The sequence below is a fragment of the Ictalurus punctatus genome, chromosome 16, assembly GCF_001660625.3.
Source record: "Ictalurus punctatus breed USDA103 chromosome 16, Coco_2.0, whole genome shotgun sequence".
Classification (NCBI taxonomy): domain Eukaryota; kingdom Metazoa; phylum Chordata; class Actinopteri; order Siluriformes; family Ictaluridae; genus Ictalurus; species Ictalurus punctatus.
In genome coordinates, this window is record NC_030431.2 from 21,545,870 (window position 1) to 21,617,515 (window position 71,646).

The following is a 71,646-nucleotide window of genomic DNA, read 5'->3' on the forward strand; positions in this document are numbered from 1 at the left end:
TGCAGCTTAATTGCATCCACTCTACTGTTTCGTTTATACTCATTCGGATTATACTAGAGTTATGCCTTGAACCTTTTTTATTACCCTGAATGCTCCTGAAGGAATTCTGATCAAGCCCAACCAATCTCGAAAGGAATTCTGACTAATCCCTCCAGCTCTTGAAGGAATTCTGCCCAATCCCACCCACTCCTAAAGAAATTCTCTTCAGTCCTGACTGCTCTTGAAGGAATTCTGATCTACCCCACCCAATCTCAAAAGGAATTCTGCCCAATCCCTGGATTTGACTAATCCAATTCTGACTAATCCCTCCAGCTCCTGAAGGAATTCTGCCCAATCCCACCCAAACTTGAAAGGAATTCTGCCCAATCCCACCCACTCCTAAAGAAATTCTCTTCAGTCCTGACTGCTCTTGAAGGAATTCTGCTCAATCCTACCTGCTCCTAGAGTTATTATTATTTTGTTTGGACCTGCTAGCAATATTTTCTAATAAGCTTAGTCGGTTCTGTTTCTGTGACGCTGACCAGGACAAAGCAGTTACTAAGGATGAATGAATGAAAACATTCTTGTCGCCGTAGCTGTTTTTCATTCAGGGAACTTCTCCAGCCAGAGAAACTAGAATATACTGTTTAAAGGTGTCTTCAGTGGAATCACTCAGGATTCTTCTGGAGTTTACCAGAACATTCTGGAAATATCACGTTCTGTCATTTACACCAATTAGGAATCTTAGAGCAGATGAATTTTCGACACTGGAATAATTGTTAGACCGATATATATCGTCAGACTCCTCATTGACATCTGGTTTCTCCTGCTGTGCTCGTCACTGGTTTAGATAACGTTCTCAAACAGCTGCATGGAAGCCATAATGTTCTCATCCTGAAAAAAAAACAAGGACAGAAAAATGGAAAAACGAGACAGAAACGAATATAGCGCCGAAATTCTAAAGCAAATATAATACACTATTATATAATTAGCAAATTAAGCAGACTGATGCTTTACGTTCTGACACGTCTCGATGAACTCGTCGATGGTGACGACTCCGTCTCTGTTCCTGTCCATTTTCTGCAAAACATATTTTTAAGGGTCATGAGGGTTTATTCATCTTTTACTCATCCGATACAAAACCTAACGGGACGTTACTAACTGAAATCCACACAAACACACATACTTTATAAAGTATACAAGTTTACTCGCTGTTACAAGTCAGCGGCAAGTATTAAAACATTTACGTATGAAACGATGCTTATTCAAGAAAGAGCCAAGTAGAACCTTAAAGATCCTGATCAAGCAATCTCTCCAGAGATGCCTTTACTGATTCGTCTTAAATCCATGTGGCTTATCAGACTCCAATTCAGATACAAGGCATATGAACTAACCAGGTGTAAACTGTGTCAAGGATTGCATGAAAATAATATTTGAAAGCATCTGACACTTCAGCCCATGAGAAACTTTTTTTCATCAGGTCTCATTTGCAAAAGGAAGATCAAGGTAAAATGAATAAATTAAGGTAGGCCAGATATAGTTTGAGTAGCAACAGGCCACTGTATAGTATATAACATCAGTGTTGCAGCATGTAACGCTCAACATGGCGGCCGTATTACATAAACCCTGTCCCTCAGTAAAACGAACCAATCAACTTCTCGGTGAAGCTATTTGCAACAGAAAACATCCTGGCCCTTCAGATTCCCGGGCAGATATAGGCCACTTTGCTCCATTTGCTCTCCTACATTCAAGTAGATAGGAGTCTTGTCTTATAACTGCACAGGAGCATTGCCAAGATGGCCGCTGAGTGTACAGACTTTTCTAGAAGTACTTAATCACCTAACTTCTCTAGGACTTCACTAATATTTCCAGAATATTTTATTTATCTATTACGTTTTCATTTTTTCCATGACTGGAAAAGTTGAATGAATGAATGAATGGGTAACACTACATGAATAATCCTGCACTAATACCTGAATTAATACTCACTTAAATATGAACTAATTATGAGTTAAGGCATGTACTAATCACGAACTAATGAAGAGCTAACCATAACTAAATCATACATAATTCATAGTACATGTTATAACATGTTTGGTAGTTAATGTATTAATTCAGTGGTTTTCAAAGTGGGGGCTGTAGCCCCCTTGGGGGCCGCCAGGGGGCGCCCAGGGGAGGTGGGGATGGCTCAACAATTTGGTGTGAAAAATAAATAAAAACTGAAAAATGATTTTCTCTTTCTCACTCTCAGACAACCACACACACACACACACACACACACACACACACACACACACACACACACAATCAATTCCTAATGTAATGTAATGTAAAAATGTAAGATATAATTATTAATTAAAAAAAAGGGGGGGATATATTCAGAAGTCTGTATTTTTAATGTGTTTTAAAGACATCTTGCAAAAGGGGGGCCTCGGTCAAATGTTAATGCCATTTGGGGGGCCTTGCCCTGGAAAAGTTTGGGAAACCCTGTATTAATTAACACGTAGGGGGAAATTATATCAATCATGCTCTATCATGTAATCATGAAATGTTTCAATTTGTTTATATAATTTGCCATATGCAGCTGCGTACGCTAACATCATTGGGCGGTGCTGGATTATTTTCATAATTAACATTGATCTTCCTTATCGAACGCAGAAAGACGCACTACGTGTTAATTAAAACGTAAACTAACAAACATGTACTAACATGTACTTAAGGTGGTCGTTATTCCCGCATTAGAGGTTAGCTCTAAGGTAAGTTCGTGATTAGTACATTCCTAAACTCATCATTAGTTCACATTTAAGTGAGTATTAATTCAGGTATTAGTGCAGGATTATTCATGTCCTGTTATTGTAAAGTGTCACCAATGTATGAATGTATGAAGGCAGTTACCTGGAAAAATTTCTCCACATGTTTAAATGGTGCATCTGCCATCACACTGGGATATGTGTATCGGCCCATCATGTCGTAGATGGATTTTATGATGGCCAACATTTCCTGAGGGTCAAAAAATAAGGCTAATGTGTAAATGTAATTTTTCTGTTCATTCAGCTGTTATTGTAGGAAGCTCTGATGGTCCTGCACCTGTTTGGTGACGTATCCATCTTTATTAATGTCGTACAAGTTAAACGCCCAGTGAAGCTTCTCTGTTACTGAACCTCGCAGCAATACGGACAGTCCAATCACAAAGTCCTGTCAACACACGCGTGCACACACACACACAAACACACACAGAATTCTATAAGACATGCATTCACCATCTAAAAATATGCATACAAACTAAACAAGGAGATATAGAGAGAATGAGCGGATGTGAGAAAGAGAGAGAACAGATGTATACAGAAAATGAACACAAAAGTAAGAGACCAACACATAGGGAGACAGACTGAATGTGTTTCCTACCTCAAACTGTATAGAACCATTTCGGTCCATATCAAAGGCGTTGAAGAGAAAATGTGCATATGTGGTCGCATCTAAAAAAAAAAAAAAAAAAAATCATTCAATTAAAAAAAAAAAGAAAAAAAAGTAGTTTGAGAAAAGCATTCCGTTTCAATCTTTAGGCATTTATTATCATTTATATTATACTTTTGCTTGCACAATGTGTAAGTAACACCACTACAGCATCATATTTTCATAATGACAACATTTAGCATAATTCGAACTATTATATCCTGGTTATTAACAACTATATGCAGCCAATTTATGAACATCCCATCCATCCATCCATCTTCTATACCGCTTTATCCTTTTCAGGGTCACGGGGAACCTGGAGCCTATCCCAGGGAGCATCGGGCACAAGGCGGGGTACAACCTGGACAGGGTGCCAATCCATCGCAGGGCACACTCACATACACATTCACACACACCCATTCATACACTACGGACACTTTAGACACGCCAATCAGCCTACCATGCATGTCTTTGGACTGGGGGAGGAAACCGGAGTACCCGGAGCAAACCCCCGCAGCACGGGGAGAACATGCAAACATGCAAGCCACCGCCAATTTATGAACAAATTAGATTTATTGCACTATTTGCTTAAAGATTTCACATTTGTATTCCTTCACATGGATAATTATGAATAAAACACTCCCTAGTCACAATAATCTTTTACATGCTAAATATAAACAGTCAGGTGTACAGTACTGTGCAAAAGTCTTAGGCACGCGTGAAGAAATGCTGTAGAGCCATTCAAAAATTATGAAATTAAATGTTTCGCCATTTAAAAAAACACTATAAAGAGCAATAAACAGTAATAAATTAAACAAAGTCGATATTTGGTGTGACAACCCTTTGCTTTAAAAATAACTAAAGTAGTCTCAGGTAGAATTAGTGCAGTTTTATAAGGAAATGAGATGTAAGTTTTATTGAGCATCTACAGAACCAGCCACCATTCTTCTGGAGACTTTGACTGTCGCACTTGCTTCTTATTTTTGCAGCGAAACCCAGCAGCCTTCATTGTGTTTTTGCCTGAAAAGTGTCTATGCTGCTTTCTTTACTGACATACAAACATTTTTCGGTAATATTTTAATTTTGTGCTGGAAAACTAATGTTTGGAAATCTAATATGTTTTTGTACTGACTCAATAATGTAGAAGTCGTGAAATAAAAAATCTATAACAAAGTTTGCGATAAAAAAAATAAACAAAAGTAATTGAATTAAAGTAATTGCCTTTACAAATGGTACGGCTTATATCCTTTAAACCGTGTACTGTCCCGTATGCTAGCTTACTAGCATACTACCTAGGTGTTTTAATAACGAATAAAATGCAATAAAAATAATCATATTGCACTAAAAGCAGTTAAGTTTCCCCCCTTTTCTTAACTCAGTCATTCTGAACAGTAATTTTGGCTTGTTAACTTGTTACATAACGAAGCAGCTAGCTAATCTGCTAGCTAGTTAGTACTAGCATGCTAATTACCTAGCTTGTTCACGAGCCTTCGGTGTAATGTTACATCAGATGTCATCTATAGATAGGTCCTTAAAACCCAAAGAGTTTTGATAGTAAAAATTCTTCGATGTTGATATATGAAGTGTTTTATTGGCCCTGTTTATCGTTATAAACAGCTTCATCTGCAAACGTGAATACGTTTGAAAAGTTGTGCTTTCTACAATCAGTCGATCTAACACTAATCTTGCACTCATCTACACACATTAAAAGCAGGATTTATAGCGGATCACAGCATAGAACAGCCTAGAAATACAAAAGTGGCTTACAATTATAAGCCAACAATTTTAACTTCTTTTCTTTTTTACAAAATTTTTTAAAATATCTGCCAAGGAATCTGATGATCTTGAAAATCTTGATGGAACTTTTATAAATGTTCCTACAGCATACAAATGTTTCTGCCGCAAGACTTCATTTGAGGGGATATTAATAGTCAGTTCCATTATAGTGTGAGCAATGTTAAAGCCTCACCTTTTTAACCAGTCAGATACATTATTGAATGTTCGGATAACATTATTTTTAGCTGGGATGCTAGGCTAACACCAAACAGAACCCTTAAATACTCTATGTATACACAAACATACATGAGAAAAGAGAGTGTGGGATGCCATTAGTGTACAACCTATTACTAAGTAGGTTATAATTAATTCCCAGCATACCTCCTTGAGGGAAGAACTGGGAATAAATAACCTTAAAGGTTTCCTCATCAACTAATCCACTGGGGCACTCCTAATCAGAGAGAGAGAGAGAGAGAGAGAGAGAGAGAGAGAGAGAGAGCAACATTAACAACCATTTTAAAATAATTATATTAGACAATATTTAGGTTATTGAACCTAAAATAAAAAGAACTGGTGCTAAATTCTGGTTTTAATTCACAATTCATTAATTAATTCATGATTTCCATGGGAATTGTTTGTTTCAATTCATTGTCTATATATATATATATATATATATATATATATATATATATATATATATATATATATATATATATATATATATCCACTCTCACGTTTTTGAAGCCTCTGTAGAGCGACTGAAGCTCCTTCCTGGTGAATTTAGTTTGAGCTTGAAGTTTCTCCAGACCTTCAGGTTGGTGTCTGACCATAGAAAGCTCCAACTCAGCATCTGCACTCTCTAAAAGACAGAAGGACAAAGGAGAGAACCTGAATGAAAGGGTGATGAGGAATAGCATAACAGAATAAACAGACAGAATTGCCTTATATACCAAAAACTCTAAAGAGGGAATTTTTGATAAGACGCAGGTATGCACTCACCATCTTTTGAAGAGAAAAACAAAACCCCCAGAGTGGATGAAGAGATAAGACAAAAAGGAAGAAAAAGAAGAAAAGAAACATGTTAATAAGATTATGCCGAATTATGCAAATACGAATGATATTGTAATATCTAGAGGTCGACCGATTGTGGATTTTACAGTTACCGATAACTAAGTAGGGGGGTACCTGCCGATACCCGATTAATCAACCGTTAGTTTTTAAAACTGATACTGAATGAAAACATAACACTCAAAGTAAATAACTGCAAAAAATAAACAGTACTGACTGTACTCTTTAAAATGAAATAAATTATATCAATATTAATATATATTAACTATTAATAAACATTCAAGTAAATAAAAGATATACATCCAAACTGAACCAGAAAATAACACTCCAAATAACAAATAAAAACATAGACATCCAAAATGAATTTAAAAAACCACTTATAACAATAACACACATCAGTGAAGATTTTTGCCGCATAACCGTTACGAGATATTGGTGCAGATTAATCGGCAAAATCCATCAATTGGTCGACCTCAAGTAATATCCTGTATATTCTCCTTCTCTTTAAATTGCATTTAAAGATTTCAAAAATCCGACTGTGGTGCAGAAGCGTCATGGATATTTTGACATCTGGTGTCCGATTACAAACAGGTGGCTTTCCAACAACTTAATCAAAGCTTGCCATTCACTGTGTGAGGAAATCCCACTTAGATATCTTTAGGTACACTGTCTGTTTTTTCCACTATGTTTCCTAAAATGGCCCCTGATTCAATGTGATCTTTGCAGAAAGCCTAGGCAAGATTAAATATTTCATTAAGACATTTCCACAAAATTGAGTTGAAATATATTTATCATATCATAAAGTTAAGGTGCCAAAGTATGTATCCGCAGCAAAACTTAATTTTGCCAAAACTGTTTTTATGTATTATAGGGGGTTTATAGTAAAAGAGAAGCCAGTAGAGAGCTTACCCTCCATAGAGAGCGGGTCCCAAAAACTAAACTGCTTTAAAACCATGAAAAAGAGAAGCACCACCACGGCTACGGCAAAAAGTTCCATACCCATTGTGATATCTTGAGTATGTATGCTGCTACTAATGATGAATTATCAGCTCCCAAAAGACCAAACAGAAGGAAACCCAAACTGGATTTCAGAACAGTGTCTTTCATAATACGCTAAGGCTTATCGTCATCTGGAATTTCATTGGTCCTTAGACATTTCGAAGTGAAGATTATGCAAGAAGATGTAGAAGAAATCAGCAATTGTCAAAAGTCAAAAAAATGTATACAATCAAAATGGTGTTCCAGCATCAGCTCATCACATCTCGTATTATTTTCAGAGTTTCTTAATAAGAAGTTTTCGAGTAATAATAAGCTACAGTGGACAAATAGACGGTTCTTCCAAATCCCCAAATGGTGACTAACAGCAAAAAATAAAGAGTTAACCTGCATCAAGCACATGTAGATGCACAGTGTTACAATTTTCTGTTTGCTATCAGATTAAAAAGACTGTCAGAATAAAGTCAGAATAAACAGTTGAGGCTGAGCACCAGCTTCACTTTTCTATTTTCCATTTTTCCAAAAATGTCTCTATCACATCTTCTATTTCAATCAAAGTAAACAGTTTCCAAATGGTGAATAATTCAACAAGTAAGACTTGTGCTTCAACTCCTTACATGATGAAAGCCTTGATTGTAAATAAAAACATAAAATAGAAGAAAAGTCTCAAACTCAAGTGCGCTTCAGTTGTTATTTTGTATTTAAAGGATCCAATCAGTAATATAAAACCAAAGCCAAAAAACCATCTGCCTCAGTATGCAAATGGTGATGAATTCAAATAGGTGGTAAAATCCTGAGCCATAAATGAGTCGGGTTTCTGATATAAACTGACGCACTCTCAATGCAATCCTTAAAAAAGGTATCTCCAATTCCCCAATGGTGATGGAATAGTGGAATAGACTGAGGCTCGGGTCTAAAATTGCCCCACAAATAAAAAAAATCAATCGAGAAAATCCCGTCAGGTTCGTGCAGACAGACTGTGTCACAATGTCCTGAAGATTAAAATCCTGAGCAAAATCTCTTCAAATCCATATGCCTAAAGATGTCGTTGAAAAACCTTCAAAACTTGCATGAGAGCATCAGTGTCCATCACTGCCCTTGCAAATAACTTGTTTACTTGTAAGAGGTTTTGTCCTATGATCCAGCTTCCTCTATGCTGACACTCCCTGACCCGCAATTATGTAAAGCAATAGTAAAAGCTCTCTCTTTCTCTCTCTCTCTCCTGCTCTATCACTCTCCATCTGTAGTTCCACACCCTCTTCTATGTTGTCTTTACGTTCCTTTTTAAAGCTTCTAGGGTATATTCTGGGGAAAACTGACATGAATATGTGAGTCCTCTGGTAAATATTACTGTTGTTATTATGTGATATTTAAAACTGCTCTTGTTGAACTGTGGTTATCAAATGGTTCTTGGTCAAGCTTGTGGGTTTTGAAATGGGTCAATTTACATGTGAAAAATCTCCTCTGTGATGATCATATTTTTATTACACTGAAGAACCACAAAGATATAGGTTCCTATGTTCAGGGTGTCCCCTGTCCAGGGTGTCCCCCGTCCAGTGCCCCGAGTTCCCTGGGATAGGGCCCTGTGAAGGATAAAGTGGTATGGATGGATGGTAATCAGCTTTCAGATAAAAGTACTCACAGGTGAATGACACAGCACTAATCCTTAGCAACACTTTCCCAAAATGGATCAACAACACTTTGCCAATGTTCTTAAGTTCAAGGAATGGCCAAAAATAATATATCTACAATCTCCCACACACTCAGACTGATCAGCCAGGTTTTGCACTGCTACAGGGTTTAGATTATCATCAAGTAATTAAAGCTTATAGCCTCTAGTTTAACACTACAATTGTTTTAAAATAATTCGTGCACTGAACATTTGGTTGGGTTCCAGTGCTATATTAACAAGCACTTGTGTAATTAAATGACTCCTTGAAAGACAAAAGAATCAATTGGACAGCAATACAGACTTCAGGAGCACAACTTACTCAGAAAACATTATGATTTCACACTGTTTCCATTTGAGAACAGCAAAAATAGCAAATTTACATTTATATTTACATTTATGGCATTTGGCAGACGCCCTTATACAGAGCGACTTACAGAAGTGCTTTCAAGTCTCTATCAATAAATACATCCCGATACTGGTTCACTAGGTCACGGACTAAGAATAGCATCAGTCTTAAAACTCTGTTGGGAGGCGATATAGTAAGAACAACACATAGACAACGCAAATGTTTTTTTAATGAAAAGTGATCATTAAGTACTTTAGGAAGAGGTAGGTCTTTAGACATTGTTTGAAGACCGCCAGTGACTCAGCTGTTCGGACATCTAGGGGAAGATTATTCCACCACCTAGGTGCCAGAACAGAGAAGAGTCTTGATGCATGCCTTCCTTGTACCCTGAGAGATGGTGGCACTAGTCTAGCGGTGCTAGAGGATCGGAGGGTGCATGGTGCAGTGCGGGGTGTGATGAGTGATTTGAGGTAAGTGGGTGCTGGTCTGTTTTTGGCTTTGTAGGCAAGCATCAGTGTTTCAAATCTGATGTGGGCAGCTACAGGAAGCCAGTGGAGGGGGCGTAGCAGTGGGGTGGTGTGGGAGAATTTAGGAACGTTGCAAACAAGTCGAACAGATGCATTCTGGATCAGTTTCAGAGGTCGAATGGCAAGAGACTGAACCAGCACCTGAGTGGCCTGTGTGGATAGAAATGGATGAATCCTTCTGAAGTTGTAAAGGAGTAATAGACATGAGCGTGTCAGATTAGCAATGTGAGTGGAAAAGGACAGCTGATTGTCCATGGTTTCCCCAAAGTTGCCTGCAGTAACCGAAGGTGGGATCAGAAAGTTGTCCAGGGAGATCACAAGATCCTGACATGGTGATGAATCGCCTGGGATAAAAAGCAGTTCAGTTTTGCTGGGATTAAATTTCAACTGATGATCTGCCATCCATGAGGAGATGTCTGCCAGACATGCTGAGATCTGAGGGAGGGAAGGAGAGGATGAGTTGAGTGTCATCTGCATAGCAGTGGTATGAGAATCCATGTGAGGATGACCTCACCAAGAGATCGAGTACTGGGGGAGAACAAAAAGGACCAAGTACTGAGCCTTGTGGGACACCAGTGGAAAGTCTGCGGGGAGCAGATGTGGATCCCCTGCATGTCACCTGGTATGAGCGACCTTCCATGTAGGAAGCACCATGAATTCCAGAGTCTTTTGGTTGACTGTGTCAAACACTGCTGAAAGGTCGAGAAAGATGAGGACTGAAGGCAGTTTGGCTGTCTAGAAGCATGTAGCTTCTCAGTGACAGTTTCTGTGGAATGTGCCACTTTGAAGCCAGACTGGTTAGGATCTTGGAGGTTGTTCTGCGAGAGGTAAAGAGATAGTTGATTGTAGAAACTGCGTTCAAGAATTTTAGAAAGAAAAGAGAGAAGTGATACCCATCAGTAGTTGCCGATGTCAGAGGGATCCAGAGTGGGTTTCTTCAGGATGGGAATAACCCTTCCTCTCTTGAATGCAGATGGTACATGACCAGATGATATGGAGCCATTGATGATAGTCATGATGAAGGGAAGGAAGTCTTGTGAGATGGTCTGGATCATTGTGCAAGGGATTGGATCCAATAGATTGCAGGACATGATGACCTGAAGGATCTCTTGTCTTGCTAGATTAGAAAAAAGTGCCAGTGAAGGAAAAGGGGAATCCTCAGTGGGTAGTGTAGGAGTTGGGGTAGAAGTGAAGGTCATTCAGATTTTGGCAAATAAAACTAGAAACAATAATTGGCTAGCTAATTTGCATGCTTGCTTTTTTATTTCAAAACATAACCCTTGATTGTGAGGGTTCCAGCTGGGTTTTATTACTTTTATCAACCCGTATGCGTCCTTATGGACATTTTTGTCTTTTTCATTAAAAAGCCTCAGCCTCATTTGCTTTCATAAATTTTTTTGAAACTAGGTACACAAAATAGTTACGCTGAAACCCATTCAAACGGCAATATTTAATCCCTGTGACGTTTAAGTATAAAATCATGCATTCTGTGTTAATAGGCTTTTATTTTGTTGACAAGGTTTCAAAACATTGAATTTTTAAAAGGAATTTCTGAAATGTGTCGTATTTTCTCAGGTTTAGCCTCTGGGGAAAATACATGCTTTTCCTTTTTTTCTGATTCTGCTGTATTATAGAGCACTGCAGACCAACTGAATAAATGATGCAGTTATAATTGTGTGGGTGTGTTTGTATGGATATCAGAGTTGTGGTTTGTATGGGTGTGAACAGTCTGAAACAAAGAAACTATAATCCCTCCCCATGTATATGAGTCAAAGGAGGTTACTGAGCTTTGAAGATTTTTGCATTATGTAAAGAAACCAGCGTTTAAAGGGATATAATTCTGAAAATTAATGAATGTTTGGGAATTTTGATCAGAACTGATGCTGGTAAAAAAAAATAAAAAATCGAAGATAGTGAACGTGGAAAAAAATATTAATATATAATATTTCTATGACAGCTTTTGACATTTTTGTCCTTTATGGACCTATGTGTAACTTTTTCGGTCAGAGCTACAGTACATTCTGAAACTACGTAGCATATATATAATAAGCATTCTACAAGTTTTACTGCCTCCAAAGCTCAGAATTCACTGGGACTGTTTGAGTTTCTAATACACTTAAGGAGTTCTTTTACAACCCTAATCGGCACTTATTGAAGTCCCTATCTCCATCTGTGCTGTTCTTATCCTGGGTATTAAGGCAGCTAATGGAGGGAGGATCTCCCTTTAATTTCAGGAGTGTACATTAGGGTGCTTTAAAGCCCTGTAACATCCTGACTCAGATATCAGTCACAAGCTTTCACCTTTTACTGTAATTTAGCGTCTGAATCCTTCACATCAACATACTAATAAAGTCCCTTTCCTAGAAGGCTGAGCTTTCTGTTGAATAATAAATAAAATTAAATGCACATATTTGGTGTTTCAAAGTATTCCTCATATAAATGTGTTATTTAGAAACACAGCGTTCAGTAATTAGAGTCCAAATACAAAATTTGACATTTTCAGGGATGGCCCTGGCATAAGAGGTGCATGGGAATGAGGAACATGTCATGTGGTCCTGAGGTGTGGCCCACTGCTGCTGTGATGAGAATGCATGAATTAAATAGACTGTAATTGATACCTTGTATGAACAGGCTGTTTTTTCAGCAAATACACACTGGGATTCATTTGTAAGTGATGAAGCCTATGCGGTATCCTTTGAAGGGAGAAATGCTCACAGCAGACATTGGTTCCAAACTGAAGTTATGAAAAACATTAAAGGGCATTATACAATATAAGCAGTATACTCATTCATCATTCACAAATTTATATATATAAAATTGTGAATGATGAATGAGTACACTGGTTATATATAAATTTATATATATATAAATTGTGACTGAAATGAATGTTATAGCAGAGCTCTTTGATGTAGGCTTCATGTTTTTATCTCTTTTATCTCTACCTCAGGTAACCTCGGGTGTATTTGTTAGCTTCTGTAAAAAATATTTTTAAAAAAAGAAAAAAAAAACACACACAGGCTTTGGCTTTGAAAAGTGATATTTTCTTGCATTTCAAATGGCTGATCATTTTGAGCCCTATAAAAGGAGCTGGTCTGAGTTCTCGGTGTGAAAGGTGGAAGCTTTGGAGACAGTAGGGCGTACTCATGATTACTTCAGAATGAAATGCAAACATAGTTCATCGTTCATCTATTTTTCCTGGAGTGCACAACATACTAGACAGCTATGGTTTTACAAACAGCTTGTGTTTCCACTTTAACAAAAATGAAAACGCAGTCAACTTGATTTCGCAGAAGGAGAGATGAACTGTTTTAACTAGCAGTGCTGGAGGACTGACAGGAAGTGGCCTGCGATGAGTTTTGATAACTTTATAATATGGCTTTGACATAAAAGATCACTTCAGTCAGGAAGCATTAAATGTTAAAAGCAGTTAATAATTTAGTTTTCATTTATGCATCATGAGTATATTGTCCAGCGCAGCACAATGAAGTAAGGCTCTTAAGGAGATGGAGCCAGGCGGCTTTTATGCTGTCTAAATTTTTTTTTTGAGCTGACAAATAACGTCATTTCCAGTAAAGGAACATAGTGAGCATTAATGCTCTGTGGTTTTTGTGGTGCATTGTGGAAAAAATTTTTAGGGAGAATTTTTTTGCACGGGAAGGATTTTGTGATTGACACAGCCCTTAAAATGGCCGACTCCCTGATCAGTGAACTGACTACTGAACTGGGTCATGTTTGAGACGCAACCTTGATATCCAAAGTATACTCCGTCACATGAATGCTGGTTTATCATTTGACAGACAAGTAGACACACCTCCTTGTTCTGACTGGTCGCATGTTGGTGGTTCACATCGTCTGTGTTTTCTTCTGTTTACAGAGCAAATAACTTCCCTACGATTTAACAGTTGTTTCTCTGAGCTGAAGGGGCCGTGCATAGCAATCCTCCTCACCTATTATTTCAGTATGTTTGACTCGTGCCCAGAAGATATGGATTGCACCTAGAGGACCAACACCCAAGGCAATGGACTGCTTAAGCTCTACCAAACCCTCCATTCCATCCAGAGGAACAACTCAACCACTAAACCAAGTTTCTGTCACACAGCTGATAGATCCTATATCCAAAGACTACCTGATGCTTAATAATAATAAAAATCTAGAGGTAACACTAAAACAAGAACAAGCTACATGTAACGATGTAAATGTGCTAAAATCATCCTCCATGCTCAAGGCTCAATGATCTCATTTCGCATGTTTCCAGGTCAAACATATGCAATTCATTGAACACTGTCATCATCAGAGGCTGTAATATTGCTTGACTGATTTGCAACATTTGACATGTTTCAGTGCTTGAGTGCTGAGACACATCATCTACAAGTGATTTATTCTTATACAGTAATTCACTTAAGCTTCTAACTAAAGTAATTACCTCCAGCTAGTGATGGAATAAATGTTATTGCAGTCGGAGTCCATTACCACAAATTGATTATAGTCCATTCTGTGTGTGTGTGTGTGTGTGTGTACCTATGATCTGTGCTGCTGTGCTGTTAATAATCCACTTTACCAGGCAGCACTTCATAAAGGAATGGCATGAGGGGCGGAGTTTGGTGAGCTTGTCTCCACCTCCTACCTGCTGCTCATCAGCATCAGAGAGCAAAACTCCACCCACATGCTTCTGACCGTCAGTCTGGAGAGAAGGAGAGAGACAGAGAGAGATGAAGGAGGAAAGAGAGGGAGACAGTTGGGGAGAGACAGACAGGTAAAATTGACAAAGAGAGAGAGAGAAAAAAGAAAGACAGCAAATGATCGAAGAAAGTGAGTGAGTGAGTGAGTGAGGCGAAAGGTGAGAGACAAAGAGTGAGACTAATGAACACAAAGAGAATAAGAGATAACAAGTAAAAGACAAAACTGATGGGTCTACAAAAAGACAGTGTTACTGTGTGTGTGTGTGTGTGTGTGTGTGTGTGTGTGTGTGTGTGTGTGTGTGTGTACTTCTGAATTTTCAAGAGAGCTGTTCATGTTTATCGGTGACTATATAACTACATGAAAAGATATGGAAGAAAGAAAGAAAGAAAGAAAGAAAATGAAAATCAAAAAGCAAATGTTACAGAAAAACTGAAAAAGAACATAAAAACAGAAAAAGAAAGAAAGGAAGAAAAAAAAGTTAAGAAAAAGAAAAGAAAGAAAGCTTTTAACAATTTTATAGGTATAGCTTATTTAAAATGCTGTACACACACACACACACACACACACACACACACACACACACACACACACACAACTTTGGTTCTCATTTTCAGCACAATTTGAGATTGGGCTCAGAGGACAGAGGAAGTGTGCGCTGTGTGCCCTTGACTCTCTGCTCTCTTTATATCACTATCTATCTCGCTATCTTCGTCTCCATCTTAGTGTCTGTCTCTCTGGCGCTTTTCCCAGAGCAGAATCTGTATAAAAAGAATGACAGAGAGGTCACACTAATTGGCAGTTTAACCAGGTCCACATACTATAGCTCACTTTGTACCCCATCTGTTGCTATGCATGGTGTCAGTCTCTCTCTATTAGTATCATTGTTATTGTTGTTGTTGTTGTTTTTATGTTTGTAGTTTGGACTGTCTGTATGTCTGTGCCCTCTATGTTTTTTTTTTATTTTTTATGTTGCTATTAATATTATTATTGACATAAATAAATACTACATATGAGATACAATACACCAGATAACACTAATAATTCTATACGTCACTGATCAATAATAACGCACATCAAACAATCACAAACAACTTTATACATTTCATCATCACTGGTGTAGAACATTTTGTGAATTTGCTTAAAGTCCTGACTATGAACAAACGACACCCAGAAAAAACAGGCCCATGCACCCCATGCACTATTAAACTCAACACACTGATAGTTTATCAATGCATCAGATGCAACGATAATATATTGATCTACATTTATAAATAAAGTTCACGCAATCATTTCATGTCATGACAGGTACATGCAGGTTTTATTAATGGCAAAGTTAATGAATGTTGTAGTGTATATGAAAAAAAAAAGGATTTATATAGCTCACCTGCATGTTGTGCAGCTGTCTGTTCTCTTTTCTTCCTTTTTCCATTTCCTCCATTTCAGTCGTTCACCAGCTGTCGCATTATCTTCCTGTAGCTCTATGCTTTTGGGGAGCGACAAAGCTGAGAGAGAAAAGGAAGGGGACAGAGAGTGTGTGTGTGTGTGTGTGAGAGAGAGAGAGAGAGAGAGAGAGAGCGAGAGAGAGAAAGATTCTCTAATGAGTGTGACAGAAAGAGAAAGAGTAAAGTGGGCTGAAATTAATACTTTTTACAATGCAATGGTAAAGAATGTACAATTTTGTCAAATAACATCATTTTTTTCACAGACTCGTTCATTTGACATTTTTTAAACGATTCAAGCAACTTCCACTCAAACATATTACTAATATGACGCTGATAAGAGTTTACGTATGACAGTCCCTCCAGGATTTCGCTATTTTACGATCACAGAAATTAACGCAAAATCAAACCAGCTCAAACATTCGGAGGAGCTCGCGATTTTTCAAAATTACTGCAGATTTTCGCCAAGACACGTCATGTGATCGCAACATGCATTCCGTGAAAGCCTTCTTTCGTGCAAAACAATTTTGTGCAATTGCGATTTCGCCGAACCAAGTAGTTTTTCAAAAAAAACAAAAAAGCACAAAAAAAAACAAAAAAGCCGCAGCAACATCAAGAATTTTTCGCCGCAACGATGATAAAAAAAAAAACAACAACCCACTAAATCCTATATGGACTTCAATGAAAACACCTTTCTTCCTTAAAACTCCAAGGGCCTGCATCTCATCTGATGGTTACAAAGAGCTGACACTGGAGACTCCTTCCATAAATTAAAAATGAATCATTCTCCTCACAGAAAACATTCCCATATCATTGGTTATAAAGGTTTTTACTCTGTCTGCCATACAGGTCCCTGTGAATTACGTTATTATTATAGAAACAATAACGTAATAAAACAAGCTCATTAATATAAACCTGTGATTTGAACTACTGCCAGAGCTGCTGTTAAAGAAAATGAATCGACACCTTCTGACCAATTAGATTCAATTACTCAAAAGATTTGAGTTATGAGCATTTGGATTTTTTTTTTTTTTTTTACAACTACAGCAGGAAAAATAACACAGTACAAAAAATGAGTTCTATTACAATAAAAAAGTCATTAAATGTAAAAGTTGTTTTACATTTATACACACTGGACAAATCAAGTGGTATGATACAATGTGATAACAAGCACAATATCATCACTATGTTCCATTTAGGAGTATGCAATCCTAGGTAGTTAGTATCTTGAAGTGGAGTTTGTGCTCCTGAGATAAAATCTGTACCAGTTAGAGTGCAGAATAAGTTGTTTTCAATGGGTACTTTGAAGGTAGCATTGTGTCTGTCCTTCTTGGAACAGGTAATCCCATAATTCTCCACTAAACATTACAAAAACAGCATTTCACATTTTGCTACAGAAGCAAAAATGTGCAAAACTATTATTCTGTGTCTCCTGACAGAAAGCGTTCGTTGTCTTCTCTCCATCCATAACCACTGACAGCCATTGGCTGTCAGGAGCATTCCTCCACAACACTTTCTCAATCAATCGGTTTTAAATGACAGACAGATCGATAGCCTCCTCAGCGAGACCATGCTGTCCCATGTCTAGTGTTTCCAAGCCACAGAAACAGTAAGAGGAGACACGTGGAACATCTGAGCTGCCCTAAATTTAGGCCTGAAATGCAGCAGGAGACAACTACAGTAAGAGGAAAGCAACGAGGGTTGTGGACATCGTTTCGGGTCACCTTAGATAATAAATGTATAAAAAAGTAAGATTAGCAAATAGTACTTGCATCTCTATTTTCAGCTGCGATGGCCGAGTGGTTAAGGCGTTGGACTTGAAATCCAATGGGGTTTCCCTGCGCAGGTTCAAATCCTGCTCGCAGCGACTGGAGCAGTTTTAACACTCTACAGACAAGAACCCTTGAGAAAGGGCTTGGCACAAAGTCATCCAGTATTAACTCCTGAACTACTCTACATATTCAAGTGTACCAGTAGACAATGTAAGAAAAAAGACTGCACGGTACTGAGAAAATACTGCAGTCGAAATCCAATCTGCCTTAGATGTACATGATAAGAAGTCCATGAAACTTAATTTTAAAGATTAGTTGATGCATATGGATTTATAAACTACCCTATGTTTAGGATTGAAATTCCACCAGTGTAGCAATAACTCCTGAACTATTCTACATTTAGGACCAAAATTCTTCCATTGTAGCAGCAGACATTGTAAGAAAAGCGACTGCGTAGCACTGAGAAAATACTGCAGAACATTTCCAAATAAATAATGCAGGTTTGATCCCTAGAAAAGGTTTCGGCACTGATTTTCCACCAGTAAAACTGGCTGACGTCCAGCAATAACTACTGAAATATAGAGCAGAAGGAAACTGGCTGTAGACATCCAATCCACTTTATGGAAAATATGTAGATGATTTACATGATTGTATGAGACCTGATTTAAAGATTAGCTGATGCATTAGCGTTATAGTGCAGCCATTAAAGAAGCTGTGATGGCTGAGTGGTTAAGGTGTTGGACTTGAAATCCAATGGGGTCTCCCCCATTCGAACCCTGCTCACAGCAAAGGTTTTAAAACTCTGGATGTAAGAACCTGCACCCTTAACCAAAAAAGTTTCAGTTACCTGAGTATCACAGACCAACACTTGTACTCCATTTCCAGCAAAGAGGAGTCAGCTCTGGAACTTTCAGCACATGTCCATTTAAGTAAAATTGGTTGCAGTCCAACCCAAATACATGAACTACTTTGGATTTGAACTCCAATGGGGATTTCAACGCTACTAGCAGCAAGAAAGGGTTTGGCACTAGGGATGGGCGATATGGACTATATTGCGATATATTCTGGCATTTATTGTGATAAAGATATCCGTGACAACATATAGTACCGTGCACCACTGCTTTTGGCTACAAGTGACTGCTGTGATCTTGAGAGCCTCAGAAACACAAACACTGATCTAAAATTAAAATTGATTTTCTGTAACCAAACCACTTCCAGAATGTAGAGGTAGCTTCACATTTAGCGATAAACTCCTCCTCAGCTTCATGTCCGCCTTCCACCATACTTGTTTTCGCTCTACACGTGAGCTGTGAATGGGTTGAAGACTGTCACACGCAGAAATAAGGCATTAACTAGGCTTTATCGTTATCACGGGGAAGACTAATTCTTATAGTGGGGAGAATTTCCACCTGTATATCGCAGACAATAAGATATCTCACATCCCTAATTGGCACCCAATTTCCACCACTGAAACTGGTTGCAGTCCAGCACTAGCTCCTGAACTACCTTACATTTCCAGATATACAATGCAAAATATGGAGAAGGAAACTGCTGTAAACATCTAATCTGCTTTATGGAAAAGATTTTGATTATTTACATGATTTAGATGTAACTCCTGAACAACCCTACATCCAGTATAGCAGTATACAATGTAAGAAAAGAGACTGAACAGTACTGAGAAAATACTGCAGTAGAAGTTCAATCTGCCTTACACAAGCGTATGAAAGCTAATTTTAAAGATTAGTTGATGCATTGGATTTATACTGTATTTGGATCACACATTTGAAACTCCTGAAATAAAGAGTGGTATAGAGAAAATACAACCCCCCCCAAAATGCAGCTATAGAAACAGGCTGTAGAAATTCAGTCTGCTTTATATTTATATGACTAAAAGTACAATATTCGGCAATGTATTAGATGTTATTGTGGGGTCATGTGAAGCAGAGTTGGTTAAGACTTTGGGTTATTGATCAGAAGGTCAGGGGTTCAAGCTCTAGCACTGCCAAGCTGCCACTGTTGGGCCCTTGAGCAAGGCCCTTAAGCCTCTGCTCCAGGGACGCTATATCATGGCTGACCCCAGCTTCCTGACATGCTGGGATATGTGAAGAAAAAAAAAAAAAAAAAAAAAAAAGAATTTCACTGTGCTGTTATGCATGTGAGACTAAAAGACAAACTATTATCATTATTATTACTGAATATGGAACAAACACTTCAAATGGAAACAGCATGAAAGCTGATGGCCGAGCAGTTAAGGTGTTGGACTACAAATCCAATGGGGATGCCGTGTGTATGTTTGAACCCTGCTTAATTTGCTTTATCAAGATTAACTCAAATTTTTATTTTGTTGACAATCTACTGCAATTTTAATCAATAAAAGTACCATGATGGGGGGCTGACAAAAAACAAACAAACAAAGTCACACATTACAAAATGTTTATTAGTGGGTAACATAAGGAAGACCAAATTGGTATATTTACAGATATTTTTTATCTACAAAGTATTGGAATGAACATGGCCAAACTCCTAGTGCTTAAAGAGGCAGATCGGAGTAGGAATCAAAAAGAAAAATGGGGGCAAAAACAAAATAAAAAAATAAACCACGACTGAAAATTCACACGTGGATGTGACCTTCAGTGTTGACAGTCTGTTGTGTCTGTCCCCTGATCTGTGAACCAAGGAACTGCCAATATGTACCAGTTATACAGGTATAGTTGGGGCTGAAGTGGATGATGTGAGAATTCAGGATGACTCCTCATCGATTTTAGGAGCCAGGTAGTACTTGATGTGACCCATATCTGCAATCTTGTACTCCACCACTGGAAGAGAGCGAGAGAGAGAAAGCAAACAGTGAAATGAGAAAAGTAAAAACTATCAGGAATAATAAAACATTCACAAGTGATTGAATCATATCTTACCAAGTGGAATATCTGCAGACATGCTGAGAGTGACTGTCTTGGATAGAGGAGTGGCCTTGGTGAAGAAGTTCAAGTAGTTCAGAGCAAAAATGAGCTGGACAGGTTCATTCATCTCAATCGTCACCTAATCAGACAAGGGAATAAATGTGTCACAAGTGTACTAGAGATAGATAGGCATTGTAGAAAACCTCTCTTGGACACACACGCATATAAACATATACAAAGAGACGCTTACAGCCTCATCCTCTTTGTCCACATTGCTGGTTTGGGACAGTTTGATGTTTCCGGTTCCCAGTTCACCGCTGGCAGAGAACTTCACGCCGTCTTTAGCGCAGGAGATCATCACAGCGTCTCCGATCTGGGACAGATCCCGGCAAATGCGGGCAAATTCACCAGAGGGCATCTTCACTACACAGCTGTACTCCTGCTCCTACAAACAAAAAAAAATGAACATTCTCTTACTGAACATGAGGCACAGAAGAAACGGCTCGATTGTCTCCAACGAACATCTTAAGCAGCACCGATGATTCAAGCAAGACACCATGAGGAGCTCGGTGGATTATAATGTTAAACTCTTTCCCAAACACCCCAATAGTGTCGTTAACATCATTTCAACTGAGAGTAATCCCTGCCAAACAAGAGCATGCTCCCAATTAACTTTAGTTTCACTCTTGTTTAGGTTTAAACCTGGGAAACTTTCAGTGTCCGATATATTAACACTTACTGGAATTCCAAGCTGCTCCACGTCCAAGTCCATCAACTTCATCTCATAATCAGAGACTTTCTCCTGATCTGAAAGTATTCACAAGAGAATTTCACTTAAATAATTGCCATTCACAAGCACAAAACAGAATATTCAGTAATTTGTGAACATTTTACAGCTTGTACAAGACACAAGTGAACATAATTTATACCTACGAATATATTCCGAAATCTACACGTTTAAGAATACATATCTGCATGAGAAGGTCGAACCTGTACTGGTAAATTAAACAAACATGAACTCACTGAGAGTCTCGAAAACCAGAGCCAGAGAGTCTGCATTGTCCTCCGCTCTCAGTGTAATGATGTCCTCATTCCCAGCACACTTGAGGATCTTGGACATACTGGTAAAGGAAAATGAACATATAAAATACATCATTAACATCAAAACACCACAGTATAAAAGTTTCCACTGAGCAACGCCATATACAATGTTCGAGTCGAATAGAATCAAGTCGACTAGTGCTGTTCTTCCATTTTTTTTATGGTAATTGTTTGAGGCTTCCTGATATTTTGAAATAATTTCAAGTTGCTATATAGGTTAGCCACCTAGCTAGAACATTCTGCAGCGCGCGAATTAACTTTCCCGCCAACAGTGGGTCTGCGCGCGAAAATGACGTCACACGCAGCGCGCATACACACACAAAAGAACAAGAGCGGCGAGTTTCACTAGACAAAATATAGATTTGTAGCATTAAGATGAAAAAAATTGAGATTTTGCGTGCAATACAGACTTCTATGTTTGTAAAAAGTGACTTGGGGCAGTCAGAGAATGACTCGAAACGCTTCACGCGCATGTAAGAACATGTCCGCCATGTTTATAAAACGCTGTATAACTTCGCTCTAGTATATTAATGTGATATAGTTTAGACAGGAGCGTCACTATACACGCGTGTGCTTTCATACTGCTTCTCAGTGTGAAGTCTGACCTGCTGAGGTTGACTCCCATGGCGAGGTTCCTGTCGCAGCGGTACGAGTCGAAGCCGTCGCTGCGCAGCGTGAGCTGCACCAGGGACACATGAGACGAGTCCATGCTCTGCAAAGAGATTCCAGACGAGCTCACATCCCAGCACGCCTCGGTGATCAGATCCTTCAGAGCTTCCAGCACCTTCTTCAGGATGGAGCCTTGAACCAGCCGGGCCTCAAACATCTTCGCGGTTGTTTTTTTTTTTTAAAAAAAGGTTACACAACGCAAACTAATATTTAAATACACAACTAACTAAGTTAGCGCGTCTCTGTGATGCTCTTGATATCTAAAATCAGATCAGGAACCGCACCTTTTCTTGGATTAAACTTTGTTTCAAAATGAACGGCAAAAAACGCGCATGACGGCTCATAAACTGCTACGAAGTGTCTCTGCGCGCGCGTTTCTTCTGCTTTTGCTAGAAATGCCGGACGCCGTCACTGACGTCACTTCCGCTTCGCCTGGCCTCCGCCTCTTCTCTTTCACATCGCACAACAGGACCGTGCATTTCCCCCGCTGTCTTAAATAATTTAGAAACAACTATATATCTATAAAGTTAATTTATTGTACAAAAAAAGAAATTAAAGTTTGATAATGTTTCACAAATCTGAAAAAAATAAATAATTTTCAACTGCTCTACTTCCGGAGGTAAATAGAAACCGGATATTCCTGGAAATTATTACACAAACGTTTTAAAGTTTTGAACACGACAAATGTGGACATTTTCGCAGTACCTGAGACAACTGACTATGAACTTTGTAGCCTACAGAAGCTACAAAGTTGGTCTCTGGCTAGGTTAAACGGCGCGTGAGGGAAGGAACTACACGTCCCACAAAGCATTGCATATGATGTCACCGACTCGTTTCCCCTCCGAATTTCATGCAGAGTTTGTGGTGGTGTATTTTATCTTTAGCAGTATATTGTTCGCAGATGATTTGTAATAATTGTATACATTATACATTTGATATACGGTTTGGTGGCTTTGTATGAATAGCTTTGTTTGTAAACAATTTACAAATCAGAGACCGCTGTTTCATCCGGGTATTCACGCTACGCAATACCACTTACTGGCCACTCGTTGTCGCTGTTTCCCCAATAATGAACCGCATGCTTGCGTTATTTAAGACAGTGCTTCTCAAAAATCTTTTTTATTGTGCTGCAGCATTATGGGTTGGGGAAATCACAACCAATAAATTTATTATATTTGTTAATGAATTACACTTATATTTATTAGTGAGGTTGCACGGTGGCTTTTTGATTAGCACGTTTGTCTCGCACCTCCAGGGTTGGGGTTCGCATCCTCCCTCTGCCCTGTGTACACATAGCATGCATGTGTTTTGGGGGTTTTCTTCCGGATACTCAGGTTTCCTCACCCAGTCCAAAGACATGTATGTATGCATGGATATTTATTAGTGAATTCCTGTTTGACTGATTTAATCCAAATCTCAATAACTCACAAACAAGCTGTCGTATAAATAACTTCTACTTGGATTTAATGTATTCTTTTGATGAATCTCTATGACTTTTAAAAAAAAATAGGCAAAATATTCTTGTACACATTTAAATAATTTTCATGAAATAAATATGTGCTGAGGGGGTCAGTGGAATTTTTATTGTACAGTTAAAAATGGGTCCCTTGCTACAAAATTTGAAAGATGATGATTCTTCCTACTGTGGTGTTTAGGTGTGTACTTCAAAGCCAAAGTTTTCCCCAATGCTGAAGTTACAGAAGAAAAAAAAAACTATCTTGGTTGTGTACAGTTCACAAAAAAAGTTTGCGTGGCTGTGGTTTATTTAAAGCTGAAAATGAAAGTAGTCCAAAACCCACGAAATAACATGCAGATACTCCTCATGTGGATGTGAGCGAAGGAGGAGTGAACATGAGTTCATTACATTCCCCCCCCCCGAGTCATCATAGCGGTCGTTTTGTTGTTTCATCCAACTGTGATGTACGAGGCTGTAACCTGATCCATGCTGAGAGTTTAATGATGACCTCAGCGGGATTTCTCTGCTCTGTTCCATAACTCTCTCCAGCTGTGGGAAAGTCCACTTTTCTAATGTGTGGATTAGCTGAAACATACTCATGTATCTCATGAGTTTTGGTGTATCTTACTATCTTACTGCACTTTCATTAGAAATGAAACGTTATTCAATAGTTTGTTCAGGCAGAATCATTTCTAATCAAGTAAGTAAGTATGGTCCATATATCCACTGCATTTAGAAAGACATTACAATGTCAGCTGTCACACCCCAACAAAAAGACAACACAACTTGCAAGTACAGGTTGGAGTAGAGAGAGATGTCTGCACAATGGAATATAAAACAGGACCAGAGTTCAATGTCGTTTCACCCAAAGCATCAAATTATATACCGCCTACAGACCAAACCATTACTAATATAATACGAACTCAACAACAAAACAAGTGCAAAAAACCCATATGGTTACTGCTCTTATTTTCAGTCATACTTGGTTTCATCATGACCTTACGTATGCACACGGTTACTAATTTGTTCCATTTTTCTCCAAAGGAAACTGTAATCAACGTCACTGATGACCATAATGACCATAGATGTCAAACAATATTTAGATGAATGGATCCATGAACTGAAAAAGCATTTACATAAGCACATAGTTAAGGCTTTAACTCATATGAAGAACTAGTGGAGCATTTTGATCATAATCATTTCTACTCCATGCTGGATGTGTTGCAGTCTAAACGTACTCTCTTACACACTTAAGGATATCTCAAGGATAAGCCTGTTGTTTCAGTGCTGATAATCTATGACAATAAAAGTGAAATAAACAGTAAAGAAAAAAGCAAAACAACAGCTATAAAATCAAGCATAGCTCTAATTTTAATCATGCCCAAGTTTTAGGTATTTAAGTTCCTATAAAGTTCCTATAAGTTCCATGTGGAAATCTGCGAGCCATTTATTATCATTTCATGGAAGCTGGAGAGAAAGGCAGGAAATTGCAACTACAGTGAGACAAAGCTTAATGGAAGCTGAGCTCATATGGCTTCCGTAAGTAAGCATATGCTGATAATCAGTTATATAACAATATCTCAATACTCAACGCGCAATAGTGTCGTTAAAATACTGTCACTAGTTTTGTGTTACATACAGAAAGAGGATGAATGAATGTTTTCATAAGTTATTTTCATTTACTCAATTCATTCTTAGGACTATTATATATGTTTGTCTTTAAGGCATGCTGCTTCTCAATTCTCAGTAATTCTCATCCATAAAACTAGAGATATCATGCCACTCCAAATCTAGTTCTTGTTTTGTGTCTTTAGTTTGCGTATTTAGTTTTGCAGTACAGCTATTATGCAAATGTTGCTAACAAGTAAAAGCAGGCAGCTTAGCACTTTTGTCAAGTGACAAATGACACTATTGGAATCAGTAATTCCCTTTGTACATAAAGAGGTTCTTAAACTAGCTGAATGAATTGTATTAAAGAAGTTATAAAGAACTAAGTATTATCATCCTAAAGACCTCTAACAGAAAATTTCATCTCCAAACTTTACGCCACGCCTCCTTCTTAAGTCTGAGGAGTGATACCATTTATTTTATACCACAACACGTTTAAATTCTCGATTCTGATTTTTCAGAAGGTGTTGATTAAGAAGGTGTTGATTCTTCTATAACACCAGATCTGACAATACTTCAGTGTGCAAGGCAAATCAAAGGTTTCTATTAATGCGCTTGTTCTAATACAGAACAAGAGGGGAACCTGATGTAGTCTTATGTTGTTGTAGCCCAACCCCTTCAACTTTCAATGTATTCTGAGATGCTTTTCTGCTCACCATGCTTGTAAAAAGTGGTTATTTGAGTTACTGTAGACTTCCTGTTAGCTGGAACCAGTCTGGCCATTCTCATTGACAACCTGCAGAACTGCTGCTCACTGGATGTTTTTTGGTTTTCGCACCATTCTGCAACAAACTCTTGAGACTGTTGTGCTTGAGAATCCCAGGAGTTCAGCAGTTTCTGAAATACTCAAAGCAGCCCATCTGGTACCAACAATCATGCCACGGGTAAAAACACTATCACGTTCCCCCCATCCTTTTGATTGATGTGAACATTAACAGGATCTATTGACCTTTATCTGCATGATTTAATGCATTGTGCTGCTACCACATGATTGGCTGATTGGATAATTGCATGAAGATGCAGGTGTACAGGTGCTCCTATTACAGCAGAAGACATTTATTTAACATTTATTAAGAAGTCTAGTGCTTTGTAAGCATTAAACCATGTCATTTTTGCACTACAGGAAAGTATGGACCCTGTTCTGTACAGTTAACATAAGCTGTGATTTTTTGCAGATGCTGGTGTTTTCCTACAGTCAGTAAAATATCTGCAAATTACAAAGCTCCGAGTACCACGCTTTAGTTAGTAAAACCTTTATGTGCGGTCCAGAAGAGGAATAATAGCTCTGTGACTGGGTTTGACCACAACATGATTCGTAAACATCTCCTCGCTTGTGAAAGTTTTGTTGTGGTTTCAAATGATTCCTCACCAAGCAGTCATTATAGAGTTAGTCACAAGAGTGTCCAAAATGGTTAGTGTCTGCAAAAAAAGAATTTTAACTACATAATCATTCCGTTGCTATTTCTCCAGCATATGTGAGCATTGCATTATGGGTGACACACACCAAAACTACACAGTAAAAACTCTCAAAAGCATGCTATAAGAAGTATGGTACATATGTGTTTCAGATATAGTCATCCATCCATCCATCCATTTTCTGTACCGCATATCCTAAACAGGGTCATGGGGGAACCTAGAGGCTATTCTGGGGGACTCGGGGCACAAGGTGGGGGACACCCTGGACAGGGTGCCAATCCGTCACAGGGCACAACTGCACACTATGGACAATTTTAGAGCTGCCAATCAGCCTACAACTCATGTCTTTGGACTGAGGGAGGAAACCAGAGTACCATGAGGAAAACCCCTGAGGCACCGGAAGAACATGCAAGCTCCACACACACAGGACGGAGGTGGGAATCGAACCCGTGACCCTGGAGGTGCATGGCAAACATGCTAACCACTAAAGTCTCTCAAATCCTTATGCGTGCCCATTTTTCATGCTTCCAACACATCGACTTTGAGAACGTTTTGCGACTGTTCACTTACTATAACCCTTGACAGGTGCCATTGTAACGATATAATCAACAATATTCACGGTTAACCTGTCGATGCTTTTAATATTATGGCTGATCGGTGTATATACATATATCTTAAATGTGTATTCCTACACTAGCTAACATCCCAAATCTTTCCCAAATCTAGAAAGTGATATTTAGGCTACAGTTAGCCAACAATAATAGCCATCTAATAATATTTTCTCAGATTCACATGTTACTTTTTGGGTTTGTTCTATTCCAGAATGATCAGAAATGTTCTCTGGACACGCTGTCAGAATTCACGATGAAGACTGGACGCAGTGCGCTACGCTGCGAGTTAAAATGGGCTCCTTTAAGCAGCAATTCATTACAACGCCTGTACGATTTTCAGAGAACATTTTCTTTCAATGACAAACTTTTAAGAATAATGAAAAACACGTGCAATGAACTTACAAGTTTTACAATCATTTTTAAATGAATTAAATGATTATTTTGTTGGCGAACTCAGCAGAGATGTATTGCCATGGGCACAGTGTGCAGCCTTAATGAGTTATACTGTATGGAGCACTGGCCCCACAAAAAAAGCATATTTCTTTTGTCTGTACAGAAATATGGTAGAGATATGATTTTATTTTGGAGCTCAGTAAGGCATTGTTTATCCTCCCATTAGTATCATGGTAACAAACTTGCTCTTTTTAAAGTTTTAACTTAAAAAATGCACACCACTGTTATTATGTTTCCTGAAAAGACTGAGAAAAAGAAATAAAATGCATCTTCGTTTTCCTGAAGATTTTGGGCTAGATTCAAGTCTTTTTGTGTGGGTTTTGAGCTGTAGTTACATTAGATTTATGGCATTTGGCGGACACCCTTATCTACAGTGACTTACATTTATTTTTTTAATAAAGCTGAGCAGCTGTAGGGCCTTGCTCAAGGGCCCACTCCTCCTATTCTCCTTGAAGGTGCTGGGATTTGAACTTACAGCCTTCCAATCAGAAGCCAATGTCCTAACCAATGAGCTACCCGAAAGTAGCTGTAGTTCAACTGTAGTTGAGGCTGAAACCCGGCAACCAAACTTGGCAAACAAACACGCGTATGAAAATACACACGACCCTTTTGTTTGTCCTGCAGGATTCCAGTCCCTGCAGCTGGCAAGCTTTCTAAAGGAAACCACCAAATACTCCTCCTACTGTTCGTATCTGTGTTTAGGATGCATCTGTTCAATCTGAATAATGTGTTCATATTACGACTATTACGACTATTACGACTAATGTGTTCATATTACGACTATTACGACTCAAAGCGGTATTTATTTTACTGCAGATTATACAGAAGCAAAGGACCTTACTGTAGAGCTACATTAACACTGCTGTGAAACTGTAAGAAATAAAACACCTCTGGGTCTGCCATTATCAGAAAACAATCGATGATGGGGTGATGTAAAGCTTTATGTGTTTCCAACTAACTTGTTTTTTATTTTCCTACAACACCACATCCTGTAGTGTTTGTATTTCTCTTATACCAACACACTTTTCCAGCAGTTTTTAAAAAAAAAAAAAATTATATTACATTTAATGTTGCCGAACATCAAGTTAGTTCACATTATCGGTTTCGTTTTAACAGGCATTCTTTCACCAGTCTGTCTTTTTCTCTCCCTTGATGTTAATAACACAAAAAAGTACAAACAAATACTACCAAGAACCTGGAGGTCCTGTGTCCAGAAGACTTTCCTATGGTGGAAAACTTAGGCTACTAACCAGTACTTTCATAAATATACAATAAACATCTCCTTATAGAATGCTTCACCATATTATACACATATGATTAACAATGCTACATTTTATTTATTAAATAACAGCATGTGCTAATCTGTTAATTATGGAATAAGGGCTTTGGATTCACTTAATTTATTCACATTAAATCTAAAGCACTCTTACTTACTCTTATTTACTACAAATCGTGACGTCAGCATACGGCAGACGGAACTACAGGAGCGAGCTGTACTTTTTGATTGGGCTCTTGTGTGTGTTATTTAAGAAAGGTTTAACATATTAAATGTACTGAGTATCTGATGAGGAGGAAAGCAATATGGCTTCAGGGTGGCTGTTTTATAGACAACAGTGTTCCATGGTTTAGGTTTTGTCACGTTATTAATGTAATGAATGTTAGGACGGATGCAAGTGCAGATAAGAGATTTTAATATAGAGAGGCAGGCAGACAAAACCAAATCATGAGACAATAAACAGGCAATGGGTCAGGTGATCAGCAAACAGGCATAAACGAGGCAAAGGCAAGAATCGAGTATGAGAAACCAGAAACAAATTCAAAGAACATGAATCAAAACGAGGAACAGGGTACAAACGCTTGGTATGGTGATAACAATACTTCGCAAAGAGTGAAAGCCTGGAAAGTCTTTTTAAACTGTGGTGTGATTGTGTGTGAGATCGGATGCAGGTGTGCCTGATTAGATTGAATGAGTGTTCTGGGAATTGCAGTCCATGGCGGCCATGTTTGTAGACCGCAGTGCAGGATGGGAAATGTAGTCATTGGTTTGCTGTGACCTGACAGGTGTGAGGTTTAATATAATTCTACACTGGAGGCTGAAGTAAATATTAATTACAGTAACAATGCTGATGGTGATTTACTGTAAATTCACAATGTGATGTGTATGATGCTGTGTGTGGTTGCTCAATAGGCCACTGATTAGGCATTATTTAATCTTTTACAAATGGGAAAATGTTAGGAATCAAAATAAGAAATATAACAATAAGAAACAAAATAAACAAAATAACTAGAACCGACGTTAGCAATACACTCGAAGTCAAGACTTTGCAATGATGATCCAATGAGCGTATGAAGGCAGCATAGGAGACAGAACTAACCTGTGTCTATCCCACTTATTACAGAGCATAAATTGGAAATGTGTTTTGAATTAAGCCAAGTACTAATCACTTTCTCCGCTGTAGTGTTGTAGAGGGTTAGAAAGATGGAGTGGGTGAAAGTAGGACACATGTGGCTTGACTTACTGGCCTGCCGTGCTGACACATGCAGAGTCACTCCAGATGGTTTTAAAATATTTTATGCAGGAGCAAAAGCGCTGCACTTTGGACGCCTGTATCCATCAATCTGACTCAATTACAGTAAATGGTCTGCACTTATATAGTGCTTTTATCCAAAGCGCTTTACACTGTGTCACATTCACCCACACACCAATGGGAGCAGAGCTGCCATGCAAGGCGCTAACTTGCCATCGGGAGCTACTTGGGGTTCAGTGTCTTGCCCAAGGACACTTCAGCATGTGGAGTCATGTGGGCCGGGAATCGAACCGCCAACCCTATGATTAGCACACAACCCGCTCTACCACCTGAACCACAGCCGCCCACCCAATTATAAACCTGTGTATACTCCCAAGGTCTTCAATACGTATCATGCACTCTTAGATTCACTCTTATCAAGCACTATTTATGGTTCATGGGTTCCCTTACCCCTGTGTCCTGTGTTTGGACCAGAGATGAGGTTCTGTGCTCTGGGAGAACACTTAAAAGTTCTCACAACAATGGTTTAAAAAGCAAAGAACCATTAACTCTCCAAAACACTCCATATTTCTAACACTGTGTAAACTTTTCAGTAGTTTGAATCATTTTCAGTGTGTATTTCTTTGCTTTTTTTGTCCTTTTTTCTTCTTCTTCCTACTTACATGTTACTTGCTGTAGTATATTGTAATTTTGATACATGTATTTTATTTTGATGTTCATTTCATTGATTTTTTTAGAAAGGTTTTATTTATTTATTTATTTATTTATTTATTTATTTATTTATTTTGTAAGCTTTAATTAGTTTGGTTAACATGTGCTGTATTTAAACGTGCCTTATAATTAAACCTTGGCTTGTAAGGATGACGTCAAGTCATCCTTAAGAAAGCAAAGTCCGAAACAGTAAAACACACACACACACACACACTCCTGAGACGCGAAACGCCCACCAGCCCTCTTTCTTTTACAGTCTCCCCCTTTTCCTTTCTGACAGTCAACAGGAAGACTGTGCCGAGCCTGCCAAAAAGACGAGAGAGAGAGAGAGAGAGAGAGAGAGAGAGAGATCCAAACTCCAGGCTGCTTGTCCCAGCTAGAACAAAAAGACAATCGGAGACCAGAGACCTGCTGCGTTTTAGAGAGAGACGAATAACATCTCCAGGAATTTGCACGCGAGAATAAGAAACCCCCCCAAAACCGATCCGATGTCTAACAAGCGTCCCAAAGCAGAAAAAACAGAAAAGGCAAAAATGGCGCAGCGACTAAGCCGCGATCTGACTTGCTCAATCTGCCTGGATTTATTCAAGCAGCCCGTGTCTCTCCCTTGCGATCACACGTTCTGCCACTCCTGCATTACTAACTACTGGAGCGGCGGAGGCGGTGGCGCAGGCACGCGCGCACCTGGACAACCTGGCACCGGTTCATCCGGCTCGTGCCCTCAGTGCCGCAAAGTTTTCCCCGGTCATAGTTACCGGCCCAACCGCATCGTGGCCAACATCGTGGAGAGTTACAGCCGGGAGATCGTGGAGGAGAGCGCGAGCGCCGCGGGCAGCACACTGAGCTTCGCACCGCGTTGCGCGCGACACCGCGAGGAGCTCAAGCTGTACTGCGAAGAGGAGCACGAGCTCGTGTGTCTCGTCTGCGCCGTATCTCAAGAGCATCGGTCTCACGCGCTGGTCTGTGTCGACGAGGCGGAGCAGAAATACAGGGTAAGTAGAAGTGTCCAAGAAGTGTCCGTATTGTGACGTCATATGTTTCCTCTAAACTGTAACACGTGCACTGTCAGTTGTTTTAAAAACTAAAACTTAATAGGCATCTGTTCAACTCCTGTGAGCACTACAGGTCCTGGTCAGGGCCGTGATGGATCCGGGAACGCCGTGCGCACGGGCGATAGCTCAGTTAGGATGGGACGCCAGTCCATCTCAAGGCACAGTGCACATACACGTTCACACCTAGGGGGGATGTAGCGTAGCCGATCTGCCTACCTGCATGTTTGTTTGTTTTTTTGTCAGTTAGAGGAAACCGGAGAACCCAGAGGAAACCCTCATGGACACAGGGAGAATGTGTGGAACTCAGACTGGGGACTCTGTGTATTAATTAATTAACTGATACTGATTCAGTTAGTACACATCTCTGTGTACTCATTCTCTTTACAAGGATTTTTTTATTAAACAGATTTGGCGAACAGGGAGCTGAAATAGGGGCTTGCTCTGTCTGCACAACACATCGTCCTGGTATTGCATCGCCGTCGGCAACCACCACTTCAGGGTTCTCGGTTCGATCCTGATCTCGGATTATAGTCCTTGCATGTCCTCCCTGTGTCCACATTGCTTTCTTTAAAGTTTTCAGGTTTCCTCCTTCTTCCGTGGATTGACAACACTAAATTGCCGCTAGGTGTGGTGAATGAGTGTGTGTGTGTGTTCATTGTGCCCTGTGATAGACTGGTGTCCCATTCAGGGTGTATTCCTGGTGTGCACACAGTGTTCCTGGGATAGGCTCAGAATTCAGCGGGATACTGACCAGGATACTGAAGATGAATGAATGATAACTGGTGGCTGTTGATTTAAACACCTGACTGTACTGAAACAAAGCTAGACGGCAGGCCAAACAAGGAAATGCTTGATTTCCTTACAGAACGACCTGCATGTTATTAATCATGTCCTTCACAGCTAAAATCGGCCTGAAATTCTAATATTTAGTCTGATCCACTGATGTATTTTTAGCCATGAATACATTACGTTGACTGATTATGTTGATTTGATGCTGATCTTGCATGACAACACAAGATGAGACTTCTCTTCAAGAATGATGAAATCATGCTTCATGACTCATGGTTTGCATAATGTGGCAAGCTTGCAGAGGATGTTACTACTGTATTAGTGTAGCGTATACTGGCTGATACCCAGCAGTATAAAACGCACATAAGTCAGTTAATGTGAGAACAAGATACTTTACCAGAAGTCAAGTAGCAGTGCAAAGCATGAGAAATTACAAAACAGTGAGTAAAACTCTAGTTTGCTAAAACGAGCATCACCAGCGATCAGGGCCTTTTCTGATTTTCACCGATGTCGCAACTCCTCCAGCCCAAGATCCCCATCAAAACAAACGTGTACCTACAGCTCCATATGTTCAGAATGCGAAAGTGAAAGACCTGCCTGAGCAAGTCCTAGCCGATGCAAGTGAGATTAGTGAGGTTCTACCTACAAAATAAATACAGTTAGGTGATAATAACTGTGTACAAACTCAGATACTATCAAGTGGATGATAGCAGCATGTTTTGTAAGGAATAATTCAGACTGAAATTAGGTCAGAGTATTGCATCACGCAATAGTGGATTGTTTTTGGGGTGTGGTTGGTAAATAGAGAATATTTGGTTAAGGGGCCCAAAGAGGGATTGTGCTTGAACTCCTTAAACGTTCAGAAACACCACTGACTGTACTTAGATACTTGTAGACAGAACACATTCAGGACTCTCAAGGACGTCTACATCTGAGTTTGCATCTGAATGTTTATAGAGTTTACAGAGCGTGGGGGTGGCTGTTGTAATCCTCCCTAGGGAAGCTAAATTTCCCTATTTTTTTTTTTTCAATCTTTCAGCTGCTCTACAGCATGATGATCCGTTCTTAAGGTCGTCTGTTCACTATTACATTCTGTCCCATTAACCCAGGCTATGTTTTCAAATTTTATAGTGACGTTTATGGTAAAAAAATATTGCTTATTTTAGGTATGACCAATAATAACATGAATGATGGAAACAGAGCTGCGAAAGCTCTTCCCATGCCTGGGATATCGGGATTATTGGGAAACAAGGCAGATGCCACAGGATTACCGACAGGTGGAAATGGGTTTACTGAGTGACTAGGGAGCAAGGTTGGGATTATCTGGCTACTAATAGTGAAGACCGGGACCACCAGAACACTCTGAGGTGAGGCTGGCACTGCACAATTACTACGCGGGTACAAGGCTGGGACTGCAGGACCAGAGGGGTATAATTCTGACGGTCCCTTATTTTTCTGCGAGGATCTCTTTTATCTTCTCCAATCCACCAAACAAGTGCTGCCATTTTGACAATTTTAAACCTCCTCAATAGCAAGTTTAAATTTAATCCCTATCTGAAATTGAAACCTGAATTTAAAGTAATGTAGCAACAAGATTATAATTAATCCAGGTTTATTGTGAAACTAAATCCAGGATTAAAGTGATGGTTTAAATGTAAGCCTGCTTATCTTTAAACAAGGTTTACAGTTTTTTGCAACAGAATTATTAGATAAACCTTGATTTAATCTAGATTTAAGATTAATCCTTATTGGTGCAACCCTCCCTCTGAGACTTGTAGATGAAATCGGGTCCAGGGGATTTCTGGGAAGCATTGACTGTAGGACCACGTGTGTGTATGGCTGAGATCACGTGACCACTACAAGGCAAGGATGGGACTACACAACCACTGTTAAGTAAATCTACAGTAGAAGGAACATTTAACCTGAAACCCTTGATAAGTCATGTGTTCCAGAAACATAAAATTTAAATATAATACTTTTTTTTCTGTTACATGGGACTCAAGTTACACACTGATTTCCTTGGCAGCACAAGTTCAGTTCTCTGAGTCGGATCATTGGGCATCACATGTAGTGTTTGTAGGTATACACAAGACTCCCATAAGCGGTGAAGTCTTCTCGATCATACACAGCTGAAGATGAATGAATAGATCACGCCCTGTCATGGGTTTTAGTGCCTGTAGCACTGGTACTGGAAGAGCAGATAGTGCCAGAGGTGGTAAGAAGTATTCTTTTTTTGTTTCTGCTATTTTAATCATCACTGCTAGAATCCATTGCTGGTGTCAGGAGATATTCTTACAAGTTGTGACAGACGAATGCGTACACTTATCCAAAACAGTCAGGCTAGATTGAGAATAAAAGACAACTGAAACCAGACTTGGGCAACCAGAACACAGAACTAAGGACAAGGTCAAATTGCTTATCCCTTTAGGGGAATCCACCGTACAAGGCTCTTTGTAGAAGCCTACAACAGAGTACTTCCCTGTTAGAAAGGGTTCCAAACTATAACCGTTTTAGGAAGCTAAGAACACTTAACTAGAACCTAATAAAGAACACTTTACTGAGAGTGTAGAAATCTCTGAGGTATAACTAGGAAAGAACAAAAAAACAACAACGAAGAGACTAGAAACTCAGAGAAAAAAAAACATCTCTCGCATCAGATGTTGTTACATATACCCATTACCCATTGCATTGTGGTTCCCATGGCAACAAGTGCCATGTGTTGTTTTGGATTCTGTTCTAGTCCTGTCCCCGTACTGTTTTGCCATTGGTTCGTTATCTGATTGTGTCCACCTGTTTTGTGTTAGTTCTTGATTACTTTCCCTATTTATATCATGTTATGTCTGAGTATCTTTGCAAAGTCTTATCAAGCTTTATGTCTATAAAATCAAGCCTAAGCTTTCTTCGTTTCTAGTCCGTGTTTCTCATGTTGGTAACACATGAAAGTTTGGGAAGCTTGCTAAAAAAAACAGAAGGGTATAGGGGCTATGTTTAGACTACCTAGGCTGACAAGCATCAGATTTTACCATGAACTTGGAAATTCTAGAATATAAACAGTAAGTGAAATTTCCGGCCATATGGAGATTTTGTTTTATCGTTCTTTTTGTGTTTCATCAGAAGTCACTGAGCAGCTCAGTCACGGCACTTCAGGCGGAGCTGAACACGGCACTGGAGTGTGAGAGAGAGACTGAGGATGAGGTGAGGAAACTGAAGGTAAGGGGAAAAAGGATTCAGGAATGAAAGAATTTCTCAGAACTCTCACCACTGACCAAATGAATCTGAAAAATATGCCACGAGTTGAATTTGTACCTTTTTTTCTTATTTTCGGTGTTAGAATTCTATTGTTAATCACTCATTTAAATGAAAACTTTGAGCGTTATCGTGTTGCAGGAACACACTGCAGACCTCAAGCAGCGTATCGAGGCTCAGTTTAGTGACCTCCACCAGTTCTTGTATCAGGAGGAGAAAATGCTGCAGGTCAAGCTGAAGACAGAGGAGCGTCGGGAGCTGATCCGGCTGGACGAGCACAAAGCACTGCTGTGTGTGGAGATATCACGATTGCGGCGTGCTCTCTCAGAGATTGAGGAAAAACTAAGAGAGCATGATCCATACACACTGCTGCGGGTCAGTCTGCATGGCAAACAATCGTTATGTGATGTTAGTCACTGTGATGAATAATGACAACTACAATTCTTTTTCAGTGCTTGAAGTAAACATGAACCCTAGCGTTCCTGACAAACAGAGTTAATTATTACTGTCACTTAATGATACTAACTGGTTTAGATTTATAGATAGTTGACAGATTAAAGGAAAAACCAACATAAAGTGTGTTAGTAAGGTGTTGGACCACCCCAAGGAACCAGAACTGCTTTGTCATAGAATCTACGAGTCTTTGGGGATGTACTGGAGAAAAGGACACCATTCTTCCAAAAGATATTTCCAGCGTTGATGTTTTAATGGTGGTGATGGAGAGTGCTGTCTAACACGTCGCTCCAGAATCTCCAAAAGTGTTCAGTTGGGTTGAGATCTTGGTGAGTGTGAAGGCCATATCATATGATTTACATCATTTTCATACTCATCAAACCATTCAGTAAGGCCTAATTACTGAAAAAGACCACGGCCATGAGAAAAGACCACGCCCATGAGAATAGAACGGCTTCATCATAGGATAAAGGTGATCAAGGTGATCAGTCCTTCAAAGCGATAGGTATCATCCCAAATCATGGCAGCTACCAGTTTTGTTTCCTTTAATTTGTCACACATTTGTATATTGGTTAAGAGGGTTAAATATAATTTCACAAAAAAATTTCAATGAAAATATCGTCTTATCCAGCTCTGAATCTGACCCGTATGGCTTCCCATACTCTGTATAGTGTTCTGACCCTTTTTGATTGACCAACTTTCCTTATTTGTTCATTGTTTCCTGTTCATATTAACCTCTCATGCTTGTAACTGCATCCCTATTGGTCATTGTAGTTAATGAATAATATGCTGTGAGTTAAATAACTGAATAATAAAGTAGGATTTTAATGGGCATTAATGCTTCAAGATGAATAACTGAATAATGAGTATGGACTTTAGACTGTTAACTCATGCACCCATGATTCCACCTGTTTCTCATTACTCACAAACCTTTCCTTTTTCTTTTATAGTTCTTGCCAAGCCCTGTGTATTTATGCAGTAATTTAAAAACGTTGGTTTTCCTGAGGCTAGGTCATTGGTTTTTCCCTAGTGTTCTTTAATTCCTGGTTTGTTAGTATAGACCGCCCTTTGCTTGTGTTCACGTCTCCCCCTGAGCCCAGCCTCAGACTGTGAACTTGGTAAACGCCCAAGTAGAGCTCCTGCATTTGGGCCACATTGCTGTCATGAGTCATCCATGTTAAAAAAAAAACAAAAAACTTCTTTGTAGTGCACTCAGACATTTGGAACTGAATGCATGCTTTAGAGACCCGAGGGACAGAAGGGGAAGAGACGCTTTGTAAAGAAAAAGCAGGAGTTAATTAAGTGATGTCATTGTCTGTCCTGATGGAAGAGATAAAACTTTGTAGCTGAGTGCAGCACGACACGGGGATTTCCAGAGAGGGACAAAGTGTAGGGGTGGAGAGTTGGAGTGGGCTGATCTCATGTGGAAAGACTTTAACCTGTGCCAAACTAATCAGTGCTTTATTTCCTTTTTCCTTACAGAACATAAAGACTCTCCTTCAAAGGTGAGATGAAAGTCCAGGGACGGATTTAATATTTGCATTGTTTCATTTGTTGTGGATTTTCCCAAATCCCATTCCTATATTAATTAAATTACATTTTAAATGATATTCCAAGTACACGCTTGGGAAAAGGGTTAACCCTTAAGAGTTCTTCAGGAATTGGACTGCCAGATTTAAGGTTCTGCGTACAACTCTGGGTTACCTCCCAGAAAGCGTTCCAGGTACAACCTCTTTAGGAAGCTAAAGACCCTTTCACACAGAGCACGGCATGATAAAGTGAAGCGAATCGCAGATGGACCGTGCTTTCACACCGAACACGAAACGATTGACCGCCTTCAGCTAATTCACGCCGCACGATAGGTGATGCTGACCGAGAATGCATTTTACGCCTGCACACTAGGTGGCGCAACCCACTATTCAGCTGATCTGCTTATCATCTTTGACCAGTGAGGAGAAGACTCACTGAAATGTTGGCGCATAGCACCACAACACAAACTGTTAAGAAGTACAGGAACTAACGTTTCTTATTTTATGTGAATTCTACCCAGAAAGGGAGGCAGAAAGTTTTTTTGTGTGTTTTTTGAACTACACCATCACGCTGTTTTAGTATGAATGAAATAATGTGAAATATAATGCAATAACACAGTAGTGGGATGAAACCCATTTTATTTGTACAAGATAAATTAACAAATAATAAATGCATAAAAGTTTTTAAAATCTAGAGGTATAATATATATATATATGAACAATAAGATTAAAGGGGATTACAATTCTACACTATTTAAAAAAAATTTTTTTTTCTTTTGACGATCAAAAAGTTCTCTGTTCTCAGACACTAACAATAACGAGAACTCAACATCCATTCTCTTCTCTCTTAGGGAATACTTTTCTTCTGTGTTTACGCTGATTTTCAAAACAACTTTCTGTACTATAGCGCCACCAACCTCGCCCTTTTGTGCAACAGAAGCAGCTTCAGCCATGTGATCTAAAGCTGAAATCTAATTGGACGGCCTGTTTCAAAGAGGGGCGATGGGGGAAAAAATCTACACATTGGTCGATAAAAAATCTCGCTTTGTCGCGCCACGATTGGTCGCACCCGGTGTGAATAGCTCCATATAGATCTATTGTTTCGGTTCAAGAGCGTCATCGCGTTGTACATTCATGTCGCTTAATCGGGCTCAGTGTGAAAAGTCCTTAAGCACCCTTAACTGACCGAGCCTTTTTTTTCTAAGAGTGTACTTAACGTACTACTTCAATTATGTTACACTTACATTGAGTCTGCACGAATTCATTTTAATTCCTCTTCGTGTTGTATGTTTTTTTTTATTTTTTTACAACAAATCTTTACCTAATTGCTATTGTGCACCATAAAATATGGATAAAATATGGCATAGCCGCAACTCTGCCCAGAGGAGGCCTTCCAACAAAAGTCAATGACATGGTAAGGAGGGCATTAGTTAGAGAAGCAACCAATAGGCTAAGGATAGATTTGAAGGCGCTGGAGAGATCCACAGCTCAGATGGGGTAAGATGTTCACGGGGAAGCCATAGCCAGGACACTCCACAAAGCCGTGCTTTACGGAAGCCATATGAATTACCATTCGGAGTTGGTCAAATGTTAGGTTGGAGACTCGGCATACAAAATGTTCTGTGGTCTGATGGAAACCAAACTGAGCTTTTTGGCCTTGGCTCAAAGTGCTATAAGTGGGGGAAACCAATCCCCAAAGTAAAGCATGGTGGTGGTAGCATCATGTTACCCTTGGCTTCTTGGTTGTGTCTCTGACTAAAACTCTCTTTACCCACTACAAACCACTGTATCCATGTGTCCATCGAACAATCTGTTTGGTTTTCTACCTGTCCATCTTGGTATCTTGTCTGTATTTTCTGTTCTTCTATCTATACCTATCTGCTTCACTGTATCTGTCGTTTACATGATTTTACTATCTACTCTGTCTCAGGCAGCCACTGAAGTTTGAGAAACCGTCTCTGACACCGCCACAGCTGTGTGAAGGTCGATTTGCTGGGCCGCTTCAGTACCGAGTCTGGAAATCTCTCATAGGCAGCCTCTATCCAGGTTTTCCTCTAATGTCCTCATACCATTGTTCTGTCCCGTTGTACCAGCCTGCCGAGTTAGCTAGCAAGATGTTAGCTAATGTGTGCTTAACTATTTTGGCTATGTGATAAGAGCAATGATTTCGATTGGCTGATCAAATTTTATGTTAGACATTAATATCTAGCGCTTAGCGTATGTGTAAATGTCCATTTGTCCTCAAAAGCAGTTCCACTTGGAATATTTTCTCAATGGGAAGGTTTTTAGTAAGGTTCTAAATGGAACATTTTAGGGATAAACTGAAAAACTTTATATATATATATATATATATATATATATATATATCTTAATTTTGTGCAGTACCTTCAGCCATCACCTTCAACTCAAGCACAGCGAACCCATGGCTGAGCGTGACCCCATCACTCACCTGCGTGCGCTACCAGACCTTCAACAGCTCTGCACGGGACAACCCACAGCGCTTCGACGCCGCTCTGTCCCTGCTCGGCAGTCAAGGATTCACCCATGGATGCCACTACTGGGAAATTGAGGTGTCCAGCAGCGCTGTGTGGACAGTGGGCGTGGCACGAGAATCTGTTGCCAGGAAAGGTGTGATCAAAGCTCTGCCAGCCAACGGCTTCTGGACCGTCTCGCTCTCCTATGGTGTGCAGTACATGGCGGGGACGTGGCCTCCCACTGTCCTGTCCTTGGATGAGCAGTTGGAGCGCATCGGTGTGTACCTGGACTATAAGAGAGGCCTTGTGTCGTTCTACAACGCTGAGAGCATGACGCACCTCTACACGTTCCGCGACACCTTTAACGAGACGCTCTATCCTTACTTCAACCTCGGCTTTCTGGATAAAGTGCACGAGAATGAGCCACTTAAAGTGTTCATGCCCAAAATATGAGCCTGAATTTGGGTGCTAATACTAAAATGAGTGCAGTGTAGGGACTACACAAAACCTTGAATGCACAACCAAGGGATGGTTTATTGAATCAGTGCATTCTTCTCAATTATATTACTGATATATTATATGATATTATTCAGGAATCTGGACTGGATGGAAACTAAATGTAAGGGAAAAACCTTTGTTGTGAGAGTAGAGCATAGAGGATTGATCCAAGAATTTTACTAATGACAGTAATTTGGGTTTGTTGCTTTACTGTCATAACTAATTTCCGTATTATTTAGAAAGTTCAACTCAAAGTCAAAGGAAATGACGTCGTCTCTAAAATGGTGGTGCTCTTAGACTTTTAGACCTCGTAGTAGACCAGGCTGGACCTGGTGTAGATATGAATCTTCAGTAAGACTGCTGATTCTTGGTTAGTTTCTGTGTTTTTTTTTTACACTCAGTATCTTTGGAGGAGGAATCTGAATTATACACTATGTGGCCAAAAGTTTGTGGACACCTGACCACCAGACCCATATCTGCTGCTATGACAGTCTCCGCTCTTCTGTGAAGGCTTTCCACTAGATTTTGGAGTGTGTGGCTCTGGGGATTTTTGATCATTCAACCACAAGAGCATTAATGAGGTCAGGCAATGATGTTGGGTGAGGAGACCTGGCGTGCAGTCAGCGTTCCAGTTCATCCCAAAGGACTTCAGTGGGGTTGAGGTCACGGCTCAGTGCAGGACACTCGAGTTATTCCATTCCAACCTTGGCAAACCATGTCTTCATGGAGCTTGCTTTGTTCACTGGGGCATTGTCATGCTGGAACAGGTTCGAGTCTCTTAGTTCCAGTGAAGGGAAACGAATGCTACAGCACACAAATATATTGTATACAGTTGTGTGGTTCCAACTTTGTGGCAACAGTTTGGGGAAGAACAACATACAGAAGTGATAGTCAGGTGTCCACATACATTTGGCCACATAGTGTACGTACTAGAGTGTGTGTGAATTCAGTTGCGGTGCCTTAAATAATTTATCGGAACAATATTGGAACCTCTTTTTCTGATTGACTCTTTAAAAAGGGCTTTAAATGTTGTGTATTCATGATATCATCTAGACCTCTATAGCATATCATGTTATAAATGTAATATACATATACACATTATAATATCAGGGTATACTGGTATGCTAATCAATCTAATGGAAATGTAGTGCAGTATTATTGTATTTTGTGTTGTAAATATCCGATTTTTTAAAATGATAAACCAGTGGATCTGTTCAACAGCGGTTTTGGAGTCTGGAGAGTTTTTATATGTTAAAAAAAAAACCCTGAAAGGTTATATATGAGGAGAAATACACTAAAGTGCTGAGATCTCTTGTAATAATCTTACATCACCATCAAGTGCTATGAAAGCATCACAGTGTTTAATGATATCATTTAAAGAGATTAATAAAAAAAAAAAAAAAATGTACCAGCAAATCTTAACAAGCATCATTGTGTCATTTCTAATGTTTGTGCAATACATATGGAGTGGAAGAATATAATAAATAGGTTAATCTAAGAGGGAGAGAAGATTTAATTGTTTGCTCATACCAAGAGTATTTAATGAGAAGAGCACATGTGCAGTACCACCACTAGGGGGCGGAAACAGTCCGATTGTAATAGACTTTCCTTATAATAGGCATGGTTTCTAGTCTTGCAGGAGGCAGACAGATGTTGGACCACCATGAGTTGCCAGAACAGCTTCAATGCTCCTTATCATAGATTTTACAAATCACTGAACCTATATTAAAGTCATGAAAATCAATCTTCCAAAAGATATTCCCTCAGCAGTTGTTTTGATGATGGCGGTGGAGAGCTCTGACTAACACGTTGCCCTAAAATCTCCCATAAGTGTTCAACTGAGTTAGGATTTGGTGAGTAAGGTCATAATGTATGATTTATATGATTTTCATCCTCATCAAACCAATCAGTGAACCCTTGTGTCCTGTAAATGGGGAACAAGACGCTTCATGTGACATCATCACTACGCACATTCAGCCAAAGCCCTCTTCAAGTCATATATAACTAAACTATATAAAATATAAATAGACTACTCATGTACAAATGGTGTAGTTGAGGTATTCCTTTGGAAACTATATAAGTATCCTTTAGCCTCTTAGCTTGGTTTGGAAATAAGAGACTAGAGACAGATATAAATTTTTATTTGAGATTAAAGCACCAGTCTGTTTATTTGGCATTACACAAAGTGAAATGTTGGACATTGTTTTGTTATATGGTTGGACCAAAAAACACACGTTAATGAATAGGAATTAGTCAACTAGGCAAACATATTACACACTCCTAATAAATGTGGTCATATTATAGTAAATGGAGTGGACTCATAGTTTAGATTTCTGCTCCACAAAGCTCCAGAAGGATCTTTCGGTAATCCCCTGATGTGTCCCCCTAAAAAAAAACAAAAAAAAAAAAACCACGCACACACACACACACACACACACACACACACACACACACACACACACACACACACAAAGAAATAAAGTATGTTTAACAGCAGGAACGGTTTTCACATAAGGCAGGTTAAGGATTTTCTGTACACCACAAGGCCTAGTGGTCTGAGTATTATTTCATTTCATCAGTTATCCTGAGCAGAAATGTCACAGGGGAAATCCTGAGAAGATCCGAAGCGTGTCTGAATCTTCTGTTCGGTTCATTTCCCCCCCATGATGTGCATTTAATTCACTCGGCAACACATGATGATTTTGATCTTTCATTTCGCTTGAAAAGACAACGCACGATGGACGTGATCTCCGATGGACAACTTGAGGTACTTTCCCAAACCACAAACACTTCTGGCTTTCAGACATTTTCAGAAGCATCTACTCTGAACGTAAATGCTCTATAAGGGGGGAAAAAGTAGCGTGCTATTTACCCAGTGTTCAGCCATTTTGGATCAGTCTTTCCGAACGATGTGTATTCGGAAACATTTGGGATTCTTTATTCTGACCACCAGGTATCGATTAAGTACACTCTATAATGTGTATCATCATTGTCCATAAAACTGTCTGCCAATCAGAGAACACTATACTGCTCTCAGCCAATCAGAACATGTTGTAGGAACACACCTTACTGCACACTTCTCAACCAAATAGGCAAACTGGATATAGGAGTGAAGGAAAACATACCATGCATCCTAAATTGGCATACTTATACTATGTACTAAAAGTATGTCCTCTTTTTGTGTGTATTAAGAGTATGCGAATATTCGGACATACAAACATATCATGCGACTCCTCGTTGCATTTCAGCCTTTCTTCTTCCATCATTCCTTATGTCATTTCTACAATATAATTTCTACTGTGTCGTTACCTTGATTTATTCGTCAACACTTCATTTGAACCTCTCTAAAATGTAGCCTTGAATTCGGCGACGCGAACCATCACAAAACTCCTCCTGAAAAGCTGTACACGGATCCACACTGCGAACATTTACTGGAAACAGTAGACCATACCAGTAACTTTGGGATACTCATTTCCTTGAAATGATTTCTACATACTACGATTTGGGACACACTAATTCTCATCTCATACTGTTTAGTACGGATAGTATGCCAATTGGGACGCAGGGATTGTGTGCGTGCGTGTGTGTGTGTGGGTGGGTGCGCGCGCGCGCTAGGTACTGACCTTGATGAAGGAGTTCAGAGTTTTTCCGTACTGCTTCAGGAACTCGGCTTTGATGTCAATCATGTCAATCTCAGCCCGAGAAACCATCACTCTGATCAGGATGCTGTCAGTGGTTCCTAAACCCTACACACACACACACACACACACATTTCAATACGTTCCCTTTTTAAAACATAATTTCTTATATGGACTGTGTGGTGTGATCCTCTGATTATTTTACCTTCATGGATTTGTAAAGTCTCTCGGCGAAGAACGCCGGCTTGCTCCTGAGGCACTTCACTGCAGAACAAAGACACACAACACACACTCACTACCCTGTCTGAATGAAACTCACATTTCTCACACAGCTACATTACGGATGTAGTGTTGAAGGGACACTCCAGCCAGAATCAGTCGGAATACCAGGAAATCTTCTCATTACATATCTTGGTGGTGTGACTAAACCCTTGATCTGCAATGGGTTGAATTATTATTATTATTATTATTATTATTATTATTATTATATTTAAATAAATACATCATAACGATGCAAAATTTGCCCAAAACACTGAATCTGACAAATGCATACTCAATAACAGTTTTATGCCCCTTGAAATAACAGATTATTGAGTAATAATGATGTGTTCAGGAGAATGAGTCTGGACCTATGGCGAGAAAAACATCCTCCAGGCATCCGGACATCTCCCTCTTAATGCTGTCCTCAATGTCCCGGCCAGAAATCTTCTGGTACTCCTGAAACACTGCAACAGGAAAGGGAGATCAAATACAAATACATTTCCAGTAAGCTGCATGAACTAGCAGAAAAGAAATCAAAGGCTTATAGGTAAGTTTTGCTACTAAATTATACAAATAATCTCAAAATGATTCCTTATTTAAAAATATATATATATATATATAATAAAATTTTAAAAACACTTGCAACTTTCTACCACAAGGAGTCAGTGTTGAGTCTATGATTTTCAATACTGTCGTTTAAACCCCTCTGGTCCCTCTGGGTTTCGTCACTGTACTCCCTGTATTAGTGCACTACATAGAGTGTGAGAGTATTGCACTATGGCAGAGGTTCTCAAACCTTTTGGAGCCAGGGGCCTCTTCCAGTGTAAATCCAAAAATAAACAGCTATTCGAATACGACGCTAATCCAGATCATCATATTTATCTACTGGAGCCATTACAGTGTTTAATTCTTTGAGTAAAACTGTACTTAGGTTCAAACAAACTACTATTATTTATATAGCTGATAAGAGATGTGAATGAGGAAGCGCATTGTTAGATAACGCTAATAAACCTAGGAGTGTTGAACGCACCTCTAAGCAAGTGGTTCCTGTTCCTCACGCACAAGATGGTGAGAAACTTGACCTCGTCTGTTCCCCAGCGCGCCTCACCCGCGTCAAAGATCTCCTACAGAAAAACACACATCAACAGTGTGTCACATACACGCAGAATATTATTGTGTTTAATTATGCACAGTTTTAGTGGCGTTAATGCTCCATGCTCACCTTGGCATCCTGTTTAACGAGTGCGTCATCCACAGTGGTGCTCTCATCTCTCCCGGCCTGTAAAAGAAAGAAAAAGTTGTTAGTGATTAAGAGACAACGACAGTTAACGTCGTCATTGATTTAGAACCGAGTTTGAATTATTTTTACTTGGGTTTAAATCTCCTAACCATCGTCAGCAGCTTCGTTTATGTGGTTTAGTTTTTTTCTTCTTCGCATTTGTAACTCATTTGTTATTTTACAGTTAATATTTTAATAGTAGTGGTAGTATTAGGAACAGAAATAGAAGTAGTAATAGAGGGTGTCTGAAAAGTCAGGAACCAATGAGAATATACTGAGCAAAATCTGCAAAAACATGATACAGTGGTGTGTAAGGGTGAATTTATGTACAGGGTGTCCCAATTTTTTTTTTTTTTTTTTAGCAAAATGTCTTCCAAAATGTTTCATACCAAGTTTTATTTTTTGTCAGATTGCCTTCACAAACGAAGAACGTATTGAAATCGTTCTCGTGGCTGAATCGGGAAGCTGTCATAAGATTGTGATCATTTTAACAGGAAATAAGCACAACACACGATACTGTCGCCAAACTTATTAAGAAATTCATAAAGACTGGACTTCTTGCGGACCAACTGACAAGTGGACGTCCGCTGACGTGGTGCTGGCAAACACAGTCCCCTAGGCATGGAGACTTTTGGGACACCCTGGAGTTTTACTCTCATTGGTTCCTGACTTTTCGAACACCCTGTTTGACAAGTATTAGTAGGAGGAGGAGGAGGAGGAGGAGGAGGAAGAGTAGTAGTTAAAGCAAGAATAGAACTAGTAATAGTAGTAGTAGGAAGAAGAGCAGGGAAAGGAGGAGGAGCAGGAGGAGGAGGAGGAGGAGCAGGAATAGGAAGAAGAGGAACAGGAGTAGGAGGAGGAGGAAGAGGAGCAGGATGAGGAGCAGGAGTAATAGGAGGAGGAGCAGGAGCAGTAGTAGGATGAGGAGGAGGGGGAAGAGAAGCAGGAGCATTAGTAGCAGTAGTAAGAGGAGTAGGAGTAGTAAGAGTAGCAGGAGTAGTAGTAGGAGGAGGGGGAGCAGGAGCAGTAGTAGTAGTAGTAGCAGTAGTGTAGTAGTAGTAGTAGTGGTAGTGGTAGTGGTGGTAGTCGTAGTAGCAGTAATGTAGTAGTAAGAGTAGTAGGAGGAGGAGGAGGAGGAGGAGGAGGAGCAGGAGCAGTAGTAGTAGCAGTAGTGTAGTAGTAGTAGTAGTAGTAGCAGCAGTAATGTAGTAGTAGTAGTAGTAAGAGTAGTAGTAGTAGGAGGAGGAGGAGGAGGAGCAGTAGTAGTAGTAGTAGCAGTAGTGTAGTAGTAGTAGTAGTAGTGGTGGTGCAGTAGTAGTGTAGTAGTAGTAACAGCAGTAATGTAGTAGTAGTAGCAGTAGTGTAGTAGTAGTAGTAGTAGTGGTGGTGCAATAGTAGTGTAGTAGTAGTAACAGCAGTAATGTAGTAGTAGTAGTGTAGTAGTAGTAGTAGTGGTGGTGGTGCAGTAGTAGTGTAGTAGTAGTAACAGCAGTAATGTAGTAGTAGTAGTGTAGTAGTAGTAGTAACAGCAGTAATGTAGTAGTAGTAGTAGCAGTAGTAGTAGTAGTGTAGTAGTAGTAACAGCAGTAAAGTAGTGGTAGTAGTAGTAGGAGGAGGAGGAGGAGCAGGGGCAGTAGTGGTGGCAGTAGTAGTAGCAGTAATGTAGTAGTAGTAAGAGTAGTAGTAGAAGGAGGAGGAGCAGGAGCAGTAGTGTAGTAGTAGCAGTAGTGTAGTAGTAGCAGTAGTGTAGTAGAAGTAGTAGTAGCAGTAGTAGTGGTAGTAGTAGTAGTAGTAGTAGCAGCAGCAATATAAGCATTGCTCCTTTAAGAGCTCTAAAGCTTAAAGGTGTGTTTTGCACAAAGCTGCAGTTTCATGTAAATATATGCACATGTGCACTCATTCGTTCAGGAGGACTGAACACACCTGTACAGGTGCACTGTGACCTCAACATTGCATCTGCAAGGCAAAATACACCGGCAGGATGTGTGTGTGTGTGTGTGTGTGTGTGCTGCATGATGCATATTACCGTGGCCAGGGACACCAGGACCCTCTTAAACATGCCAGATGTGTCTCCGCAGATATCATCCTCCAGATCACGATCGTTCTCTGCCATCGTTATAAATTGAACAGACAAGAACACAAAGCCATGCGTCATTTGCATATCAAAATGCATATCTGCATCTCTTTATGCAAAACATATCAAACGGACACAGGCCCAAGGATCAGTGTTAACACACCATGTCACCTGATGTCAGGTACATCGGGTGTGTGCCTTTCAGTCTTAGTAAAGGAGGCATGGCTTCATATCAAGAGGCTCATGGACACCTCGACTAGACTATTAGACTAGCTCTAAAATCCCTAAACATGATTTGAGCTTGTTGGAAAAAGTATATGAAGGATGTGTACCTTTCTTGTAGGTGGCAGCAAGAGCTTTAATCTCAGTGTTGGTTCTTGAAGCCAAAATCTCAATCAGACATGCTTCATCAGTTCCAGCACCCTGAAATGAACACACAGGCAGAGAATTTAAACGAGACCAAAATCTTAGCTGTGTTCCTTTCTGGAGAACACATCTGCCTTAGCTGCATCCTTCGTTGTAATCAAACAGGAGACCATTGCTTTTGGGATTTCCTTCAATGTCGGTCCATGCTACTTGTTTATTATTTATGCTAGTTATTCCCAACTAGCTCCCCAGCTTCTTTTTCAGCGATTGAACACAGCTACTGCTCATTAAAGACCTTTTGTTAACTAATTAAGGCTAATTAGGATACGTGATTTTATCCATGACGTCTTGCAGACTACAAATGAGAAAACCCAAGTACGACTATAATCTCCAGCACGGGCTTTATCGGTAATAATGACTCTACACGGCGCGATGGTTTGGGCCACCATGTTTGATGATGTGAAAAGAATGAAGGAAAAACACGCAGCTCTTCCTTCGTATGAAGCTAAAATGGGTTCGGATAGCAGCTGCCTTCTTAACATAAAGCGTTTGCGTTAATAAACGTAACTGATGATGTGAAAAGGGTTTACTCACCTTGATGGCGTTTCTCAGCTCGTAGGAGTCGTAAACAGGCGCAGGCATCAGCAGCCCACACACGACCTTCTCGAAATTACCGGTCAGCTCCGACTTTATATCGTCTTCCAAATTCTAGGACGCATCAGAGCAGATCGGAAATGTTAACACTGTATGTGTATGAATGAGTGTGTCTGCAGATGTGTGCGTGTGTGCGTACAAGTGTACATTCATATCTATATTAGGGATGTAACTGAATACTAACATGTTTACATGAATACAAATACACATAGGCACTATCTGGGTTTCGTTTCACTTTGAGCAAAAGAGGTGTGCATCTGGACTGCATCAGTCACGCAGAAGAAAATAACAAAGGAAGTTACTCTCATGCACAGCTGGAAAGGTGTGAAGCGCACATTTGCCAGGTCTCAGCGATTATTTCCACTCGAACTACAGCCACACAAATGACCTGAATCTACAGTAGAATCTACAAAAAGTCTCAGTGTTTACATAGGAAACAAGCAGTGCTCGTTAATTGTCTCGTTATTAATGTTTCTGTAAGTGCTAAGACGTCCAGGATCTGATTACAAACTGAATGAAATAAAAACATCTGGTGCAATACATATATGTTTTCTTCAAGTATAGAGTTCAAACTATATTACTGGCTGGAAAAACTCTGATTTTAATTGCAGCCCGAACTAGATATATAATTTTTTTTCTTTTCTTTTGACGTTGCTTACTCGGTCACATTCGACAGAAGACAAAAAAAAAAAGCTTGCCGGAAAGTTCCACAAGAACATCTGGCTCAGGAGAATAAATGTAATGTTCTGCAAATTGCTATCGTGCTATCGTATATGTTCCGGTCTAGACCACACCCACTTCCGGTTTAAAATCCCAGTTCGAATACAGATATGAATATTAAGGAGCATTAAAAAGCTATAGATACAGACACACACACACACACACACACACACATTGCGTTACAGCCCTAAACCGTATGCATACATTTGGCTATGTGTGGTTGAATTTATATCCATAGACAAGAAAGATGCAAATATATTCAATATACACACACACACACACACACACGCAGTGATACCCTGCTATACGATACAGACAGATTTAAATGTTTTAGCAACACTGTAACTCAATACAGCCATCATAATACAGCCACTGTGTATCGAAATGTCAGAGAGCAAGTGAACTACGACGGCCTGAAAGAGAGAGTGATATATAAGAGAGAGAGCGAGAGCTGTTTCCGTTTTCCTGTACGTGTACATTCAGATGTGTGTGTGTGTGTGTGTGTGGTGAAATGGCATCACAAATGATCATGTGCAATTAGAAGGCAGACAGTACGTATGCACACTAATGAGAGAGACTCCATTTGTCACACGAAGACATAAATCGGCTTTCAGGATCCGAGTCGTGATTTGTGTCGTGCATTCCTCGTTTATATTTTTTAACAGCAGGCAAACCTGATGAATATCCTGTAGCGATGAAAAGCACTGATCATCACTAAAGTTCACTCGGTGGCTAGCTAGCCTGACACACGTTCTGCAGCTAAACGGTTCTGGTTTCTACATTATATTGAGCAAGTATCTGATTTAAAAACGGAAAACAACGTGACTTTCGCGCTGTGCTCACAATCATGACCCAAATACCAAACTATATAATCAGAAACAGACATCCAAGAGGAGTTAATCATTAAAAAAAAAAAATGTTCAATGTTTGCAATACTGTAACATTTGCGTCTAGTGAGAGACACCAAGACAAACAAGGAGCGCGAGAGAGAGGGAGAGAGAATGCAAAAAAATGATATTCACAAGGAAAAAAAATGTAAATATAGCTAAAGAGAGAGAGTGAAGCAGGAGAAAAGAACGAGTGTGTGTGTGTGTGTTTGTGTTCCTATGAGACGGGTCGTAGGACGTTTCCACCCAAGTGACTCACACTTTCTGTCCACACACACACACACACCATCAGGGAAATCTACTTTTTCCAGATGCTTCTACAAACAGCATGGCCTTCCTGACTCCTCATCACGTTACTTTGCTGTTTAAACGTTTTGACGGTGTGAGATCGCGGACACGTCGCCTGAGAGATCGATAACGCTCGACACTGTATTTGCTGTTCCCGACGAGCTAATGATCGACATCCGCTACTTCTCTTTTAACACACTCACACACAGAACCATAAATGAACCGTCAGCAGCGCGTTGGTTATCTCGTTTCCTTATGAACGGAGCATAAATGCAAGTGGAGTAAGACCGCCATGTTCTGGATCATAAACCTGACAGTGTGTTTGATTTCAGACCGAGATGTTTAGTCACTGTTAATGAATGATTTTTGAATGATGTTAATGAATGATCGGTCCCCCTTAGGGATCAATAAGGTACATTCATCCATCCACCTGCCCCTAGTGTGTAGATTTTACAGCAATACAGCTGTACTGATTTATCTTTAATATCCGCCAGTCTTCTAACATCTCCTCATTTCAGTGCTGATCAGAAACAGAAACCCAAAATCCCCCAAAATCTAAAAAAAACAACAACATTCTTTTAATTAAAGGGGGAAAAAAATCTCACCTTTCCTACAGACACTTTATAGGCCTCCTTAATCTTCTGCCTCTGCGCAATCGTACGATGAGCCAGAACGGAGATGATCGCTGCCTCATCGGTGCCTAAAAAAAAACCCCACACAAAACATTAACCAACAACAACAACAACAACGTCATTTCTTTTTTTTTCTTTCTTTTTTTTTTTTTACAGCACAAAGTAAAGATATGGGAACAAGTCCATGAGCTAATTCCGCTCATTATTTACTATTTATTCATAAACCATCATTCAAAGTTCATAATGTAACACAGCGAAACTAATATGAAAGTTCTGACAGTCAGAAAAGGAAGTTTCACAGATATTAAGGTTAAATAAACAGTCTGATCATCACATCTCAGGAAACGGCAAACCAAAAAAAAAAAAAAAAGGTTTCTGCTATTACAGGAAATGCGATTCAATAATCAAACGAAAAGCAGAATCGCATTCCTTAAAGTGCTTTACGTTTAAAAGTTCATATTGTGTTTCAGATAAATGAAGAGAATACAATCGGAAATATTTCAAATACTTCTGCAGTGACAAACTTGATTGAGATAGTGTATTAAACATCCAGCAAAGGCTTCATGGGAAAAAAAAAAAAGAAGAAGAAGAAGGAAATAAAACCAAAACAAGGTTGTGTTCCAAACTGTGGTGGAGGAAGTGCTGAAAAGTGATACTTTCATGTAATTATTGCTATCGTGTTAAACTCTTACTGAATCAAACCTGGACAAGGCAACGCAAAATTAGAGCGAAAGGTTCAAACGATTCACACTTAAACGCACGTATTTAAAGTATTTCGAAGTGAATTATCCGAACAGAACTTAGAAGTTCAGGACTTTTTTTTTTTTTCTTTCAGTGTGGTCTCACACTAAATTTGTAACAATTTGCATTCAATTTGGATGAAATGTGATAAAGGTCATTGTTTGGGTTGGGGTGGGGTTAGTGCTCATACCCCTTGTTACGAGTTCATAATAATAAAATCAAATCCGAAAGCATCGTGCTCCCTTGTTTGAATTTGTGCAAATGTTATTACATCATTTCTGAAGAGCTGAGACCAAGAGCCAGGCTTTACACAGATACTGTTTGAATGGTCGGGGTATCTATAAAATAAATAAATAAATACATACGTACATACATTTTTAATTCTCAACTTGTGATTGGTCAGGAGGTGTTGATTAATTCTCTTTAGCAGAAGCTCTGACAATGCTACAGGCTGTGATTCAAATTCAAATGTAATAAGTCGTGTGTGTGTGTGTGTGTGTGTGTGTGTGTGTGTGTAGCGTTTTTGTTAACACACCTCACGATGGATTCAGCTGATGCCAGTTACACAAGACTAACTTCATCTGTATGTCAACAACATGTCCCAAAACACAGAAACGTCCTTCTGCTCCGAGCTCTAACACGATTAAATGCTACAACATTTCACATTGTGTTGTTCGGCCATGCTTCAAAAATTATCCAACAAGAATCTTAACATTCCAGGAAAAAAAAAAACAACAATGAGGTTGCGCCTGCCGCAACGCACTCTGACTGTTTTTTTTTCCTCCCTGGAGAAATAAGGAAAGAAAAATATGAATGAAACACGACAGGGCATGGTGATATAGGAAAATAATCAATCAATGACGCAGGGGTGTGATGGAGTTTTTAAATTAAGGAAAGCACATCTGTCTGTCAGCAGACAAATCCAGCAGTACATGTGCTTGGTTCTCTCTCTAGTAATTCTCCTTTACTGTACCAAGAGAGCTGAAAGGAAGTGGTTTTACTCATTGACTTATCGATTCTTCTCAATTCTCCGTCTCTCCTCATCAAAAGCCTTTTCCAATATCAGGTCAGTATTAGAAATATTAGCAGTGTTTGCCATAAAGTAGCTAAGCTAGCTAAATTTTTACTGAAGAAGGTAGTGACAACTAGCTAGCTAGACCAATAAACAAACAAATTTCCACAAATAATCACAGATAACTTTATATTTACAAAATTACAAAGATAAAGCATGCCACGAAGTATTTTATTCTTCTTATATGAGTCTTTATTGGTCACATATACAGTAGAGCACAGTGAAATTGTTTTCTTCGCAGGTCAGGAAGCTGGGGTCGGAGTGCAGGGACAGCCATAATACAGTGCCCCTGGAGCAGAGAGGGTTAAGGGCCTTGCTCAAGGACCCAACAGTGGCAGCTTGGCAGTGCTGGGGCTTGAACCCCCGACCTTCCGATCAGTAACCCAGAGCCTTAACCGCTAAACCAACAACACTTTGGACTTCGGATCCATTTATACTTGCCTTTATTGTCTCCAAAGTTAAAACAAGTTAGCTCCTGTTATTACTGTCACGTATGGCATTTATATGAGGGTTAAATAAACACCTTGCTCATGGGCCCAGCAGAGACAACTTAGCAGTGCTGGGATTTGAACCCACAACCTTCCGATCAGAAGTCGGACAGCATAACCACTGAGCTACCACTGCCACTTTATAGCGTTATAACAGTTAATAAGACAAACAAACTGCACCCTGTGCTGGAATTATACACCGTTTTATATCTGTTTCTGTGGATCGTTCCATATATGCCTTATAGAAATGTATTACAGGGAGTGTATTAATATAAATGTTACAGTCAGAAACACAGCTGCTGTTACAGAAAATTAACCAACGCCTTCTGACCAATCAGAATTAAGCATGAAGCAACAGTACTGTGGTATTAATTATTACGATGTCTGCTTGAAGTGAGGAGTAAAATATTTGACCAAAACTGAGGGCGCACTCCTCACCTGCTCCCTTCATGGCCAATCTCAGCTTCTCTGCGTCGATTTCGGCATCGAAATCCGACGCCTGCGAGACAGTACCACGGTTTCCAAGCTGAAACACCAAAGAAAAGAAAGACAGACAAAAACCACTCGCATCACCATCCACGATAACCATAATGCACGTGTTCACTGTCAAAATGTCAAAATACGAAATTTAGTCAGAGCAACTCTGACTCTGAATCTATTTACCTGACTAATGTAAAAATAACAAAAAGGACTGATTACACAGCCAGTGTAAGGATTAGTCCAAAAATCATGTGCTTTTTTTTTTTTTTTAAATGTTATAGGAATAACTGAAACTTACCGCTGCCATGGTGTTCTTGGTTCAAGCGGGAACACGAGAGATGCACAAACTGCAGGAGAAAAGATAACGATTAAAGATAAGACCCCTAGTGTACTCTTTCTCTTATAGTCCGTCCTTTTTAAACGTGACGTGATATCAGGAATCCCTATAACACTTCGGACCCTGCCTGGCTCGGCTGTCCTCTCATTAAGGAGCACACACATAAACACACACCTGTATTTACCTCTTGCCTCACCTTACACACAAAAACAAAAGGGTTTTCCCTAAACAGCGTTTAGCACACACGCGCACGCACACACACACACCATTCAACCCACATGAATCATTCATCACAGCAGTGTTATACAAACAGGGTTTAACCTGAAACAGGACTAAACTGAGCGGATCACCGTTCTGAGAGTGTATTACACCAAACACTGCTCGCCATCTGCCTGAGCAACTGTCTCACTGCGAAGATTAATGGAGTATTAATGGCTGATGTTCAGGTAATGACTACTGGTGTGCGTTACTGGCCAGGTGATTCCTTTCAACACACAAAATATATATGTTGTTATGGTCAGAAGGTGTTGGTTAATTTTTTTTCTCTAACAGTTGCTCCGGCTATAATACATATCGCAGGTTTATATTAATGCGCTCCTTGAATATATTATCGTTTCTATAGTAACAGCTCATTCACAGGAACACACACCCTACATAAACTTGGAGGGAAAAGGTGTGTAATCATATATATGGTGATGTTTTCTGTGAGGAGCATAAAGTAAGTTATGGAAGGAGTCTCCAGTGTCAAAGGAAATGTGTGTGTGTGTGTGTGTGTGTGTGTGTGTGTGTGTGTGTTTATATATATATATATATATATATATATATATATATATATATATATATATATGGAGGGCGTTCTAGTTTCTAGTAGGTGTTAGGTAGTATATATTTGGGTGTCTTAGTTCAGTACTGTACATATTTGTGTGTGTGTGTGTGTGTGTGTGTGTGTGTGTGTGTGTGTTCAGCACGGTTGCATGTTACAGTGTTCGTGTGTGTGTTGTAGTGTGCTCTAGACATCTCCCCTGCTCATTAGACCAAGTTCAGGTTTGCAAATGTGCTCCCACAGTATTATCATTGTTGATTTTATTATCAGTCACGCACGAGCGCGAGAGCAACGAAACGCAACGGGGGCGCGCGTCACGTCACGTCAACCACATGACCCTTTGCATTAGTTTACCGTGTTGCCTATAAACTCTGACTAATCCTGTAACTCAGGGTTACGGGATTAGTTTCGATTTGACCAATCCAATCTAATCCAATCCAGTCAGGCTTTACTGTTACCATGATGCTGGTTATCAACACACTCTGTCTTTGATCCTTAAACTACGATCAGTCCACGAGCGCGTGCACATAAAAACGTGTGACGTCGGCACCGAACAACCGATAGCGTTCAATATGGAGGGAAAAAAGGAGTGCATAGTTCCGGTCGAAAAGCAAGAAATTATTTTGCAGAAATATGAGGGATTTAAACCTACATTAACGGAAAAAGAAAAAAAAAAATACACAGTTGTGGCTGCCAAAGCTCGGGAACATTACTGTGTAAATGCGTCAGTTTACTTTTATAGGCTCACAAAATGGTTATAAAAAAACAAACAAACTTATAATCACACATCTTTCATGTAATATAAATGTAAACTGTTTTAATTGAATGTTTCTCTGCGAAGTGGGGAATTCAATTCACTTTGAATTAATTTAATTAGTTGCGTCACTAATATATATATATATATATATATATATATATATATATATATATATATATATATATATATATATATATATATGCCACTTTACTCACAGCTGATTGGTCCAAACTGGGTTTGAGTTCTCTTACCCAGAACATCACCTGCCCCTGAGCAGGTCATCCATGGAGTGGTGTGGTGATGAACACTGGTCAAAACCGAGCCACTTTCATGGTACCTAAAAACCCAGGGTTGGCACAAACTAAACTGAGACCTACCTGTCTATCACCTAAAGCAGCTTCATGGTACTGACCCCTGCTGTAAACTCACTCATACCCGAGACTGTGTGTGTGTGTGTGTGTGTGTGTTCTCTGTTCTGCTCCAGGCTCTCCCAGTGCGTTCATATATTCTGTCTAAAATCGTTTGAAAGGGCAAATGAGGGAGTTTTCGCCGCCTACAGGCTGAAATTATAAAAGAAAGAAAGAAAGAAGGGGGGGAAAAAACGGATCACAAGACAGCGGAAAAGTTTTTAAACTTGACTAACACTTCCTGTTTCGCCACGAACAGTTGTTGCCTTGTTCATGGTAATATCCGTTATAACTTGTTTACACTAACAATGATGCACAATAACAATGTATTCCAGATCACATGATTACAGCTTGTTATTGGATCAAACAGTGTTACAGTTTACATTAGGATTAAAACCGTGTGTTAAAGTTGATATGGTATTGCTAAGACCAAGTCTAGTGCAGTGAAAGAGCTCAGGAGTGTACACGTCCTACCTGCAGAAATAGTTCAGCACTCCACCGGGAGAAACAGTGAAATGAAGCTGATCCTTCTGAAAGCCTGGGTGTGTGTGTGTGTGTGTGTGATGTGAAGTGGACTCGGTTTGTACACACGTATGTGTGTCGGTGGGTGTGGACTGGGGTCGGGTTTCATTTCCGCATCAAACCCTGCGATATATTAGTGGCTGTGGATTCTGTCATACTTAATCTAGGGTTGAATTTTTGCTAATGTAGCAGTTTGACTTAACTGGAGGGTTAATGGAGGGTGTTGACCTGATATGAGTGAAATCCGACTGCACACGAGTGACTTTATCCTAGAAGTTCTTCTATATCCTGCTGGGGGGGAAATAAATAAATAAACAATAGAAAAAAAGAAACACTCATAGCATTTGTAATGGTTTTAATGGATATAATGAGAAATTGTATTGGTTTTAATGGAAACTTTTAATAGTCCCTGTGGGTCTGTACTGGTAATTTGTTGCCTTCTATGGTACGGTCCAGGGTCAACCTTGGTTACCACGTTCATATACATAGGGTAAAACTTGTTGTAGTTTTGATAAAAGTACAGTGCCACTCCTTAGTTGTCAAGTTAGATTTTGTTTTTCTTTTGTGGTAATGGAAGTATATTTTGCTTTTAAATAGAATTTAATATCATTTGTTGATCATTTTCAAGAAAGACTAAACTGTCTTACTACCAGTTTGTGGTCCAGCTAAATCATAAAGATGGCATTCATGACAGGAACGGTGTTGAAATCACAGCACACTCGGGAAAGATCATATTTCCTGTTCGAGTGTAATGTAATCTTAAAAAAAAAAAAAACAAACAAACAAAAAAAACATTTAAAATAATTCAGACTAAGACATGTAGAAACCATTCACTTCAACAAACCTTTTCATATGAAACCAGTGTAGTCACAGTTATAAAGGCTGCCAAAACGAGCCTAACAGCAGTCAAGGCCTGGCTTTAAAACCTTTTCTGAAATTTCAACATATCACAGTTTCACGGTTATTATCGCCAGCAATGCAGTCTGATTCGTTCTGTACCAGCGTCCACATTCAGACAGAAGATTTAGAGATTGCAGGATCTTGGATTAAACCTAGCATAAAGTCTATTATCCAGTGTCCCCTTAAATCGCATGTTATATCTAATGGATACCATTTTAGGACCAATCATGTTAGTGGTTTTAATGGTTAGCTGATGGTTTGTAATGGTATTTGCAGTGGAAACCATTAGAATTTCTGGTGAATTTCTGTATTCTAACTGTACCACTCCTTGTTGCTAGGGTGGTACCCTCAAGCATACACCTTTAGTACTTTTAGTATGTATCTTTTACCTAAAAAGTGCATGTTGTGTACCTTTTAACAAATAATGGTCCATTTATGACCACTATAAGTGCTTGTTGAACATTGTTTTCCAGATTCAGTTATGATGCTGTTATGATAACCTCCACTCTTCTGCGAAGGCTTTCCAGTAGATTTTGGAGCGTTGCTGTGGGGATTTGTGCTCATTCAGCCACAAGCGCATTCGTGAGGTCAGGCACTGCTGTTGGGCGTGGAGGCCTGAGGTGCAGTCACTGCTCTAATTCATCCCAAAGGTGTTCAGAGGGGTTGAGGTCAGGGAAAATCATGTCTTTTATGGAGCTCGCTTTGTGGATAGGGACTTTGTCATGCTGGAACAGGTTCCAGTGAGGGGAAATTGTAATGATACGGCATACAAAGACATCATATACACTTGTGTGCTTCCAACTTTGTGGCAACAGTTTGGGGAAGAACCACATATGGGTATGATGGTGCAATCTTTTGGCCATATAGTGTATTTAGCTTAAATCTTTTTTAAAGGTACACTATATCCAAGTTTCCATGTGAAATCTACAGGTACAAAAGGTGTACCCCTGAAGGTACCACCCCAGCAACAAGGAAAGACACTGTTTAAATTTCCTGCGATCAGGTGGTCACTTTCGTATAACAAATACATCATGACTTAATAGGTCTGTCCAGAATTTTCCACTGCAGTGCTGCTTTTTGTATAAATTCAGATGTGAATCACTGATTAACTCACAGAAACTGTGACAATAGTGGTATGGGTTGCTTTCAACACATTCTGTAACATGGAAATGCAAAAACCTCTTTTTTTTAGAACTAAAATAATGTCCGAAATAAAATGAGCCCAATAGAGCACAATGCAGTTCGAATGACACTGCAAAAAGTAAGGAATAAAACACTTTCTGACATGCTGATATAGGAAAATAATCAACGCTGGGGTGGTGTGATGGAACCCATCAGAGTTCATAGGAGAGTTACTAAACCAACCTGATGGTGATTATTTTTCTCTAATAGCATGTCGTTAAGTGTTTTATTCCTCTTACGCCACAGCATTTCAAACGATTGCATTTTATTTATTAATCAACGATGTGTAATGTGAACGTTCACAAGACAAGTTAGTTCCTGTTATCACATATGTTACAGCAGCTATAAAAAGTCCGTCCCCTTTCCAGCCTCTCATTTTTTCTCTCTGTCATGACGATAATAAGGCAAAAAAAAAAAAACCCGCAGCTTGTCGTTCTGCATTACTGACAAACCAGAAACCACAAAGTGCTGAGTAGAGAAGACTTTTGCATGGCAGAAATCTTACTGACTCTTACAAAGCGTTGATACTTGAGACTCCTTCCAAATCGTATAAAAATGTCTCCTTACAGGAAAAAAAAAAAGTATTGATTATTTATATATTAATTATGTTTTTATTTGATAAAGAACATTTTTTAATCCACTTATGGAGTGCCAACCATACAATTCTCTGTGAATGATGTTACTCATGATGATAACGTATTAGAATGAGTGCATTAATATAAACCTGGGATTGGTCTTGCACTACTGTCTGAGCTGTGCTGTTATAGAAAGTTGATAAACACCTTCTGACCAATCAGATTCGAGAAATGTGGTATAATTAATAACTACATTGTTGTGGGCATTGAGTCCCTGTGGCTGCCTATTGTGTTGGTGGTTAGTGTCTTTTTTGTTGTTGTTTTGTTAGAATAAGTGCTTCCTGTTATAGGAGAGATGCGTTCATGGGTTGCATGCTGGCAGGTATTCACGTTGTTGTGTTGTTTATTTATACCTGAAGTCCAGCCGGAGTCCGGTCAGGATAGTTCTGTGGCTAACCACCATGCATATTGTTAATTCAAGTGCGATATTTTATGATGCTTCCTGGTCATGCTTTTTCCTCGTCAACTCGACTCTATTGAGCTACTACAGACGATGACTGAATATCAAATGTCCCCGCCCACTACATGCGACTTCAAGCAAAATTCTACTTACATAAAACAAAAGTAAAAGCAATAGCGTCACATATTTATAAAACCAAACTTATGGACGGGAAAAATAAATCTTTCCCGACACACACCTAATAAATGCACTTGAGTTTAAGTTGATTCTCTGTTGAGCCAAGCTAGGACTACAATCCTAGGACTACATCATGTCCAGTGACATACCAGATTAGAATAAAACCCAGTAAAGCTTCAGTGAATGGTATTTGTAATATCATGCTTAAAATGCTTAAAGTGGAAAGTCTATACCACTGATATAAAAATAATCTAAATACACGTTATGTAAAGAATCCTTTTTACAATCTGTGCTCCTAAATCCACTGGCTTGTGTCAGGGAATAAACTGATAAAGGGTCTGCACTTTTTTTAATCAACATAAATTACCCACAATGCCGTTCGACTGCCTGCTGATAGTGGTGCGGTAGCATTTTGCTGTGTTCGTCAGGCCTTGTGAGTGGTAATTTGCAAGTTGTAATAATGCAGTTTTGGTCCAAATTTTTGCATGAATCTTTGACGTTCACTGTAAAAGTAGCTTTTTATAAGCTTGACCTGCTCTGACAAAGCAAACAAAACACACTCTTTCGTGGAGGCAGCCACCTTTTCCCCTTCACTTCACAGGTCAAATGTGGCTAGGTGGGAAAATACATTATTGCAACATGGCACCACAAACTCAGCAATATAACTGCATTGCATTCTGGAACTTTGAGTCTGACGTTTGCTGTCATCTTTACTCCTACATTGGCATTCTTATTAATATGACTCCCTTGAAAATGGGGAAGGGGCACGGTGGCTCAGTGGTTAGCACGTTTGCTTCACACCTTCAGGGTTGGGGATTCGATTCCCTCCTCCCCATGGCCTGGGGGCCTCCTGGGTACTCTGGTTTCCTCCTGGCTTCCAAAGACATGCCTGGTAGGCTGATTGGTATTTCTAAATCTTCTGTAGTATGTGTGATTGTGCCATGTGATGGGTTGGCACCCCATCCAGGGTGCCCCCCAAGTTCCCTGAGATAGGATCCAGGCTCCCCCGAGACCCTGTTTAGGATAAGTGAGAAAAGAAAGTGGTGGACATCCATCCATCCATCCATCCATCCATTTTCTATACCGCTTATCCTATTGGGCCACAGAGAGCCTGGAGCCTATCCCAGGGAGCATCAGGCACAGGCAACCCCTGCAGCACAGGGAGAACATGCAAACTCTGCACACAGGCAGCAGCAGGACTCGAATGCCCAACCCTGGCGGTGTGAGATGACCGTGCTAACCACTAACCACTGTGTACCCTGGGTCCAAACTCGTGTACACCATATCCTGATACACCTGATATCTACAGAACTAGGGAGCTGGTTGAGACATAACCTTCATTATGGTTGCTAAATATGAGACAACACATTTAAATGTTTTTCATTGTAACAATCCTGTGAAGTTATATTTGCAATTATTATTACCAATATTATTATAGTTATTACCTGCTCAAAATGTAACGTTCTCCTATATATTAATATTGGTTGAGGGCGCGTCATGATATTGCGCATGCGCACGAGTTTCACACGTCAACTTCGGCGTCCCTGCGACCCGTTTGTCACTGCGCATGCGTACGCGGATTGCGTACTGACAGCTAGTATTTGTCGCCAGATTTGCGACATTGATTTTTTTCCCTCCCCCCAACAATAATGATATCTGATCATCCTAAAATGAACCTTTTAATTTAAAAACTCGCGTCTGCGGATGGAAATGGTCAGCGCTGTACATATCATTATTTCTGTTATGATTTTCTCGGGGTAGCTGCTAAGCTAAAATGACAGTTTCGTTCACATCAGTCCGTTCTCTAAGCGGGTTAGTTAGCTTAGCTTAGCCGCTTGGATTTAGCCAAGGTTGTGTATTTCTGCTCGTTTCATTTAACGGGCGTTAATAATAATAATTAAAAAAAATAATAATAATGTTAGTGGTGCGTGGTTATTGCATGGCACCGTGATATGGTGTACATCAGCTGTGTTTACTCTTGCGTTGCTAGCTGGCTAACTGCATCCTGTCATCTGTCATAGCGTTAGCGTTAGCATTAACATTAACATTAGCTCGTTGATTGACCGAAATCGCAGTCGAGCTGAAATAGGCACGAAAACACCTCCAGCTTTCTGTCTCCGTCTCGCAGGAACGGTTTAAGGTCGGGAAAGATGTGTTTTTGGTTTCCTCAGGGGTTTATCTGAGTGACAGTGGACAGTTTAGCTCTTTATTTTGTTGTTGCCTGGTTTATATAGCTAGATAATAGCTAACAACTGATAACTGGAAACAGATGTTGGAGAACCGTTATTACCATAAATGCTGTAATATATGACACCGTGAATTCTATAGGATTATATAAGGCTGTAGACACAATGTCTCCCAGGGCAGCTGAGGCAGTGTCTGATTCACACTAAAAGGGCTTCAGGTCTATTACACTTCCCTGATTAAGGCTACAGGAACCGTGTTGTTTAATTTTGGGTCATTTGTGATAACCCAATCCGTGACAAGGTGGTTTCACAGTCAAGGAGCTCAGCATGAAGAAGTTCTTCGACTCTCGGAGGGAGCTGGTTAGTGCTGGTCCTGGTTCTGGAGGTGGAGGCGGATCCGGTGGAGTCGGCGGGAACTTCATCGGCAGGACCTTCACCATCGGACATCATCAGGTCACCGTGGAGGAAACCCTCGCTGAAGGTCAGGATGATCATCACCCGAGCCCACGGTTTAGCGACCGTCCTGCTCAAACACATCTGATTCATGAGCAGACACAGCAGGTTTATGTCAGCAACGTCTCTCTCTCTCTCTCTCTCACACTCACTCACACACACACACACACACACACACACACAAACTAGAGGTTAAGAAAACCTCAGGATGTGATTCTGTTCTCGAAAACCCCCCCAAAGCGGAGTGTTTTCCAAATACGTGCACACCCTGAAGTGTTTTCTTATTGCAGTTTGTGTTTGCAATGTTTATTTATTTAAGAACGACACGCCATGTTTTTACAAGTTAGCTCCTGCTCTCACTTAAACAGTCTTTCCTTCCAGCATCTCATTCTTTTTTTTTTTTGGTCTCTCTTGCATACGGCTTCTCATGTTACAGAGGAAAAACCACAAAGTACAAAATCCTCTATCCTGAAGACTTTGTCATGATGGAAAACTTACGAAGCTTTCGAATCACTGACACCCGAGACGCTTATAAATATCACCGTATACTCGTATAACCGTCTCCTTACAGAATGTTTCATCGTAGTGATGAGGGATTATGTTAAAATGGCTGCCATCGCAGCGAATTAGCTAGAGGAAGGATGGCGTATTAGAACGAGTTCGTTGATGTAGACCTGTCATTCAGAACTGGCACTGCGTTGAGAGCTGCTGTTGTAGAAATAACATTCAGTATAGTAGAGTAGTGGAGCTAGCTGAATAAGTGGTTCATCTCACACTTTCACACCAATGGTAGCAGAGCAAGGCGCTAGCTTGCCATCGGGAGCGACTTGAGGTTCAGTGTCTTGCCCAAGGACACTTCGGTATGTGGAGTCACGTGGGCCGGGAATCGAACCGCCAACCCTACGATAAGTGGACAACCCGCTCACCACCTGAGCCACAGCCGAATAATGAGGGTTATTATAATAATGAGAGTCTGTTGTACCACACATACCGAACCTGATCATTATATAAACCGTGATCCTCGACATACACTCATAGACCCATAAATCAATCCGTCCACCCACCCACAACGCTTCTCCTATACTGGGTCTCGGGGCACATCCCAGGGAACTCTGGGTACAAGCCGGGGGATACCCTGGATGGGGTTCCAATCCATCGCGGGGCACAATCTCACACACATTAACATACATTGCTGGCAATTTGGACATGCCAATCAGCCTACAATGCATCCCTTTCGACTTGGGGAGGAAACCGAAGCACGTGGGAGAACACGCAAGCTCCACGCACACAGAGTGGAGGCGGTATGCGAACCCCCAATCCCTGAGGTGCGAGGCAAACATACCTCACACATGAAGAAGAGATTTTAAGGAAATTTAATTCCTACCCACTACGTGTTCAGTGTGCTAGGTTTCAAAGACGATGTCAGTACAAAAAGGCTTCTTCGATGACCCGTGTTCCAACCTTTCTGTCTTTTTATATCGTTCTCCAACCTCTTCTTGTACGTGTGAAAACTTCGAAATCCTTCGAAATCCAGCTAAGGAAAATACACCTTTCCATTATAAGCATTTCCAAGACCTCTTTAAGATCACAGCATGGATTTCATTTTAAGAACTGTAAGGCACCACCGGTCAAAAGTTTGTGGACGCCCGACTGAAATTTTTCTCATGATCTTAAAAACCTTTTGATCTGAACGTGTGTGATTAAATGTGTGAAATCGGTGTTGTAGGCAAAAATATAATCGTGCCGACGTATTCATTTCTTTCATTAGAAAAATCTTTTTTTAAACCGGACGACTTTTCAAATTTTACCGAAAAGCAGCGGATAAGAGTCCAGAGTAGGTGTGAACTCCTTTAATTCCGGTTAAAAAGCATCTCAGGGAAATTCCTCAAGAAATCGGCCGAGAAAACGCCAACAATACTTTTCTGGAAATTCTCGGTGAAAAGGGCGTCTACTTTAAAGATGCTAAAATACGAAATTATTTGGATTTATTTTGGATTTTTTTTTTTCCTTTAAACCTCTATATTTTATTCTTCTGTGGTTTAAACTCAGACAGTACTTGTTTTATTTTGGGTTCACTTCCTGGAGTGCGTTTATACTGAAGACCTCTTTTCATACAGGATATAATGGAATTATTACCAACATGTCAATTCACAAAGGAGATATATATAATATGTATATATATTGTTTGTATGTATGTATATGTTGTCTATATATGTTGTTTCGTCGACTCGTGGATTCCCGATTCCATAATCCCACTGTCTCACCCATATAAAGACATGGCTACGCCATCTCCTTGGGCAAAAACACTTGGTGTCATAATGAAACAGAAGGAGGAGTATGAGTCAAAATGTTTTTTTTTGTTTGTTTTTTTTTTGTGCTTGTGCTTTGCAGGTGGTTTCGCCATCGTGTTTTTGGTTCGGACCAACCAGGGTGTCCGATGTGCGCTGAAGAGAATGTACGTGAATAACGAGCACGACCTGCAGGTGTGTCGCCGAGAAATTCAAATCATGGTGAGTGTGTTTTCTAAATGTTGCAACCCTCAGCATGCGCCCCGATGTTTATAAAGAGTCGTCAGTGTTTGTACTGGCGTGATTATGTATCTGTATTATTATATCTCCTTATATCTATAAATACATGCAAAAGATTAGCTGCAAAGACTTGCATGACTAAAAGTAGCTATAATGGCACCCCTACTATGTGTGTGTGTGCAGAGGGATCTCTCGGGCCATAAGAACATCGTGGGTTACGTGGACTCGTGCGTGACGGCTGTAGGGGGCGGTGACGTGTGGGAGGTTCTCATCCTCATGGACGTGTGTAAAGGTAAGCATGCTGAGGTAGAGGATGATTCAGTCCAGCCCATTTCAGTCTCTGATTTCGCAGTGTTCTCTACAAGGAGTCACTTAGGACGCTTTCACACCCGTTAGTCCGTTTGTCAGAGTGAGATTGGTCAGTTTGGTAAATAGCTCTAAAAACGCTCGTAGAAACCTTTTAAATTCATCGGTCAGAATTACAGCAAAGGAAAACGGTAAACAAACCATTGCAGAGTGTGCCGAGAAATCAAAAATCACCTGAGGAGGGAGAGCATGGAGAGAGAGAGAGAGTATATACAGTATTTTAAAACATTTTCCGTATCACATCCAGGTTTTATTATTATTTCAAGTTCTATCGGCGTGGGTTTTTGGTTATACCCAATAGTTCCAGCAATCAATTATCGTTGCTGATTAATGATGATTATGATAATGAGACTTTTATTGATCACATATACATATGTACAGTGAAATTCTTTTCTTCGCATACCCCAGCATGTCAGGAAGTTGGGGTCAGAGTGCAGGGTCAGCCATGATACAGCGCCCCTGGAGAAGAGAGAGTTAAGGGCCTTGTTCAAGTGGCCCATCAGTGGAAACCTGGCAGTGCTGGGGCTTGACCTTCCGGTCAGTAACCCAGAGCCTTAACCACCAAGCCACCACTGCACTCCCTGATTAATCATCAAATCCGATCAGTCACTCGACCTCTATCTGGGACGTCTGTGAAAGCACGAAGCTGCTCAATTATTTCACCTTTAAAAATATTTCTGGTTTCATTTTGCTGCAGTTGTACAAGTGAGCCACATGGGGGCAGTCACACCTCAGACACCGTCCTGTTCATCCAACGTTTTCCCCATGACCTGGTTTTAATTCTCATTATACTGTTCCACATGCATGTTAATGAGAAACTGAAATAAGAGTATACAGGAGTATCGTAATTTAGCCAATATTTAACACACACATGCATATACCAGGTTTCGGTGAATCTGTGCTCACTGCAGCCTCAGATTCTTGTTCTTGGTTAACAGGCATGGAAACCGATGCGATCTTCTGATTTTGCCTCATGGTTCGACATGTTGCACTGCATTCTGCAATGCTTTTCTGCTCAACACGGTTGTAAAGAGAGCGGTTATTGGAGTAACTAGCCTTCCTGTTAGATCGAACCAGTCTGGCCATACTCCTCTGACCGCTCTCTCATCAACAAGGCATGTCCACATTCAGAACTACCACTCGCTGGATGCGTTTAGTTTCTTTTCTACATGAAAATTGCAGGAGAGCAGTTGAGCCATTGGCTACGTTTACATGGACAGCAGTGATCACTGACCTTATTCTGAATTAGACAATATTGTGATTAAGGTGTTTACATGAGTCGCTTTTAGAATATTCCTATCATGTTCCTGTTTTACATGTTCTAGATCATAGATCGATTAACAGCACACGTCATCACGTCCCTCCGACGTCCGTCCAGAATTTCACGTGTCAACATACAGTTCGTCTTCGTTACGGTACCGTGTATCATAGACGCAAGACGTATATCGTCTTAATCGGATTAATATCGGATTATTGTTGTACGTGTAAACAAACCTATTGATGCGGCCAAAAATGTTTTGATTTTGCCGCTGCTTTTTTTGCAGAGTTTTTTTTTTTTTTTAGCTTTTTTTTGGAAAGTTTGAAAAACAACAAGCTCCTACAAATTTTGCCGAGTTTGCTTGCTTTTTTTTGCGTTCATTTCTGATCTACCGATTCTGATGCTGGATGCGAACATTAACTAAAACTCGTGACCTGTAGCTGCATGATTTCTTGCACTGTGCTTCTGACACATGATTGGCTGATTTGGATAACTGCACGGATGAGAAGGTCTACAAGTGTTCCTCTTAAAGTGGCCAGGGAGTGTGTGTATTTGTGTGTGTGTGTTTTCGATCACACTGGGTTAAATTCCGTGTCCATATTATCGCAGACATTTCTGTTACCTTTTTCATCCTCTTGTTTGTCTGGTCGTGTTTTTTTTTTTTTTTTTTTTTTTTTTTTTTAGACTTTCCAGAAGCTTCCGTTTTAGCGTTAAAATCACCAGACATTACAGAAGACAGGCGCAAGATGAAAACGATTATCCGATGTTATTTCGTCTGGGTTTATAAACGTCTGTCTGACGGCCTTTCCATCAGTAGAACAAAGCGGATTCCTGAGGACATGTGCACAGGTTTAACTCGTCTGACTCCTGATGTCTCTCATTCTGAAATGTATTTATAACCAAACGCTTCTTGGATGACTTTTTCTAAATCTAGAACTCCCACCGTGCCGCTGTGCTAACATCTGTGTGTGTGTGTGTGTGTGTGTGTGTGTGTGTGTGTGTGTGTGTAGGAGGTCAGGTGGTGAATCTGATGAACCAGCGTCTGCAGACGGGATTCACAGAGACTGAAGTGCTGCAGATTTTCTGTGACACGTGTGAAGCTGTAGCTCAACTGCACCAATATAAAACGCCCATCATCCACCGGGACCTGAAGGTACCCACACACACACACGTGGTAAAACTCCTGTAAACCACCAGGTACACCCAGACACACACAAATATAACCACAGGTCAATGCAAAACACCTATAATCCACCAGGACCTGAAGCCACACATGCAGGTGTATGTGGGTGGAATGTAAATCTCATGACCTGTACTGTTTCAGGGGTGTGTGTGTGTGTATGTGTGTGTTTCAGGTGGAAAATATCCTGTTACACGATCAGGGTCATTACGTACTGTGTGATTTCGGCAGCGCTACCAAGAAATTCCAAAACCCACAGAGCGATGGCGTGACTGTTGTGGAAGAAGAGATCAAAAAGTATAGCCGTCTCTCCTCTTTTCTTGATCCTTATCTCAGTTTATCTTTTTTTTTGCCTCTCTTGCTCCATCTGTCCCTCCTGTCCTCTTCTTCTTCTTTAAAAAAAACAAACAAAAATTTCATCTTAGGGCTTGGCGACAAAACGATCTCGATATTTATCGTGATATTAATAAAATAAATAAATTAATTAAATCCACGATATCGATGATCATCTGCGTACGTTAACATGGTTCCAGAGCGCCTTCGTACCATAACTTCTTCTCCTTGCGAACGCTGCCATGTTCCGAGCCTTAAAAATAAAACGAGCGCTTATTCGTTGTATGGAAACGATTCAGAGATGACCAGGAAAGAGGAGGGGAACGGCTGTCGTAGTACAGAGATAGTCGTGTCTGTCTGACTTTAAGGAAAATGTAAAAATGGTCCACTCAGGCTTTTCTACATTTTCTCTATACAGTATCCTTCCTCCTTTCCCCCATTCTTAGATCTCCGACTGTAAATATCTCTGGGAACGTATTCGAACACTGGATCGCGCTTATTAAGCTTTAAAACGATGATCTTATCTTAATATCTTTTAATATTCCTGTCCAGCTGCACTCGATTGATGAGCTCTGTAAAATATTTGACCCTTTTGGTACACTTCCAAAGAAATGTGCCACGGACAAATGTGATGTCGTGATAAATATCGGTGATAAATATATCGTGATATTTTTCTTCATATCGCCCAGCCCTGTTACTACTACTTCTTTTATTTTTTTCTTTCTTCCTTTCTTTGTTTTCCCCCTTTCTTCTCGGTCGTCTTATTCTTGTTTTGTCTTCCTCCTCCTTAAAAAATTTTTTTTGTTTTGTCTTTTTATCTTCCTCTATTTCTCCTTCTTCTCTTTCTTCCTTCCTAGATCTTTCTCCATCGTTCCAATTTTTCTTCTCCATGCTTGCCGTTCTTTTTTCGTCTTCTCCATACTACGACATCCCGCACTTCTCTTTTCTCCTCTGTTTTTCTTTTCTCTGTCACTTCTTCCATCTTTCCCTTTCTCCACCGTATACCTGGTGAACTTTACACAGAAAAGTTGAACACACTGAGCTTGTTTACATGTGCTGTGATTGTGTGTGTGTGTGTGTGTGTGTGTGTGTGTGTGTAGGTACACCACTCTCTCGTACCGTGCTCCTGAGATGGTGAACCTGTATAACGGTAAACTTATCACTACCAAAGCAGACATCTGGGTCAGTACATCACACGCACATCATCAGATTTCATGTATACTGTCTAAGGTTAATCTAATCTAGTGTATTATTTTACTCCTGATTAATGGGATGTTTTGTATTGTGATTTTCATGAGTGGTTTTATTAGTTCTGCTGAAAGTGTGTGTGTGTGTGTGTGTGTGATGCAGGCTCTGGGCTGCTTGCTGTACAAGCTGTGCTTTTTCTCGCTGCCCTTCGGAGAGAGTCAGGTGGCCATATGTGACGGGAGCTTCACCATCCCAGATAACTCTCGTTACTCCTACGATATGCACTGTCTGATCCGTGAGTGTCTCGGTTCGCACCGCAGAGTTACACAGGGATGTCGGGAATACGTTAGGATTAAAGCGGGAATAATTCTACTCTGTTAACGAGACACGTCTCTTGTATCTCTCTTACAACCCTGTCCTTCAATAATAACAAGGTGATAAAAGCACTAACACAGTTTCTCAGCTATGGTTGTGGGTTCCGCCGGTTCTTTCTACACCTCCTGACGCTTCTTTCTATCCTCCTCTCGTCCTCCGTCTGCTGGATCAGGCTACATGCTGGAGCCGGATCCGGATAAACGGCCCGATATTTATCAGGTGTCTCACTTTGCTTTCCGACTTGCTCGACGCGAATGTCCTGTCCAAAACACACAGGTCAGTCTCTCTCTCTCTCTCTCTCTCTGTCTCTCTCTGTCTCTCTCTCTCTCTCCCTCTCTGTCTCTCTCTGTTTCTCTCTCTCTCTCTCTCTCTCTCTCTCTCTCTATATATATATATATATATATATATATATATATATATATATATATATATATATATATATATATATCTTTTTCTCTCTCTACATATCTCTCTCTCTCTCTCTATATATATATATATATATATATATGTATAAATATATCTTTCTTTCGCTTTCTCTCTATATATCTCTTTCTTTCTCTCTCTGTCTCTTTCTCTCTGTCTCTTTCTCTATATATATTTCTTTTTCTCTCTCTTTCTCTTTTTCCCTCTCTCTCTATCTCTTTTTCTGTCTCTACATCTCTCTCTCTCTCTCTCTCTCTATATATATATATATATATTTTTCTCTCTTTATCTCTTTTTTTCTCTATATATTTTATATCTTTCTCTTTCGCTTTCTCTATCTCTTTCTATATATCTTTCTCTCTCTCTCTCTATAT

General features: G+C 39.9%; 5 protein-coding genes and 1 non-coding gene across 9 annotated transcripts in view; 3 read left to right on the forward strand and 3 right to left on the reverse strand.

Moving 5' to 3' along the window:
• kcnip3b (Kv channel interacting protein 3b, calsenilin) overlaps positions 1–8,521 on the reverse strand; it is an 8,833-nt gene extending 312 nt beyond the window's left edge. The window contains exons 1-8 of the mRNA XM_053686607.1: positions 7,186–8,521; positions 5,943–6,067; positions 5,590–5,659; positions 3,385–3,455; positions 3,067–3,174; positions 2,875–2,979; positions 997–1,059; positions 1–873 (exon numbers count right to left, since the gene is read on the reverse strand). The exon at positions 1–873 is cut by the window's left edge and continues 312 nt beyond it. Coding sequence (XP_053542582.1) covers positions 826–873; positions 997–1,059; positions 2,875–2,979; positions 3,067–3,174; positions 3,385–3,455; positions 5,590–5,659; positions 5,943–6,067; positions 7,186–7,279 — 684 coding nt within the window. The 5' untranslated portion in view covers positions 7,280–8,521 and the 3' untranslated portion in view covers positions 1–825. The remainder of the gene's footprint in view (positions 874–996; positions 1,060–2,874; positions 2,980–3,066; positions 3,175–3,384; positions 3,456–5,589; positions 5,660–5,942; positions 6,068–7,185) is intronic.
• A 9,200-nt stretch (positions 8,522–17,721) lies between these two features.
• trnas-uga (transfer RNA serine (anticodon UGA)) lies at positions 17,722–17,803 on the forward strand. The gene has a single exon. It is a non-coding gene; the product is annotated as a tRNA-Ser (tRNA).
• A 2,324-nt stretch (positions 17,804–20,127) lies between these two features.
• Positions 20,128–22,778, reverse strand: pcna (proliferating cell nuclear antigen). Its single transcript, XM_017490052.2, has 6 exons — positions 22,315–22,778; positions 21,632–21,729; positions 21,348–21,415; positions 20,859–21,053; positions 20,624–20,747; positions 20,128–20,524 (listed from the first exon to the last, which is right to left on the reverse strand). Exons 1-6 carry the CDS (start codon positions 22,533–22,535, stop codon positions 20,448–20,450), a joined length of 783 nt encoding a protein of 260 aa, XP_017345541.1. The 5' UTR covers positions 22,536–22,778; the 3' UTR covers positions 20,128–20,447.
• An 8,694-nt stretch (positions 22,779–31,472) lies between these two features.
• Positions 31,473–42,687, forward strand: trim69 (tripartite motif containing 69). 2 transcript variants are annotated; one of them, XM_047160853.2, is made up of 6 exons: positions 31,473–32,213; positions 36,177–36,257; positions 36,450–36,683; positions 38,244–38,266; positions 40,221–40,336; positions 40,673–42,687. In XM_047160853.2, exons 1-6 carry the CDS (start codon positions 31,710–31,712, stop codon positions 41,215–41,217), a joined length of 1,503 nt encoding a protein of 500 aa, XP_047016809.2. In that variant the 5' UTR covers positions 31,473–31,709; the 3' UTR covers positions 41,218–42,687. The 2 variants fall into 2 exon arrangements, with proteins under 2 accessions (XP_047016809.2, XP_017344369.2); XM_017488880.3 differs by having other exon boundaries at positions 31,479–32,213; positions 36,177–36,272.
• A 702-nt stretch (positions 42,688–43,389) lies between these two features.
• anxa4 (annexin A4) lies at positions 43,390–57,744 on the reverse strand (the record flags this gene model as incomplete). The annotated part of the gene is given in 13 exon segments (NM_001200258.1): positions 43,390–43,647; positions 44,886–45,008; positions 45,106–45,164; positions 45,530–45,625; positions 46,192–46,285; positions 46,384–46,440; positions 48,467–48,546; positions 48,847–48,937; positions 49,475–49,588; positions 52,035–52,129; positions 54,801–54,888; positions 55,141–55,189; positions 57,641–57,744. Coding segments are annotated over 12 exon segments (966 nt in total). The 3' UTR covers positions 43,390–43,587.
• A 4,804-nt stretch (positions 57,745–62,548) lies between these two features.
• Positions 62,549–71,646, forward strand: part of aak1b (AP2 associated kinase 1b) — a 28,999-nt gene continuing 19,901 nt past the window's right edge. For 2 of the 3 annotated variants that reach the window (XM_017488876.3, XM_053686667.1), the window contains exons 1-8: positions 62,549–63,649; positions 66,013–66,131; positions 66,333–66,441; positions 68,784–68,926; positions 69,129–69,250; positions 70,387–70,468; positions 70,637–70,769; positions 71,022–71,125. In XM_017488876.3, the coding sequence (XP_017344365.2) occupies positions 63,496–63,649; positions 66,013–66,131; positions 66,333–66,441; positions 68,784–68,926; positions 69,129–69,250; positions 70,387–70,468; positions 70,637–70,769; positions 71,022–71,125 (966 nt within the window). In that variant the 5' untranslated portion in view covers positions 62,549–63,495. Of the gene's footprint in view, positions 63,730–66,012; positions 66,132–66,332; positions 66,442–68,783; positions 68,927–69,128; positions 69,251–70,386; positions 70,469–70,636; positions 70,770–71,021; positions 71,126–71,646 lie in introns of all 3 variants that reach the window. The other variant, XM_053686666.1, reaches the window with a different exon arrangement.

Bases quoted from the DNA above. Each gene is read 5' to 3' on its own strand.
- pcna (XM_017490052.2), bottom strand. From the start codon at position 22,535: ATGTTTGAGGCCCGGCTGGTTCAAGGCTCCATCCTGAAGAAGGTGCTG. The intron at 21,730-22,314 runs GTCAGACTTCAC...TTCCTTTACCAG, and splicing joins ATGGGAGTCAACCTCAGCAG to TATGTCCAAGATCCTCAAGT. The intron at 21,054-21,347 runs GTAAGTGTTAAT...TTTTGTTTGTAG, and splicing joins TGGAGCAGCTTGGAATTCCA to GAGCAGGAGTACAGCTGTGT.
- trim69 (XM_017488880.3), top strand. From the start codon at position 31,710: ATGTCTAACAAGCGTCCCAAAGCAGAAAAAACAGAAAAGGCAAAAATG. The intron at 36,273-36,449 runs GTAAGGGGAAAA...ATCGTGTTGCAG, and splicing joins ATGAGGTGAGGAAACTGAAG to GAACACACTGCAGACCTCAA. The intron at 36,684-38,243 runs GTCAGTCTGCAT...TTTTCCTTACAG, and splicing joins ATCCATACACACTGCTGCGG to AACATAAAGACTCTCCTTCA.